The sequence below is a fragment of the Ipomoea nil genome, unplaced genomic scaffold, assembly GCF_001879475.1.
Source record: "Ipomoea nil cultivar Tokyo-kokei standard unplaced genomic scaffold, Asagao_1.1 scaffold1179, whole genome shotgun sequence".
Lineage (NCBI taxonomy): Eukaryota > Viridiplantae > Streptophyta > Magnoliopsida > Solanales > Convolvulaceae > Ipomoea > Ipomoea nil.
In genome coordinates, this window is record NW_017617607.1 from 1,517,667 (window position 1) to 1,571,503 (window position 53,837).

The following is a 53,837-nucleotide window of genomic DNA, read 5'->3' on the forward strand; positions in this document are numbered from 1 at the left end:
CATACACAGCGAAATGATGATTTTGATGATCCGCTGTACTTACACATTACAGAAAATCTGAATCTATGCCTTGTTTCGCCTCCATTAACCGAGCTCAACTACTCATCTTGGAGTAGATCAATGAGGATCGCCCTGGAGGTTAAGAACAAGTTTGAATTTGCGACTGGGAGCATTCCGAGTCCGGCTGAGAATGATCCGAAAATCGGATCGTGGAAGAGATGCAACCGCATCATAAGTTCATGGATTTTGAGGTCCATCAGTCCTAACATAGCAGAGAGTGTAATGTACTTCGATAAAGCCTCGGATATATTGAGTGCATTACAGAAGCGATATTCACAATCTGATTCACACAAGATCTCTGAAGTTCAGAATCAAATCTTCAGAAGTGTTCAAGGTAGTATGACAGTGAATGAATATTTTACCAAGAGCAATACTCTTTGGCAGCAGATGAATGTTCTAAGGCCCCTATTGATGTGTGAATGTATGCCTAAGTGCTCCTGTACTCTAATGAGTAGAATGCAGAAGCAAAGAGAAGAGGATTATGTGATCCGATTCCTAGAAGGTCTGAATGAGGATTATGAAACCATTAAGTCTGGAGTGTTGGTTATGGATCCAATTCCAGAAATGGAGAAGGTTCTCAACATGACCTTGAAAGTTGAAAGGAAGATCAAAGGCTCTATTAATCAGAAGTGCAATGACTTAATCCAATCTAATGCAGTTTATAATGATCAGACTCAAACTGCAGAGGAACATTCACTATTAGCAGTGGCAACATCCAATAACAGAAAGAAATTCACAGGCAATGGAGGGAAGAATGTTCCAAAATGTACCTTCTGTGGCATGCTTGGGCATACAATTGAGAAATGCTATAAAAAGCATGGTTATCCCCCAGGGTGGGTTGCAGGTTATAAGTCCAAGAATAAACAAGTTCAGGACATACAACACTCTTCAAATGCAGCTGTAAACCAAGCAGGTGATATAGGGATTTCTGCTGATCAATTTCAAAAGTTTTTCCTTCTTTTGCAGAATCAAAATAAAGGAAATCAATCTTCTAGCAATGCTGTTGTGACTATTGCTGGTTCAGGAGTCAAACCTAGCTTTAAAGACTCAATGGAGGCTCCCAGTGAAGGTAGAACTACTCTTAATCCCTCTCTTAATGTTGTAGTGAATACATATGATTATTGGATAGTGGACTCAGGTGCCACAGACCATATTACCTGCTCAATAGATTACTTTGATGCATGTGAGAGGGTTCAGGGAATATCTGTTAAACTACCTAATGGAGAGATTGTGAGTGTTACTCACATGGGACAGATAAGGCTTAATCAGAATATCCTGTTGACAAATGTGTTACACATTCCATCTTTTACCTTCAATATTATCTCTGCAAGTAAATTGACCAAACAGTCAGGCTGTAGATTGGTTCTAGAAGCTGATTCTTGTGCTATTCAGGCTCATCATCTTGGAACAATGGATGGTTTTGCTAGGCAAAGAGATGGATTATACTTGGTCAGTGATCCTCCTGTTAAGAAGAAAACTCATTCCCCTACTCTGAATGAGTTTCAGTGTAATTCCTTGTCTTTAGAAGTATGGCATAATAGATTGGGCCATTATCCTATCAATAAGATTTCTGTTTTGAATGGAATAAAACATACTTCTCAGAAATGTGACAATTTAATCTGTGATGCCTGTCATTTTGCTAAGCACAGAAGATCTCCTTTTCCAACTAGCATGTCCAGGTCTGAGCACTGTTTTGACCTAATCCACATGGATGTCTGGGGTCCTTTTGCTGTGGCATCTCTCAAAGGAGAACACCATTTTTTAACCATTGTGGATGACCATAGCAGGTTTACTTGGTTGCATATGATGACAAGTAAATCAGAAGTCAGGATTATATTTCAAGACTTTTACAATTATGTTTGTACTCATTTTTCAGCCAAAATTAAAACCATAAGGACTGATAATGGTACTGAGTTCTCAATGAGAACTTTTCTTAATGAAAAAGGCATAATTCATCAAAGATCCTGTGTGTATACTCCACAACAGAATGGAGTGGCAGAAAGGAAACACCAACACATATTGAATGTAGCTAGATCCTTGAGGTTTCAATCAGCCTTACCTATGAATTTTTGGGGTCACTGTGTGCTACATGCATCCTATCTCATTAACAGGTTACCTTCTGATGTTGTTAATGGGAAGACTCCCTTTGAAATCTTACACAACAAGGCTGTGGATTATGGGCAACTCAGGACTTTTGGTTGCCTGTGTTTTGGTGCTACTCCCTCACAGGGCAGAAACAAGATGGAATCAAGGGCAAGAAAGTGTGTCTTCTTGGGATATCCAGCTAATGTGAAGGGGTATATCTTTTATGACCTTGACACTCAAGCTGTTTTTATTTCAAGAGATGTTAAGTTCTATGAGCAAGTGTTTCCTTTTAAAGACCAAAGTCCAACTTTTGTGCCTGAACATACAGCAAATGAAGCCATTAGTCCTTCACTTCCCTTAGTTCCTGTTTCCATTGAGGATGACTTCAACACTGAGTCTGAGAAGTGTCCTAACAGCAACTATGAGCAAGACAATATCATGATCAATCTTGAGATTGACCACATTAATGACATTGCATATGATAATGATGATGAAGCAATGGCTACCTCTGCTGGACCAAATATTGAGCACAACCTCCAGGATTATCAAGATTCTGAATCTGAAACTCTTGATCATACCACCAGTAGTGAGATAATTGCTGATCAGCATCAAACACAGCCTAGAAGGTCATCAAGGCCTAAGAATATCCCTTCCAGATTACATGATTACTACTGTCATAATTCTGTTTTGAGGATCTCTCCTCATCCCATACAGAATTATATTTCCTATTACAAGTTGTCTTATGCTCACAAGTTCTGTGTTTCTTCTATTACATCTGTACATGAGCCACAGTCCTACCATGAAGCAGTACAACATGAGGCATGGAGGAAGGCTATGCAAGCTGAGATAGAGGCCCTAATTCAGAATGACACATGGACTCTTACAAACCTGCCCACTAGGAAATCACCAATTGGTTGCAGGTGGGTTTACAAGGTGAAACACAGATCAGATGGATCAATAGAGAGGCATAAGGCAAGGTTGGTTGCAAAAGGCTACACTCAACAGTTTGGAGTGGATTATATTGACACTTTCTCTCCTATAGCTAGGATGACTACTATCAAGACTTTTCTAGCTTTGGCAGTTATCAAGGTATGGGACATTCAACAACTTGATATCAATAATGCTTTCTTGCATGGTGATCTTGATGAGAAAGTCTATATGGTGTTGCCCACAGGATTTGAGAGTGACACACCTGATCAAGTCTGCAAACTAAAGAGGTCCTTATATGGTTTGAAACAGGCTAGTAGGCAATGGAATGCCAAGCTAACAAAGGCCTACAATCTGATGGTTTTCAACAATCCTCTGCTGATCCCTCTCTTTTTACCAAAGCTGTGGACAACTCATTCATAGCTTTACTTATATATGTGGATGACATTCTGGTGGCAGGAACAGACTCAAAGCAAATACAAGGCCTAAAACAAATGTTGGATGACTCCTTTAAGATTAAGGATCTTGGCCAACTCAATTACTTTCTGGGGATTGAAGCTTTTAGGAGTCCTAATGGTCTTAACCTCTGTCAAAGAAAATACACCTTGGACATTCTGCAAGAAAATGGTTTCCTTGATGCTAAGCCTGCAAAGACATCATGCACTCAGGGCCACAAGCTTACAAGTACTGATGGCATTCTTCTACAAAAACCTGAAGTTTTCAGGAGATTAGTTGGTAAGCTTTTGTATTTGACTAACACAAGGCCTGATATTGTCTATGCTGTCCAGCAACTATCCCAATATGTGGATAAGCCAAGGGACACACACCTAGCAGCAGCTCATAGGGTGCTAAGATACCTCAAAGGCTCCCCAGGCAAAGGACTGTTCTATTCTTCTGCCTCTCAGATCAAGCTTCAAGGTTTTTCAGACTCAGATTGGGCAAATTGCACAGAAACAAGGAAATCTATAACAGGCTACTGCATTTACCTTGGCAACTCTCTTATTTCTTGGAAGACAAAGAAACAAGCCACAGTTTCAAAGTCTTCATCTGAGGCTGAGTACAGGGCATTAGCCTCCACAGTTTGTGAAATACAATGGCTCATATATCTCCTAACAGATCTGAATGTGCAATGCAGTACTCCTGTTGCCTTATTTTGTGACAATAGATCAGCTGTGGCAATAGGGGAGAACCATGTCTTTCATGAAAGGACAAAGCATATAGACATTGACTGCCATATAGTTAAACAGAAAGTCCATCAAGGAGTCATAAAGCTGATGAGCATCCCCTCTCATAAACAGATAGCTGATGGATTTACCAAACCTCTGCCCATTGCTTTTTTTGATACTTTTCATACTAAGCTGGGCCTTCAAGATCTTCATGCTCCAGCTTACGGGGGGGTGATGAAGTGATGCAAGCTGAATATGGTGAAGTGGTGCATCATGCTATGTGGACACAAGCTGCAACAACACAAGCTTTCCAGAGGAGGGCTTTTTAGTCTTTTCCCCTTCCTTAGTTAGTTATAACCATTTTTGGCTCCCTTTTATAGTGCTTGCTTGTCTTCTTCTTCTTATGTAATAACACACACAGAACTCTCCATTCTTCCAGTTCCTATCTCAATCGATGCTTCTTCTTTTCTTCTTCTCCCTGTTGTTCGTATGATCCAAGGCAGTTCATCAGGCACTCCAATGAATATCTGCTTATTCCAAAGACCGCTTCTCCAGTAAATCTTACTATTATTTTGTACCACAATCACCTCTAGAATGTTTTGATGTCGAAGACGAAGAAAAAGTCCCCGGAGATGGATCCCATGGACTTTTCCACGATCTCAACTCCCTCGTTATACCAATACTCGCACCATTGCCAAGTTTCATGTTCTCCAGAAAAGTATCAGTGTTATCACCAAAACTTTCCCATAAATATCTCCCACTTGAGCTATCTTTCAACACCAAGTTTCCAGTATCCAGGAGTTGAGCAGTAGTATTTGCAGTTGCAAGAGAAGAATTCGAAATATTAGATTTAGAACTAGACCATACTACTGTCTTCTCTCCATCCAACACCACAAGATTCCCATCTTCTGAGATTCCCATGCTTCTCCTGGAGTCATCCATACCTTTGTTTGTGTTGGCTACCGATACAAAGGCCATTGATGGAACTCAACATAGCAATAATGTAGGAACCACCCTATATTGTGGGCTAAGAGAGAAGAAAAATCTGTATACTAGTGAAAGAAGAAGGGTAGGCGAGCAAGAAGAAAGCAATGGAGTTTTTACTCTCATCTGCGTATACTGATGGATACATATACTCACCAGCATCAGGAAGAAGAAAGCAATAAGAGGAAACGACCCTTGTACCCCTCTACTTAATGTCTAACAAACTGATGCTTAACGAAAGGACCAATGCTGGAACAAATATGATAGTCAATGGTCTATTTCGTCCAAATTAAAAGACGAGGATCAATTTTGGAAAGTCGCTATAGTCAGAGGACCATTAATGGAATTAACTCTTTTTAACATATTTGTTGGAGTATGAGTAGAATACTCTAATTTATTTATTAGAAAATGAACAAAATTTTCTAACATGTTTGTTAGAAAATGAGTCTCGGACTTACGTAGAAGCCATGACTTCTACTAATGAACCAATGTAGAAAGAAACTACAAAAAGTGAAGTTGATTCTATTTTACATAATTATACTTGAGAACTAGTTGATCTTCCTCTAGATTATAAACCTTTGGGGTCCAAATAAATCTTTAGACAGAAGGTGAAATCGAATGGTTCCATTGAGAAGTATAAGACCAAACTAGTAATTAAAGGATATAGGCAACGTGATGACCATGACTACTTTGATACTTATTTTCTAATGACGAGAATAAACTCCATTAGGATGATACTTGTTATCACAATATTGTGAGACTTGGAAGTTTATTAAATGGATGTGAAAACAACTTTCTTGAACAACGAGTTAGATGCATAAATTTATACAATTTGATGATTTTATCGTTCTAGGCTAAGAGAAGAAAATGTGTAAATTGATAAAATCCTTGTATAACTTAAAACAAGTGTCTAAGCAATGATAGGAGAAACTTGATCATGCAATGATGACCCATGAGTTTAAGATAAATGAGAGCGACAAGTGTGTTTATGTAAATGATAGATAGGCGATTATGTCATTATGTGTTTATATCTGGATAATATAATCATCATTTATAGTAACGACCAAATGATCAAATATACAAAATACATGTTAAATTCAACATTTGTCATGAAGGATACATGTTATGCATATTTAATCATTGTGATTAAAATCATTAGAAAACCAAATAGTCATGTGTTGAACCAAACTTATTATATTGATAAAATTCTTGAAAAATTAACAACGATGATAATCAATTGGCTAGAATGTTCTTAGATAATATCTTACATCTATCCAAAAGTTAGGGAGAGTGCATTTCTCGAGTACAATATGCTAGGATTATTGGAAGTTTATTATATCTAATGAGTTATACTAGGCCGAATATAGCCTTTGCGGCTAGTAAATTTTAGAGTAAAAGACATTTTTGGTCCTAGACTTATAGTGGCTTGGACAATTTTAGTCCTTTATAAAAAAATTTGCCATTTTATGGACAGAGTTATTGTGGCGAGGACATTTTTGGTCCTCCGTCTATATTTCTGTTAGATAACCGTATGAGAGAGGGGCAATTACGTCAATTTAGGCTATATCTTTATTGTGAGATGGGCGATTTTGGTCCCACAACCATGCCTTTACTCTGACCCTCATTTATTTGTAGTTTTGCACTACGAAATGCTCTGCCCACAACCATGCCTTTACTGCAACTTGGACTCTCCGACTCCTTCGAATTATGACCGAGAAGAAAACAAAACACACATAGATATAATAGATAGAAGGAGATAGCCTAAATAGACGTAATTACCCCTCTCTCAGACGGTTATCTAACAAAAATATAGAGGGGGGACCAAAAATGTCCTCGCCACAATAACTCTGTCCATAAAATGGCAATTTTTTTTTATAAAGGACTAAAATAGTCCAAGCCACTATAAGTCTAGGACCAAAAATGTCTTTTACTCTAAATTTTAGTAGATATACTAGTGACCTCAATGATGAGCACTGCAGGGTAATACTGAGGGTGATTAGGGGGTGAAAATTCGGTTAATCAGTCGGTTAACCGAACCGAATTAACCAAAATTTCTAAACATTTAATCGTTAATCGAATCGATTTTTTTTTTTTTAGTTAATTAGTCGATTAATCGAATTTTTTAACTAATTTTTTTTAAACGAAAGCTTAATGCATTATATCAGAAGCAAGAATGTTCACAAGAAACTGAGGAGGAGAGTGTAGCTACTCCGCGCAACCTGACAAAGAAACGACTTCCCTGGCTATAACATGGACAGCACGATTCGCAGATCGCCTAGCAAAATGAAAGACTACATCATGAATTTGAGATGCAGTCTCTTTTACATCATCAATAATTAATCCAAAAGAAGAGTTATAAGAATCTAAAAACATAATATGTGTCAATACAAGTTATGTCCTTGATTTTTGTCCCTTTTTATATGCTAATAAATATATACATTTTGCTTTAATTGTTGTACATTTCATTTGTATTGGACAAAATGACCCTTACACCGTTATAACACCGTTAGTATTTAATATATCCATCAATCTTACCATACACCTACATCTATCATATCTTTTTCCTATTTTTAATTATCATTTTATTAAAATTATCATATATATATTTTAATTAAATATTTATATGAATGTACATTAAATTATATATGTGTATCATATATATATATATATATATATATATATATATATATATATATATATATATATATATATATATATATATATATATATATATATATATATATAGAGGGTAGAGTTCAAGTGAGGATAGGGCTTTAGGTGTGGTCTGTGGATTATTTAGATCCGTAGGATTAGAGAATCGGATGGCTACAAATGCACAATAAGGGAGATTAAAAAAACACTAGATATGGGCGTAACGGTTGCAGTAATTAAATTTAGGGGTAAAGAAGTAATTGGTAAAGTGAGTGTGCATTGACAGGAAAGGAAAGAGCGAAAAACCCATCTGTCTTTGTTTAGGGTTAAAACACTGCTTTGAAGGAGCCTTGTCGGCATTGCACATTCTACTCGGCGAAATCTGGTGCACAAATAAACAGAGGCGTGAACAATAGAGGTCGGAGAACACCATTGTAACCTATGGCAGACGCAACTCCAAGGAAAAGTCAACGGTGTGCATCAATGGAAGCGACTACTAGAATGCGTAAGTAACTGAGACCCAAAGCTTTTTTTTAAACAAAAAATAAAATAAAAATTGATAGCCCTTGCTGCATGTAATATGCGATTAATGAAAACTTGAATTGAATCTTGGTGTGTATGAAGTTTGTTATTTGATATTGTTTATGAAGAGAAAAAAAAAATGGTTTGGGTGAGTGAATTACAGTATAGAGAAGAAGGCGTGAGTGTTGGGAGATTTGGTAGGGCGAAAATCTAATGATGGATATTACAGTGTAGACTGTAATCAGATGAGTGTTTTTTTTTTTTTTTTTTTTTGGAGTGTTGGGGTTTGGTAGGGCGAAAACATGTGGATTGAATGTAGTTTTAAGAACCAACATAAGTAATCTGATGAATGTGCAAAGAAAGAGAGTTCTGGAAAGCCGAGATAAAAGAAGATGGTGGGAACGACGCGGTGGAGTTCAGGAACAGATTTGTGAATAACGACTTCAATGTCTATTCTTTATTATTTTTTTTAGGAGGTTTATACTAGTTTAATAACAGACTCCATCATAGGGGTGGTATTAGTGGTGTGTAAGTGATGGACTGTGAGACTGCATATGCCCAGCATGGGGTAGTTTAGAGAAAGTGTATTCACAGAAAAAAGCACAAGTGCACAAAGTGGGAAAAAGTAAAATGGGGGACCACATACTGCAAGATGGATACAAAAAGTTGTGTTATAGTTAATACACAAGATTAAATACAAATTCATTAGAACAGTTTGGAAAATAATTTTAATTATAACTGACAAGGTTTGTTAATGACCAGGAATGATGAGCTATTCTACTTCAACGGACAACGTGCATTTAGGTTGGACATGATGCCCCTGGACATGGACAAAGAAGTGAATGAGACAGTAATGGACATGCGTTCTAAAATATGCACACAAACATGCTACTAGCTAATGTTTGAGGCTTAATACAAATTCAAATATGCTAGTATTTAAATTTGGTTAACGAGAAATCGATATTCATTATTTAGGAATAGTGCAACCATGGTGGAGGATAGTGTGCAAATACGAAATACCTCTCAGAATCGGTATGTGCAATGATGATGTTTATATTAATGCAATTTTAAGTGTAGTTGACAATGACCAAAGATTGGCTAAATGGTTATTACACCGTTAAGAAGTTGTGCAACGAGGAATTAATAAGTAGTGCAAATGATAACGAATTTGTGCAACATAAGTAATTATGAAAATGCAATTTAAATTTAAAAACCTAAAAACTGTGAAGTAAACTAGGACATGTTTTTTTAAAATTGAGGGTGCAGTAGGATGTGCAATTATAGAGTATTAAATCGTGCAAGACTGTTAAACTATAAAGTATTACATCGTGCAAGACTAATTTTTGGGGTCACTGTGTGCTACATGCATCCTATCTCATTAACAGGTTACCTTCTGATGTTGTTAATGGGAAGACTCCCTTTGAAATCTTACACAACAAGGCTGTGGATTATGGGCAACTCAGGACTTTTGGTTGCCTGTGTTTTGGTGCTACTCCCTCACAGGGCAGAAACAAGATGGAATCAAGGGCAAGAAAGTGTGTCTTCTTGGGATATCCAGCTAATGTGAAGGGGTATATCCTTTATGACCTTGACACTCAAGCTGTTTTTATTTCAAGAGATGTTAAGTTCTATGAGCAAGTGTTTCCTTTTAAAGACTAAAGTCCAACTTTTGTGCCTGAACATACAGCAAATGAAGCCATTAGTCCTTCACTTCCCTTGGTTCCTGTTTCCATTGAGGATGACTTCAACACTGAGTCTGAGAAGTGTCCTAACAGCAACTATGAGCAAGACAATATCATGATCAATCTTGAGATTGACCACATTAATGACATTGCATATGATAATGATGATGAAGCAATGGCTACCTCTGCTGGACCAAATATTGAGCACAACCTGCAGGATTATCAGTGCGCAATAAGAAAAATTAACGAGAAAAAAAGATAAAGAATACTACAAGACGAATTCAAACTCATTATGTTAATACCAAAGCAAACAACAATGGTACTCGCAACGCATGGGAGAAATTCTAAGAAAAATAATAAAAAAAATGAAAGTGCTAAAACCAAATAAGATAATAATTCAGCTGCAAAATCAATCTTAAATTTGCTAGTTGGGATGGGAATTGGGATCCATAGTATCTTTAATTACCTTATTTAAGCGAGCTAAAAACATGCAGATTAGTCAAAAATAAATAAACAAATAAAGAGAAAAAATGCAAAGACTAAATAACCCTTAACATAAAGTGACGGTAATAACCCAAAAATTCATCCCTAAAATAAATAAAAAAACGAGAGCCATAGATCAAACTAAAATCAAGGGTCAATATCCGTCCACAATCCTCATGTGGAAACATGACCTCATTTGATCCTTTGTCTATATATATATATATATATATATATATATATATATATATATATATATATATATATATATATATATTTTCAATAGAAATGCTTGCTCTAGTATTGGAATGATATGGAGAAAAGGGTATTCAATCATCTCTGAGTTAACCCCTACTCCCTATACATTGATGCGTACTCATTTTCTCTCCCGATGGTCTGAGCAGACTTCAAAATCGGACCTGAACCGGTTCAGCAAATGTGGTCCGATTTACTGTTGACCCAGTTCAGCGGATGAGTACAATGAATTAGGAGAAAGGATCAAAAGACGATTTTGCCTCTCAGATTATAGACTAAATGAAATGATTAAGTTTTTTCGGCGAAATTTGATTGACAATTTGATTAGAGTGATTAAAATTGACAAAAATTATGTAGTTAAAGTACTAAATTAACATTTTTAAAAGTCAAAGCACTAAAATTGACAAGACCCATATAGTCCTAAGAACAAAATTGAAATCTTTTCTTCCTAGAAATTAATAACAAAATTACGGATTAAGAAAAAGGAAAAAAAAAAAAAAAAGAGAAGAAAAAAGAGAGGGAGTTCAATTTTACTTCACAGTTCCTGGAAGGCTGGTACTACAGCACTCGGATATCAATGGAAGCCGAGAAAGCTAATGGGAACAGAGAGAAGAAGATGAGCAGAAAAGAGGTAACTTTCACCCACATTCAACTGCTGAAACGTAAAATATCTCTCTCTCTCTCTAACTATCTATCTATCTATGTTTTTCCGACTTAGATGCTGGAAAAGAAGAAACTGGTGGAGGAGATAATCAAAGCTGCTTCTTCTGAGAAAGACCATCTCTCGTGTTTTCCGACATTTCGCCAATGCCACAGAAACGGTTCGTAATCTTCCGTTGATCATTTACACAAATTTTATTTTGCCATTTAGGTTTTTACATAGGCAAAATCGATAATGCAATTTCTGTCAGTAACTTTGGGTTCTAGATGTAATTAATTTTATTTGCACTCAATTTTGGTTTGAATTGTAATCTCCTATTGGAGCAGTATATTTCGAATGCAAATGAACTAGTTTGAGTAATTTCCAAATCATTTTTGTATCACTAGGTCTGTCTGTATACTTGGAGTCGGGACATGGGAATAATCTTTCTTCTCAACTGAAGCAATATATCCAATGCCTTCTCAAGGTAACCAAACTTGAGTACATGATATGAGCTGCTATCACATTTCACATTTCATGGTTGATATACACCTATTACAGGAGAATATGAAGGGACCATATGGATCAGAGTGGCCAGCTGAAGAGAAGGTCAAGCGCAGGGAAATGATTGCTCCAGAAGCACGCTACATATTTGCATATGAGATTCCAACTGCTGATGCCAGGCAAATGCCTGCTGTGCGTGACAAGGATAGGGATACAGCTAATAGGATGGATGACAAGGGTCCAATTATTGGATTTGTGCACTATCGCTTCCTCATAGAAGAAGAGATACCTGTTCTTTATGTGTACGAATTGCAGCTTGAGCAACGTGTTCAGGGAAAGGGCCTAGGGGAATACTTGATGCAACTAATTGAGCTTATTGGTCACAAGGTGATTAATCCCCTTTTCATATAAAGCTTATTATGGAGTATGTTTCTTTGGTTTTTAATAGTTGATTGCTACACCGATCAATTTCCTTGATGATGTTAATCTTCATTTGAATCGGGCTGCATCTTGCACTATACAATCCTGCTAACTAAATTTTTTCATAATTTACAGAGTAAAATGGGTGCTGTGGTTTTGACAGTTCAAAAGGCAAACATTTTAGCTATGAAGTTTTATACAAGTAAACTTAGGTAAAATTTTATTATACTATAAGAACTGCTGGTATACTCAAGAAAAAAGATAAAGGATCTGGTTATGCACCACTTTTGCATGATTTTATTTATTTTTATTTATTTTATTTTTTATACATTACTCTTGCATCATAACTACTGAGAAAACATTTCAGCGATAAATTTCATGCAACCTAATTTATTAAAAGATTAAATACAAAAGTTTCCAAATTCATCAGAGTTGATTAAATCTTCTCCATTCATGAAAATAAAAAAATGTCTTTAATTTTTTGAATGAGTTTTGAATCGAGTAACGTATTTGTTGAAGGAGGCTATACAATGATATAATGGAAGTATCTTATTAATCATTTAGCTAAAGCAAAACAATGTATTACACACTTTATGTTTCATTTTCAACTTTGCAATATCAGGAGAAACCTTCAGGGTCTTCTGAATTTCATTGAAGTTTCTTTTGAAGCACTTCCAATCTTAACTGGCACCATTTTAGTCATATTGCTTGTTGAATTTGTTGGAGTAAAGAGCATATTAGGAAGAAACAAGCACAGTTGATAGGATTACAATGAATGAGACAAACAAGGATTCAGAAGAGTACCCTCCAGCAGGGATAATTCCTTGCCCAGCTACAATAGCTACTATTTACTGAGAATTATAAATTATTCAATGCCCTCAACACTAGGGGAGGCTCCTTATTTATAATCTAATATCGTGTAGAAATTAAGTAAACAGCATCAATTAAGTAATCTGTCTTCTCCTGATTTCTGTTTCCATCCCATGAGTTATGCTTCATTTGTGTCCTGCAATTCTGATGCTTGATTGATTGGCTGATTTCCCTTTCCATTTGTGTCCTGATTTCCTTTCTTTCTTTGTGAGTAAACAATCCAGTGTTTTGGTGCCTTTTCAGTATTTTCTCAAGCTCAAATTGCTCTGTTACACATAAAAATATTATTACTAGAATGTTTAACTTTTGATTTCGGGATATTAGAGAATGCTTTACTTTATCTTCACTTTCTTAATTTTTTATTTCCCTCGAGTTATTGGTACTGTCCCTTCAATTATTGATTGAATCTAAATTTTTGCAGGTACAAAGTGTCTGCTATTTCGCCATCCAGAGTGTATCCAGGGGTATGATGTTTTTAGTGTTTAGCTTTTCATCTGTTCAGACCCCATATGCCGAATCTTTTACCATATTGACTATTTATGTTGCAGTTAGGACTGCAGACAAATTATGAGATTCTCTGCAAAACATTTGGTCACGAAGCTAAAGCAATGCTGGAGGTATGCATGTTTTCTGTGTATCTTTCTATACATAACAGAAAATGGAAATAGTGATGTGGAGTTCAATTGGATGCTATTTACGAACACCTTAGTTCTTAGAAATTAGAATTAATATATTCTACATGTTTCCTCACATGCTAAACTGAGGAAATGTGGCTGTCATGAGAAAAGTGTAATATATTGGTATAATTTCCATTTTATATTCAGTTATTAACTTTTAGCCTTCTATTTTTCTGTTATTCAACTTTTCTCTTGACAGATGCATGAAGATACTATATATACAGTAAAAAACAAAAAACTTTAAATTCTATCTGACAAAATTCAGTAACTGAATAACTTGTGAAAACAAACTGTAGGATTGATAAATCGTAAGTACCCAGTTTCTATCTCACCTAGTAATTGATAGAAGCATCAAGGAGTATCTTGACTAAAACTAATCTCCAATCTCTATCTCTTTGTTGCAATCCTAATACTGAACAAATAGAAATCAACCATGTTAAGTTTGAATGATAGTGTCCACTAGTAATAAACTAAATATGATAACCCTAAACTATTGAAAAAAAAAAGAAGAAACATATACACAGTCAACAATTTCCACTTATACCATAATTCCTAACCCAAATTGACATTTTTCAATTCCAGGATTGTACCTACAATTACAATCAGTCAGACTCTCAGCAATAACTTTTCTTTTCTCAAATCATAACACTGAATGAAATTCAACCCCATGGTGCACACACATGCATGTAATCATGTATATAAATATACACATTTTCTTTCCCAAACACCAATTTCAGAATCATAATGTGTGTTCATAGAGGTGTATCTTTGATGTATAAAAAGCAGCAATCCACAGGGCTCCCTTCATTGCATGATTGTCATATTAATCTGTTTCTTTTATGGAAAATGTCAAGATAAGATTACAGATGCAAAAAAAGTTTGGTTGCTTATATTGTTTTTCTTGTACAATTGAAATCTCTCTTGGTGAAGGGAAGCGGTACAAATGAGGAAAACTGATTATTGGACAAGCTTGTGTAGCCTTGCAAGTTGTGCTCATTCTAGAGGCTGCAACAGACCCCTCAGCTAGTAAAAGGTGAAATGTAATGCTTAAATATAGTGCTTGCACTATTGTAGTTTTCTGCTGTTGATCCTAGGTTATTATGATCCTCTGGCAGTTTGCAACTGCAATTTTGCCTGGCATTACTATTTACTATAATACATTAGCTGAACCAGAAAGTTCATTGTTTGGAATTCTTTATTTTATTTTTCAAGGGCAAGTCTGCAAAGGCCTGTTTTGCCATTAACCTGTGTCTCTGTTTCTGTTGAAGTTGGTGTTATGCATTAGGACCAGTCACTTGGCACCTGTGGCATGTGTCACTGTGGGTTCGATGTATTTTTCTGCATTTACTTTTCAGTTGGACCTTAATAAAAGAGTAATTTATAAAACAAAAAAATTGTTAGCCGTAAAAGGGAAAGATTTTCTTTTTCGGACTACAAAAATCTATTACAAGTCTTCCATATTGAAGCTAGGTAGTACTCATGCTTAAACTTGGGGCATGAGCGCTTAGTTAATTGGAGAAATGAGTCATTTTTCTAGAAAAATATAAAATTGGAGAAATGGAAAATAGAAAAATGAAAAACTTGTTTACTAAAACCATTTTTCCAAATTGAAAAATGGAGAATTGTTCTCTATTTTTCTCAGAATTTGGAGAATCCATTTAACTAATTCTCCAAATTTGGAAAAATGGAGAAAGTAGACTGATAAGAGACAAGATGAATTTGAATCAAGAAAATTAGGAGATTATGATATTATAAAGTAAAACACAAAGGAAAGAAAACAAGGCATTCTATGAATATCCCTCCAACAAGAATAAATTCTTGCTCACAGCTACTTAGAGCTAATTGTTCCAATTCCATTGGATGCCCTCTCTTCTAAGAGATGGCCCCTATTTATAATCTATTACCATATGTAAAATAAGGTAGGAGCATCAATTACTTATTACATAATTAGTCAATGCCTAATTACACACTCCATAAAATAAGTAAGGATTTACATAATTAATCAATCCTTGATTATATGATTCCTTGAATTTTGCCACTAGAATAATTATTTGATTATTTTCCTTTTCTGCCTGATTTGTATCATTACCACCCACTAATGAAACAACCTTGTCCTCAAGGCTAGAGTGCAAAACATGGTGTTGTGTAACATGCCCGAGTTGTGACCTATGAAAAACATGGTGTACTCTAGATGTGGGTGGCAACGCGCGTTTGTAGGCGATTGCACTTAATTTTTTCACAATTCTAAAAGCCCCATAGTACCATGGAGCTAGCATTGGGTTGATGTGACGCTGGATCGTAGAGTAGCAATGAGGTTGGAGCTTAAATAAGACATTATCACGCTTGGCAAACTCTAAGTCGCACCTTTTGGCTTGGGCCACCTTGGCCTTACGGTGTTGATTTCAATCGAGATCGAATTGGAGTAGTTTGGAAAAAAATGTTTGTGAGAGCCTTGGCAGTGAGTAGATGTTGTAGACCCGTGCTTGTAATTCACTAGCAAATATATCCATATTGCCGGCTTGATGAAGTGCCACTATGTTATGTGCTCCCGTCATGGGCAAGAAAACATAGGGAAAAAGGAAGAAAGAATAATAGTTGGAAAAGGAAAAGAAGAGAAAAAGACACTGGGTTTGCTTGAGACCCAAAACTCCCTTAGACCCTTTTTGGGATTAAATTTCTGCTTGTTATTATTTTGAATAATACTCCCTTTTTATAGGGTAAAATACAACTCATAGAATGACTAAATAAGCTAAGTAATCTGTTGAAATCTTCTAAATAATTAAACTACCTAAATTAATTCGAAGACTAAGAATAATAAGGTAAATAACTATTTAGTAATTTCTAAATAACTATTTATTAGTTTCTAAATAACTATTTAGTAATTTATTAATATCTAAAATAAGACTTCCTCAGAGCATGTATCACACTGGTTGTTCAACTGGAGGGGCAAAGAGATCACTACTAACTTTGTCCATGAGTTCTGCTTTAAATGTCAACATTGGGGTTTGCTATTGCAACACATGGTGTGTCGCTCCCTCACAAACAAAGGTTGTTGCGACCTTCAATTCTTCGCATGTGTGTTGGATAGCAAAGTAATGCTCTTTCCGAGCAAGACCGCCTATCAGATTAATCCCATTCAAGTTAGATGTTGGATTTTTCTATTGGGGATTCAATCTTTGGAGCTAGCTTTGGTGACAAGATTGGATATGTCATGCCTTTGCTATGTAGCCACAAGATAACCACCTTGGTTAGTTTAGTGATGGATTCCTCCAACTTGTTGAGCCCTTGATCCATTTTAGTGTGTGGTATTTCCCGACACTTCTCTAATGCTTGAAATCTTGATAAGAGTAAAGAGACATGATGAATTTAGATCAAGAAATTTACGAGATTATGATATTATTATAAAGTAAAACACAAAGGAAAGAAAACAAGGGAGTTTTAAGAATATCCCAACAAGAATAGATTCTTGACCACGGCTACTTAGAGCTAATTGTTCCAATTCCACTAATGCCCTCTCTTCTAAGAGATGGTCCCTATTTATAATCTATTACCATATGTAAAATAAGGTAGGAGACTAGGAGCATCAATTATTGATTACAGAATTAGTCAATCACTCGATCCCTAATTACACGCTCCATAAAATAAGCAAGGATTTACATAATCAATCAATCCCTGATTATATGTTTCCTTCAATTCTGCCACTAGAATGATTATTTGATTATTTTCCTTTCCTGCCCGATTTGTATCATATATCAACACTTCAATCCCTTGAAACAACATTTCTAACCCTTTTTTTTCTAGAGAAATGGAAAACGGGAGAAATGGAACATTGAAGAAATGGAAATCTGAAAAATGGGAAACCAAGTAAATGACAATACAGTAACAAAAAGTGATTTACACTTTTTTTTTTTCCTTTTTTTTTTTTTTTTTTTTTGGGGGCGGGGGGGGGGGGGGGGGGGGGGGGGGGTGGTTTGGGAGATTATTCTCATTTGAAGTGCTTGTTAGTCTTTGGCAAGAAGCTTCTTGACTTCTCCCCTTATAAAGGATCTTGCAAGCTTGACTTCAGCAGTGAAAATCCCTCGAACAGGTCTGTGGTCAGACAATCTAGATTCACATCTATCATAATGTTTTTGCTTCAGTCCATTGCCAAACCAAATTATCCGATCACACCTACAAAAACTTTCTTTCTCTATTAGACACTTAATTCATTTATTTGCATATTTTTCAAAAGCTTTTAGTATTCATACCAAGCTGGAGTTCGGCACTTTTTACTGTTTCTCTTCTGATCACAATCATAGTAATCTTCTGAGTTTGTATTATACTTGTAGGTTGGTGCAAACTTGATTTCTTCCTCATGCCACCCTTCGAAGACGTGGCCTTCAGTTAACTCGCTCTTCAGCTTTATTTCAAGGTTTTAAATTTCAACTTCAGAGTTATGCATATCGGCTTAAAAGGATATATGTTTAGGATCCTTAAGTTCATTTTTGAAATTGTAGCAACCCTTTGATATTTACCTGGTCATTTTGTAGCAAGATGCTCCACTGTCCATCATTGACCAAGGATCTTGTTGTAGCCTCTGGCAGGTATATCCTGTAATTCAAGTCCCCAAGCCAAATCACCCTGCTGTGTATGAGAACCAGATATTTGTAGTTAGATATTTCTATGGGGCACGTACAACTGTTAGCCTTTGATTTCTTTTCAAGGAAATGCACTCTTTTAAATAAAATTCTAAAAGTTACACCACCTCTTTGTTTAAGCTATAGTAGAATTAAAAAAAAAATAATAATAATAAAAAGAAGCGTGAGATAATAAATACAATACATAATCTCAGTTTAAAGGAAATAATAAAAAAGCTGTCTCATTTCTAGCCTACTATCTGAAAAAGAAAAATGTTTAAGGAGAACAAGTTGTACGGATGGAGTAAGTTTAAATATCACTGATGTTTTGGATTTTAAAAATTGTGCCACGAGTTGGAGGTTACATACTCATGGTCTACAATTTTTCTTGGCAAAGCCTGTGAAGGTCCAGAAGGAAACCGGGTGCGTGATAGTATTTGGGTTGCATCTGTGTTTCTCATCTCCTTTGTTTCCTCCTGATGCCAAATGACTACAGACAAAGCAGAAGGTTGTTTCATGCAACCAAAATCTAACTGATACTGAACCCTGTAATCATTAGTGGAAATCAGTTAAAACAATAGTAATTAAAAGAAAAATAAGCAAATCTAGAATTTTTAAACTTTATAATCTATACTTTATTGGCTGTCCTTATTTATGCTTACTTTATGCCATATTGACTAGGAATTAATAAACTTCTAGAAATGTTAGATAAAGTTCAAGTATTTATCTTATATGTTTGCCTCACTTTTTTTAATTTCATATTTTCAATATACAGTATAAATATTTCATTGAATTGACTTGGACGTAGGTGGAGACTATGCCTGACTAGCGATTACTGTTTATTGAGAGTATGCCTGAAAATTTATCTGTGTAGTTTTATTTGTTACTCTCTAACTGTTGGTACCTTGTTTCCGATGCGTCCAAATATACCACAGCCTACACATGAGACATCTATATGGTTGATATAGTGGTGGATTTGAGTTCTTGCCCAGATAGTAACAAAAAGGCCCACCATCTGTTTGCTTGCTATGCATTCAAAAGCTGCTGCTTCTGAGTTAAAGTAGGCATCTCTGTGGAGTGGGCAAACCTTTTGACACTCTCCTGCTTCTGCCTTCTGTATTGTGATGGTACTGCTAGCTCTGTTGTTGAGTGCCGATCTTACCAGAGAATTCCATTTATATGATACACTTGAATTCTCTGAAACTATTACGTTTCCAGCATTCAGGGGCACGATTTCTTGAAACCTGATAGTAATGTGTTGTTAGATTTAGCATTTGTTATATATGAGACTCATTGATCTAGGTTGTTTGGTTGAGTGGAATGGTTTTGCATTGACTTTTGAGTCTATAATATTTATTGTGTTTAAATGTTTGTAGAAGTTGAAGAATACCCGAGAACATAGATATCAGCTGTGTTCTTCTGAATGTTGAGCAGATCTCCCATGTCAAAGTCATCTGGCGGTTCAATGCCCCCCACATTCCATGAGCTCACAAACAACCTTTAAAAACAAAACAAAAGAAAGATTCATCATCAAGAACAGATGTGGAGTCGATGAATGCAAGGAAGCAGAACCGCTTACTCAAAACTCTGGGTTTCAGATGAGGTTTTTGATGAATCCTCGGATGCAATAACATCCGGCCTCTTGAGGATATTTTTAGCTGGTAAAGTACCCCACATGACCTTGAAACTAATTACTATAAGATAGTCAAAAAGAAGAAAGGGAGGGAGGGAGGAAAGAGTTTACTTCATCCTGTGGTTGGTAGGGGAAGTTAAATAGTTGAGGAAAAGGAAGCTGAGCAAGAACAGAACAAGTTGGGAGGGAGGGAAGCCGCAGATGTCAACTATGAATCTATCATAAACTGAAACATTAAAGGGTTAGTCTTTTTGCTGTCTTTTTCATGATTCTTTATAAGGTAATATCTGTTCTATATTTTCTCAAACTTTTCAGCTCAATGAATCAATGTTTTCACCAGGGTTTGATCCTATGACCACAAATTTGAAATGGTAACAATGTGTCATCACACTAAATTGTAGTTGGCCTCTCCATCCCATTTTATTTATGTGTTTGGTTTGGTTTTGGTTAACGAGTTGAGGCTTGATTGAAGCTATTTATAATTTATTTTTTCATAATATGTAATCTAGTGTTAGTGCATACAATTTATATATTTAGAAACTATATAAAAAATATTATTAAATACAAAAAAAAAAAAATCAAATTTAAAAATCATTAGAAAATGTTAAAGAAAATAACCAAAGAAAGAAGAGTATGATTGATTAATAAATACTCCGTAGTAAATATGATATGGAAAATGAGAAAGAAAGTATTATTTATACATATTTAAATTATTACAAAAAAAGATTTGTAACTATGTGCTTATACTTGTACATTTCTGTCGCGTTTTGTATTCATTTTCAGTGTTTTTCGTTTCCGTGCTACTTAGGATATGAGTAAAACTTTAATTAAACATTTGCTTAGTGTCACGTCCATTAATGATACAGTTGGCTTTGAGTGTCTTAACATATAGAAACTATTTTTAAAGACTTCCAGAGTTATTTGCTGTCAATATAGGATTGGATTAAGGTGTAATACACAGAATGTCGGATTTAAGTAAGAATTATAGGTTTTTTTTTTTTTTTTTTTTTTTTTTTTTATATCTTTTTATTTATTGGTGTGGGGTGGCCGAAAAGTAAGTGCATGGGAATACTTTGTATTCCAACAGTGGCATGACGATAAGAAAACTACAATAAGTATATATTGAACAGAGACGAATCAGCGTTGGAGTTGATTATTGAAAGGCCACAATAATTAGGGAAGTGTGTGTGACGCAAGTTGGATTGCGATTTGTGTTTTTTTAATCTTATCATAATCTTAATTAAATTTGGGTTAAGGTGGAGAGGAATAGCACTTTCTGGAATTCGGAATCAAACATATCTCTTCTATGCTTGCTATACTGGCTGACCGGGGGGGGGGGGGGGTGTGGGGGAATTATGGTCCACACATTGCTATATAGACCGTAACAAAAAGTACATTTTTAATATATTAAAAGTACATTAGTAGTGCCTTTGGTGTACAACATACGTTCTTAGGGCTTGGCAAGGACATAGAGAATTTTCCTGAGAGGGTATTCCTCTCCGTTCTCCATGTACTAGCCATCTTTGCGAGTTGGTCTGCAACTGTGTTCTACTCCCTATAAACATGGCAAATGTTGACCTCCCAAGTCAAATCCCTCTTCATAACCTCTCTATACTCTTGCAATTACATTTTTCGTTCTTAAAATAGATTGGAATTATCAACTTAAATTTTAAGTTACTAGGATAAGTCAATTCCACATTTATTATACACAAAAAAAAAAAAAAAAATAGTGATTTGAGCAATTGAGGACCTTAGATGACAAATTATGATAAATGGTCATATACTTAGTATGTTCTAAATTTTTGTATTATTTTTATTATTTTTTGTTTTTGGATGAAATGACAAATAGGTAATTGAACTTATAACTTTTTTGTAATGGGTCAATAAACTTAAAATGCTTGTAATTGAACTATTAAATTAATAAAATATGTGTAATTGAGATATTTTTTGATTTGTTTTAATACTTTTGAGTTGAAAATATTTTAATCTTTTCTCCCAACTAGCACGAGCAAAGAGAAACCTTAGTACATATCATGTAAGCAATGCGGTTACTTAGAGAATTTGAAAAAATATCTCAATTGCACATGTTTTGTTTGTTTATTTGATGGGTTTTTTTTTTTTTTTTTTACTACTACTGACTCTATTACAAGGTAGTATCTGTTTTATAATTTCTCTAACTATTACAGCACAAAGAGTCAATACCCCATCGCCAGGGTTCGATCCTGTTACCTCCCCTCAAGGAGAGCCACAACTTAATTACAAATGTTTTAAGTTTAGTGATCAAATTACACAAAACAATCTAAATGTAGTGACCTATTTGACATTTTTTCAAAAGTTTTTATATCAATGATAAGAATATGTACAAAATTTTAAATAGAAATAACAATTGTTGCAATGTTGAGGGATCAAAATAGTCACATATGTGCATAATTGCTTTTGAAATTGACTTGCACTAATTAAGAGACTAACTTTACTTTTTTTTTTTTTTTTTTTAAATAGATGCAATTGTAGAAAAGATATTACCTTGTAATAAAGTCAACAGTATTAAAAAAACAATAGGTGCAATTAGCTTTTTAGGTGTTGTGTGGTACATTGAGATATGCAATAAATGTGGCTGAAATGGATTTAAACATTAATAATTAATTTGATTTAAAGATAATGGCCTTGTTTGGTAAAATAGTTAACCTATTAGTTAATTTTAACTTATTTGACCATAGCAATTTGACTTGGTTAAACAATTAATATGAGTGTTTGATTGATTAACTTTATGTAATAATTTATTGCTCCAAAATGCTTAAATTAAACAATCAACATATTTGGTGCATATCAATCGGGATTTGATTTGGTATATAAGATATTTTGGTTTGATTTTTTTTTTTTTCAGAAGAAAATAAAACAAAACAAAATTAAATATTTGTGTTTTCTTTGAAAGCCATACCGAGACTAAACCAAAAATTTTGATTTTCCGATTTTGAGTTGAATTGATATAATAAGAAGAAATTTATAAATTGGTATAAGAAGAAAGAAATGGCCTTCAGTTGCTATAGATATTTCATTTTAAGGTTTTTGGTTTAGCAAGTGTTTGAGAGGAATGGAACTTTGATTTATAGCCAATTGTTTGGTTTAAGGGTTTATTTGATTTAGATATTTCATTTTTTTTTTTTTGTCTCAAATTAGTTTAGAGGTCAGAGTAAAACTAAACTAATTTTTCTTGTACCAATGTTGTAGAATAGAATATAGATATTCAACTCTTACTAGAATGAATTATACTACTACAAGTTTAACTATTGAATAATTTGAATTTCGCTTTCAATGAAACCACATAAATCATATTATTTCTAGCTATTTGGTGAGTTATATGCGTTGTTAGATAATTTGTATGCTCACTAATAACTTAAATTTTTAATTAAGGTGAGCAAATTTGCATGAAAATAATTAAGAAGTCTTGAGTTTGAACTCCTGGATATAAAAAAAAATATTCACATTTCGGGCAATAAAAAGAATGTATTGAGAATAAACGTATAAAGGAAAAAAAAGTGTTGATTTAGTTTCTTTATTCTAATTTATAACTAAATAGTGATTTTAATTCATGATTGTTTAGTGCGATATAAAAAGTTCCTAGATTTTTAATTAAGTATTCATTTTGGTCCTTTCACACTGAACAATTATAAACTAAAATTATTATTTAACCAGCTAAAACTATAGTACAAACGATTCAAAATCAATGTGGTTAAAAATTTTGGTGTTACACATGCTTACACTAAATAATTAAGGACTAAAATCATTATTAGTAATAACTTAATGACTAAAAAAATTCTTTATTTTATACACAAAATATTAAGGCCCTGTTTGGTAAAATGGCTGTTAGCTGATAGCTGTTAGCTGTTAGCTGTTAGTTGATTGTGTTAATTAGAGGGTATAAATAGTTGATAACATTAGCTGATTGTAGAAAAGTGTTTGGTAAATTAGTTGTTAGCTTATAGCTGTTTGGTATAATTTTTTTTTTCTCAAAAAGCTAATTAAAAAAGTTGTTTGAAGTAACTTTTTGAATTTTAGTCTTTTGGAGTTGCAAAAAGCTAATTAACCAAACATTTATATTGATATTTTAACTAAATCAAACAATTAATAGTGGTCAAATAAGCCAAAATTGATCTATAGACCAATTTTTTACCAAACAGGGCCTAAATCTATAATTTCAAGCAATTGAGGTGATACATAACCTTCAATTATATGATCGAACCAAAGTAGTAAAAATAAAATGTATTTTAATTTCTAGTGATTTTGTTCTTGGTGAGTGGTCCCCTTTTTGGCTTTTACAAGTACATAAGTGAACTTTTCAATGCTTTTTACTCTAGGTTGAGTGGTCCCTTTTGGTCCATCCTTTAGTTTTAAAAAACATGTATAAATTTTCAATGCTTTTGTTGGTTGAGTGGTCCCTTCCTTAATTACAATTTCATCAAAGAATATGATTGGATGGACGGAAAACAGATAGTATTTGTATTAGGACAATGATTTTGGTATGTAGTGTGATAGTTAATGCACTTTTAAACTATTGGTGTATGCCAATCAATTTCATCAACACAACTAATCCAATATTCTATTTCAATCCACATTTTTTAATTCCTAGATTTAGTAATACCAAATGTCATTGGTTAGAAAATTGTTTATTCATTTCCTCGATAACCAATCAGGTCAGCAACCTATATTTGGTGGAGGACTGAATTCTATTTTATTGTTGATGAAAATAAGAGAATTGGAATAAAAATGGTCCTATTTGGTAATATAGTTAGCTTACCAATTAATTTTGATTTATTTGACCACTATTAGTTATTTGATTTGGTTAAATAATTAATATGAGTGTTTGATTAATTAACTTTTTGTAACTTATTGCTTCAAAATGCTAAAATTAAAAATACTGCTCAAAGTAGTATTTCCGATCAATTTTTTAAGAAAGTCATTTTGCATATAATCATCTATAAGTTAATAATTTGCCAAGCACCTTGTGCTCAAATGACACCTCTGTGGCTCCCCTTGAGGGAAGGTCACATGATCGTACCCCAGAACAGATACTACCTTGTAATAAAGTCGAAAGTCGATGATGTTTAGCTATTAGTATTCAAAAAATCTATAAACTAATAGCTAATGTTATCAACTAGTCAAACACTATCCCAATAAGCTAACAACTATTTACTAAACATCCCCAATAAGTAATTTTTTAAAACTTGGATGCGAATAAATAAAATTACAAGTTTCAAAATATGTCACTATTTTAGTATGCCCCTGAATAATTTTTCTACTTCAATGAAAAAAATAAAGAAATAACCCAAACCAATGCATCTCAATTAAGACTCACATTTTTGTTTTTTAGTATTATTAACTTTATTACAAGGTAATATTTGTTTTATACTTTATCTGTAACACCCCCGATTTTCATGCCATTTTAAACTTAAATATGCAAGATAATCTAACCACAAACATAAGCAAACCACAGCGGAAGTCTATATATATAAAGCCAGAAAACGGAGAGTGTTATGCCACGTCCACACTAAAGTGAACGCACAGGCAAGGTCAAAACAACATCACAATCTAATATGTCTAGCATAAGGGGCACACAGGTCCAAAACTCAACTACAACTGTCTGGGAGACTAAACTAGTCATCTCTATCGCGCTCGCCGACTACTCGGGACCTGAAAAGCACATAAATAAATGGGACGATGCCCGGTCAGCGAATAATGCTGGTAACCCATCAATACGCGTCAATAGCATATATAGATAGATAGTTTATTACAAAATCATTTTGAAACGGAATACTATATATATATCAGTTCAAAGCCAAAGATAGAAGTCAACCGCAAAGACTCTATATCACTCACAACAAGGGCAAGGGGAAACACATCCCAAACACATCAAGACACGAACAACAACAGAACAACTCAACAGTGCACAAGATGTAATCTACTGATCACAAAGTAGAATACCACTCAACATACTCAACAGATAAGGATAAACATCCACACACTGGCACTTCATGCCACAATGACACTTCATGTCACAAGTTCCAACCTTATGTCCTATTCCAACCTTATGCCTACCCCCGGCCTTATTACGGTTCCAACCTTTACCTCCGAGTGCCACCCTATACTTCCAAGTCCAACATTTTGCCTCTGGGAACCGTCGTTCCCCCTCCAACAACCGCCAAACAAAACCGCCGAACGCACAGTACACGAGGGTACATTGCAAGATCACATCACAAAACCGCCAAACCGTGTGAGCTATACTCACGATAACAAACCACCAAACTCATGCATGGCCACCACGAGGACCACATCTGTACCTTGGTGATTAATGTCCCATACCATTAATCGTGCGATCCAGGTACAACCAACACACACATTCATCATAGGAATCAATCAATGGATCACAACAAAGATATGAAACCATACTTAATCAAGGAAGGACTACAATCCGACACCAACGATGATCAACACAAGTTATCATACACAATTGGGAAGAACAAACCACACACGCTAGCATTTCAACATCAAACTAGCATGCTTATCAAACGGGTAAACAAAACATAGTTCCGAAGAACACACAAGACTCATCATGGTTCAACGAATCACAATGTTGAACACTTAGCACGATTCAAGACACCAAATCCTACATGGATTCCTACCATATAGTTCTAGACATACGAAACATCAAGAAGACACTCAAATAGCCCAACAAAGAACATCGGGAAGTCAAAACATCAATTACCGAGTCAAAAGAATGACGGGGAACCAATCGCCAAACATTCACAACCTTGTACCCGCGGGTGGGGCCACAGGTGGACCCCCACCCGTGGTTCCGCCCACGGGAACCACTTCCCACGCCAAGCGTACCCCGCGGGTGGACCCCTACCCGCCGTTTCGCCCGCGGGTACATACCCTGTACCAAAATAATCCCTTCGGGGATTTTCAACTCCAAACTCAAATTCAAGTTCAAAACACCCAAAATCTCAAAATACACTAATATGACTTGAATCAAATGAGTAGCCAAGCAATGGCATACAAGAACCCTAATAACAAGCTCCAGATATGCATCATCACAAAACAATGCATCAAAACCCACATTTCATAGCAAAATCACAAGTAGAATCCAATAAATTATCATATAGGTAATGAAAATAGATTTTGTAAAGCATGAGTTACCTCTTGTAGTCTAAACCTTCACTTAAAACACCTTTTCAAGCTCCTAACAAGGCTCTCCTTCAACCCCAACTTCAAGAACACACTAAAAGACCATAAAGATTTCATCTTTAGAAAAAGATACCTTAGAAAGCACTAAAAACACAAAAGGACCATAGATCTTACCCTCCTAGATGCTCAAGAGTAGGAAAGGTGGAATCTTGGAGACAAACTTGGAAGATCTTGGAATGCTCAAACTTAGCTTGAAGGAGAAGCTAAAATTCTAGAGAGAAGAAGGAGCTTTTGTTTTGAGTGTGTAAGGGAAAGAATGAAAGGCAACCCTAGGTTAGCTTGGAATACAATCATGAGGTGAAATGTCTTCATTACCCTTACTAAGATGAAAAAGTGTAAGGGAATAAGGGAACTATTCACAAAACTTAGAGTACAACTCATTGACTTGGGTTGACTAGTCCCCGACTATTGAATTTTCAGGAATTTAAAGAATAAATTACCAATTAGATTAGGATTAATTACTTAATTAATTAATCCCTAAATAGAATTCGGATTTACGGGGTGTCACATTATCTATCTGTTGCAGTTCGAAAAGTTAATATCCCACCATCGGTTTAATTCTGTGACTTTTCTTCAAGAAAAGTCATAAATGTGTAATCTGAACACAAGGTGTTTGGCAAGACTTTACATTTTTGTTGTTGCCGCTACAATTTAAAAATTGTTATTTTGTGGGTTTATTATATACTATTAACGGTGCATTCAAAAAAATATACTATTAACGGTTTAAACTTGATATTTGAAACATTTATTGAGAAAATTGGTTTTGAACCAATCAGTGATTGGTAGACATTTGTTAGAATTATTGTCGGTTGAAGCCGGCATGCCAATACGGATATCTCATTCAATATTGTATGACCTAGTTAATTAGTAGTAATTAACCATGAATAGCATTTTTTTTTTTTTTTTTAAGTTTTAGACTTTGATTTTTTCAAACAATATAGGGTTATGATCACAGCAACCACCATTTAACAAAATCAATTAAATCTACTTATACTAACCTAATTATCGTTTTCAAAAAAAAAAAAAAAACCTAATTATCTATTTCCGCTGCTTATCAACACACAACACCCTCACCGCTTTCATTTATCTATTAATAGCTGTAACTTGTAAATACACACCGTGTACGGTTAAATAATGTCTAATTATCAACAAAAAGTTAATAAAATTAAATGATAAAAGTAATTAAATAAATAATAAACACATAAATAAATCTTATAAATATTAGAAGATAGAATTTTAATTTTTTATGATAACAAATATTATTATCTAACATAATTTTTTTTTTTTTTTTAAAGACATTGAACACAACAGATATTGTGTTCCCAAAAAAAAAAAGATTTAACTTTTGACAAATGTATTTAGTTTTTCTTATAATTTTTTCTATTATAATTATATTATATTTTAATATTGATACGATAATAAATGAAATAGAAATATTTTATTAACAATAAGCCAATGATGTATATATTCCACACCAAATAAGAAGCAAATAAAAAATTAACTCTTTTACAAAAAAAAAAGTGAAATTTTATTTTATCTTTTAAATGTTTAAATAAATATAAGAAATTTTCAAATAAGAAAATTATATAAAAATACGTACACATAATTGATTAATTAAAAATTATTATTAAATCAAATTAAATTTATAGAAACTACATATAAGCACATATATAAGAATAGGATTGACAAAAAAGAATTAAGTTTAAATTTGGTAAAAAATTATAAATGCACAACACAAATAACATTAAATAAAAACATTTAGAATCTGTTTAGAGACCTAAAAAATATTTTTCGAAAAACAATTTATAGAAAGTGTCTTATTTTAATTTTCTAATATTCTATTAAATGTAGAACATTATATTTTTCGATTAAGAAATTATATTTTATTATATTTTTGTTTTGTTTGGTGCGGATGGTGGTAGTAATAAATAATTTTTTTTTTTTTTTTTAAATTTTATTTTCCTTAAATACATATCTAAACATAAAAAATTCAATAAATAACTTTTTAAACTCATTTTTTGAGTTTCCAAACGAATTCACTAATTTGCTAGTTAAGAACTATTATAAAAAATGTTAATATAACTTATACTACAAATACAAATATGATTTTACTTAAGGACTAACATCATTAGCTTTTAAATTAGATATTGAAAAAGTGAATTAATATTTCAACAAAATTACGTTTTAATATAGTGTAGTACGGAGTAGTATATAATTTATAGATTTTGGAGAGTCAAAACTCAAAAGATCCATTATTGGCAGAAATGAGGCAAAAGCTTGAATGATTTAAGTTGAGAAATCGGGTTCAGCCCGTTTGGAACTTAGATACCTAATCATGTTAGGGCACATTCCCAATCCCGGACCAAAAAACGTCATGGACATTATATTTTACAATGGAATGGATACACAATAACCATAATTTAGTCCATTCATTCATTCTACAGCTGAAGTTGATGGTGAAATGTGAGTGGCATCATCTCATTCATTCATTCATTCATTCATCAGGACCTCCGATCCAACCATTGAATAATATCATTGGCTACTTGTTCCTTTTCTGGTTCGAATAGCAGATCATGCAGAAGACCTTGAAAGAGCTTTATAGTCTTGTCAGTGGAGGAGGCATCCTCGTACAGTTTCTTAGATGCTTCAGGGTCGGTAACCCGATCGGCTGTACCATGAAGGACTAGAAATGGCACTTTTAAGCTGCTCAGGTTGTTTTGCAAGAAGGTGGTTATACGAAGAATCTCGTACCCAGTTCTTACCCTGATGGATCCAGTGAACACCAGTGGGTCAGAGTATTTGGCCACTAAAGCCTCTGGGTCCCTGGATACTGAAATGCCCCTTTTGTTAGCTGTATTCCACTGATATCTTGGCATCAACAACGACAAAACTGGAGCCAGGGCCTAAATTTAAATTAACATCACACCACAATATCTTCTTACATCTTTCACAACATACATACCTATATGCACCCCAAAGCCTAATGGCTTCACATACCTACAATTGTTATACCATGGACCAGGGTTCATATTGTATTATTATGAACCCTGGTCTAAAACTCATGTATATGCAGTTAACACACTCTGTACATGCAGTTAACAATTTATGCACTTATAAGTAGCTAATTGAAACAAGGCACATAACATGATAATTACAAACACATAAATGATTAACTGCAGGTACATAAGAATATGTTAACTGCAAACACATAAAATATTGGTTATATGTCTATATGTCTGCAGCTAGCTAATATATTCTGTACTTGCAGCAGTTAATAGTTTATGTGTCTACAGTTATGAATTGTGTTTGTAATTACCATGTGATGTGTTTTCAATTTGTTTACAAGTACAAAAATGGTTAACTGCAACTACAAAATGTGTCAAATGTAAGTACAAAATATGAACGTTATTTTTGGAACAGAAATGGGATAAGTCGGGTGCTCACCGTAACAACTGGATGCGCTGGCTGAACTCCCACAGCAGGTGATGTCAGTACAATGCCAGATATAAGGGTACTTACCTTCGGGTCCAGTGCAGTCTGAAGGTTTTCATGGGATCAGAGTCAGATAGAGTGACACATAGAACCAGCTTAGCAGAACTACTTAAAATATTATTCAAGGAAGTATTACCTTGAGGACAATTGCTCCACCTGTTGAATGTCCAAATAAAAAGCATGGAAGTCCAGGATTATTATCTCCTAGAACCTTTGATACAAATAATTTCTGCACAAAAATGAGCTGAGGAGTCAGTGATCAAGTAGGACATTCATGTAAAAGACATTATTATGTCACTCGATTAAGGGAACATACTGTGTCATTAACTGCATCGTCAAGAGAATGAACAAATGCATGTAAACCATCACTTCCACCGTGCCCTGTACAAAACAAAACCCGCAAATTTTTGTTATACTGTGCCTTGAAAATTTACAGTAGGGTTAAGACAGGTTTCATCAGTTCAGTTCAAAAGGCACATTTTTTACTCAGTAGCATGAAACTACATCATAAAACAACACAAATTCAAAATATTTATTCAGAAAGAAGAGCACCCTATCTTTTGCACTATAAAGTTTTAAGTCTTTTAACCATGGAAACTCTGTGTGTGTGAGAGAGAGAGAGAGAGAATGCTAGACATTAAGGTAAAAATGCACTGATGCTGACTTCTAGAGTTATCCTCTAGCAGATACCAAGCTGAAGTGAGTTCAATATCCTTCAATTCATTCCTATATCCTTGTAACTGCCATGTACAAAGTTAAGTAAGCTTATATATTGACTTAGGCAGTAAGGTTTGAGAAGTAACGAACAAAGATATGAATGTGGCTGACTTTAATTTGAAATTTTTATCAAAAGGTAGTGGAGAATCTAATCGCATCAAATAAAAAGTTTGTTAGCTTTTTCTTTCAAGTGAGGCATTCAGGGCTCAGCTTTTATCACCTCAAATTCTTAAGACCACACTCCCTCCCTTTACCATTCTTTTATGTACAATGCCTTATGCAAATATTCAAGTCAACATGCTTACTTATGAGGAGGAGCTTCACATGTTACTTTTTTTTTTTCGCACCAATTGCATCCGGATTGGAAAAAATTCAATCCCTGCCTGCAACATGCAAATATAGATGCATCGTTGATGACTGAGACAACTCTAGACTGTAAAATAGTAATGAAACATCAAGGGTTTTCCTAAATGTTGTACCCCAATCATTTCATCAAACATGTGCATTGTAAAGAAGCAAACCCTTTTCTCATGCCCGTATTCTTTCCCCTTCTCTCAAGAAAACGGAAATGTAAGGTTTAGAATAAAATCCAGTTTCTTGTGATAGTTCCTTATGTAGATATATACAATTTTCAAAGAGTTATGGCCCCAAGAGTTCAAAATTGTAACTAGAATTATATAGAAGTTATATAACAAAAGCGTAAAGGTATAACGATTCTAAAATAACCTAAGTGCATGAATGTTTTTGGTAATATTACTCCTGGTATTTTATAACCACATTGGGCTATGACTAATTCAGACCCCATTTTGGGGAGCTCTCCTAAAGGCAGTTAACAACTGAGGTAACAGCAATTCCATTATTTGCAAACTAAATCCATGGATTTCGAAACAAAGTAATACGACCTTTCAATTAACACCGGAAGTGAGCAAAAGAAGCATTTAGCAACAAACATGTCATAGGAATAAGTATTATAAGTATAACTGTTCACTGGAAATCACTTATTGTTACAAAATGAAGTTCGAACTTTGATTACTCAAAACATGCAATTAAAAAATAGAGAGTAAGGGAAATAAATAATATAAAAAGTGTGCTTTAGACGATTCATCAATTGTTTGTACTTACCAATCCAATCCATTCCATAAACTTTGAAGCCATTTGCATTCAGCTTCTTGGCAAAATCATTATACCTTCCACTGTTAAATAAGTATTATAAGCATAACTGTTTACTGGAAATCACTTATTGTCTCAAAACAATTAAATATGCTAACCTGTGCTCATTCAGACCATGTAAAATGATGACCAATCCCCTACACAAGATAATTTGAAATCTATCAGAAGCAACTAAATGTGTAGATACAATTTACTCTAAAAAGATCATTTTGTAGACAGTAAACAAAAAATAATAATAGTATTATAATAATAAATACCAGTAATGTCATATTAGAGCTTCAAATAAAGAAGGAGAATGTCATTTGTACCATTTTATGTGGCTTAGCTATTCATATATTAGTTGACCACAATATGAATTATTTCGATGAAGCCACATTAAATACAGATCGAATTTGGCATAAAAAATTTGATACAAATAGAATAAATACTAGCTGACAAATTTATTTAATATTTTTAGCATTTATTACTAATATAAGTGGATGAATATCAGAAAAGTGTTGTCCATGCCATAAAAGCACAAAACACTGGCAGACAAAACAAGAACAGCAGTCATCCTCAAAGGCTTTGAAGGGAATTTGGGCATTGTGATTCTTGAATTGCGGTTCATCCAAGGGGACCACCGATTGAATATCCAGCTGACATAGTATTCCATACTCATAGTAATCATCAACAACCATAACTTACATACATCTTTTATCTTAAAATTCTCAACATCTAGAAATGCTGGAAGCCAGGATTGTTGTTATCAACTTCATAGACATAAAAAATTATAGATTAATAGAAATGTACTTCAAAAATGTTCCGATGATTAGCATTTAATTACTACAAGCAATAAATTAATGACACCAAAACATATAGAGAACACAGTGCAGTAATTAATGAATGAATGAATTAATTAATTACCTGACTTTAACGGAAAGTGGAGTCCATGATTGAGTGAACAAGGTGTCACCTCTTGGCGTAACAAAGAGGGAAAACTCCCTAACCGTCTCATCATCATCATCATCCTGCATCACCCGCCTCATCGCCATAGCTCTCCTCGCCGCAACTTCCTGCTCCACCGCGCTCTTCCGAGAAAGCATCGTCGTCGGAAATCTCACAATAGCGCCCTTCCGCTCCGTGGCCTTCTCCTCCTTTCCGACGCCCTTCTCCTGGGACGCCGAGGCCGCCACAGACGCCATTCGCCTCCTGCCGCGGAAAGGAATGAGAAGCAGCAGCACGAAAGCATTGAGCAGCAGCCACAAACTCCGCAACGCCTGCATAGAAAACAGAGCGCTGATTCTTCCGCTCGCCCCGGACGTCAGAATTATAGTCGCCCTGGCGTCGATCCCCTTGGACACTTCCACCGCCATTGATTTGGGAAAGGCACACGCTCTCAATCCAGAAATTGAGTATCTCGCCGGATCACCCCCTCTGCTGCTCAACCTGGAAACTGATCCCAATTTCCCTCTGAAACGGAGCGAATGAATTCTAATTACATACAATTCGTGAATTGCCAAGCAAACCATAAAAGCAGGGGAAAAAGGCCTGCAAAAGAATTTATACTTCGCAACGTAATGATCTTCAACAAAAGTTTTGAGGAATGGATTGGAATTGGGATTGGGATTGAAATGAATGGTAAAATTTGTGTGTTTTTTTTTTTTTTTTTCTTAAGGGGAAATGTTGCTGAAATGGGTTGCCAGAAAGAGAGGTATATATATAACAAGAAAATGGAATTCCTTTAAATTTCTGAGGAGGAAAGCAAGTTTCACGAAATGAATCTTAATCCGTATCAGGGGAACACGGTAGCAAAATCGCCACGTATCTTTGAGAGGCACGTGACAAAAATGCGGCATTTCGAGACCTTTCCTTGGGAAATTGAAAGGGACAATTGCGGAAACGTGACAACTCACAAAGTGACAAGTGTCCTCCTTTACGTTAAGGGTGTTACGCGTGTCGCAATAATTTTATTTGTGGCTCCACTATTCCATATCTATGAATAAATAAAGGGCTCACTTGATTTTTGAACACGCCATTTTTAGGCAAAAAATTTTGTACCTGGTGCATGAGTGGCTGTGCCTTCGCACTTGAAATGCCTATTATATACCTAGAGCATCCGTACACAAATATGCAGCTTAACAGATGGGAGAAGGAGAGAATGGAGAAAATAATCCTCCTGCAAAGGAGGGGAGAATGGCAGAAAAAAAAAAAAAAAAAAAAACACCGCAGTTCCGCGCGTATCGCGGAACTGAGGAGAAAGGCCGGGCGCGTGCAGTGCACGCGACTGAATTCATTAATTTTTTTTTTTTTTGTTTTAAAAATCAATTTTGGTTTTTTTTTCCTCCCCTTCTCACATTCTCTCTCCTAATCACTCTTACATTATCTCCCAAATCTTCCCAACTAATGTGGATGCTCTTACATTATTGTCCTTTTAGCTCAGGCCGGTCAAAGTACAACTGAAACTCTTTATTATGGGTGACTTGCCTTACATTTGTTATTGTTGCCTGTGGAAAAAACAAACATGTCGTGTCATGTATTACTATTTTTTTGACTTTGGGTTTCTATTTCCCTCTTTTTGCGCATACGCACGTCGCAACGTGTACTTTGATTAGATGTCTATCTTGGGAGCTGTGGAGTCAAGATTAAAGAATACAGACGGTATCTTTATTTATTTTTTATTGTTTTTCCTTTTCTCATCAGTGAGCTCTTCAATCGTATTTTATTTTATTTACTAGTCTTAAGCTCGTTGCCTTTTATTTTGTTCTCTCACGCCTCCCTCTCTACAAACTTCTCCAGTCTCAGATTTTTTTTTTGGTTCGCCTGGTGTTCATAGAATTGTCGACCAATCCAAGATTTCTGTTCCAAACGGTTAGTTCTCTCTATTTATGGTTTTGCTGTTTACCCCACTTTTCAGTGCCATTGTTGCCTGTTGTTATTCTCTCTGTACGTTGCAAGTAATTAAACTCTGTCCTTCGCAAAAAAAAAAAAAAAAAAAAAAAAACTACTTTTTGTTTGCTGGGCGTGTATTGTTTGCGTTATATACTCTAAGCGCATTTGCTCTTTCCCATTTGTTTTCTTTCCCGGTCGTATTCGATATTCGACGAAGTTGCGTTTCTCTATGTCGCATGCTGCTTTTTAAAACGATTAAACGATGTTTGTGGACATTTGCAGTGGTTATGAGGCCGATTCCGTAATCGTACTACTGCTTTGGCCGTATTAGTTGTCGGATTCCTAACACTAGTTGATTACAATGCATGTCACCGTTTGTGGACTGTCTGTACTTGGCCTTTTTTCTGAAGATTTCGCCGTACATACCTCTGATGATAATACGTCGCGTCGATTCTTGTTTGGGCCTTCCGAATACATATTTCCGGTTATCTAACCTTTGATCCAGAAATCCTCTTATGCAGGTGCACTCTTTCCGTCGTTGCGGCCAAAATGGAGATTTGTGTTGCTTCTGGTGCAATTGTTGTTCTCGAATTTTTCCTTTTCTTCTGAACGTTACTTCTTGACGGTAGCTCTTAATTGCCGGGTTTTGATGCAGTCTGATTTGCCATGCCGACATACGTATTACCGTGTATTTGTGGATGCACAAATAAAAATTAAAATAAAATAACTGTTTGGCCTTCCGATTGGCCACTTTCGGAAGGTTTTCGCTTTCTTTCTGATCCATTTTTTTTCGGCACGAGTTACACATTCGCCCTTCTGTTCTTTTCATTTGTGGTTTGCGTTGTACACACCTAAGTTCAAACAAATCATCCACATATTTTAAATGCTGGAGGAATGGATCCAAATGGAAAATTTTAAGCTTCCAAACCAAATCGTAACAAAACAGAATCCAAAATATATAAACCGGACGAATCTACGAACCGGTGGCCAATTCAATTAGAGAGACCTCAGCTCTCATAATAATAATAGTAACCAAAAAGGAGAGTTCAAAACTCCAAGTATCACCATCATCCGAGACAAAATATATATGTAACTATAATTTTCAAAATTCGCATCTTACCTCAAAAGTCTTTGCACCCAAGTAATACTTTCAACCTTACACTTGCATCTGCAACCATTATAACAATTAGCATGCCATGAACCAAATATAAATAATCCACCAACGCTAATTATCCAACCAATACTAATGCTCCAAATACAAAGTACTAATACTTCATACCTAATCACTGTATTTAAAATACGAATGGTACTACTTCACATACTATATACTAATTATTTCACCAATATACCCCAATTCTCATAATAATTCAAATAATCCACCATATCACATAAATTCATAATAATCAATTTAAACATTATAAATCATACTATAACCAATAATCACATATTATTTCATAATATTATCCAATAATAAACTTCGCACATAAACACTTATTAAAAAGATTTTAATTTGGGGTAAACAAATTTTAGGTAGACATAAATCTTACCTAAAACCAAAGATCCATAATATGCTAACAGCTGGAATTGAACCCGAGACTTCGTTAAGCATCAACACGCGACCAGACCAGCAAACTACTACAACTTTTGTATTTTCATCTATTCAAATATATCATCATTACTCTTAATCATCCAGTAATTATATTATTATTATTATTAATTAATTACCATGCATCATCACCTTCACGCCATTTTTTCCTTCTGGCTGAAACCAGTATCCCCTTCGCCGTCCTTGCTTTATTTCTACTACCATAGCCACGGGAACTCACAATTACCCTTTAACTAGCATTTATATATATATATATATATATATATATATATATATATATATATATATATATATATATATATATATATTATTTAAACTCTTAGTTGAGTCATATTGAAATACCTATAATTCCTAGTTAAAGGGTAATTGTGATCAATTGAGATAACCAAACAAACATCAACTGTTGAGCATGTATCAGGCAGAGTGCGAAGCTTCTATAATGCTCCACAAAGCAAGTCGGCAAAACTCAGTCTACAAAGGAGCTAATGATGGGCACCAAATATTAGTCTGGGTAAGAGATCAAATACATTTGACAAAAATATTTGTAAGTGTTGCTTTGTGGGGTAATAAACTCCATATATTTTCATCAAAAGTTTCTCTGTGGTATTGAGAATAATGATGAAAGAGAATGTGTCATGTTAAACATGAAAATCTCAAGGGATTATTTACGAGTAAACGAAGTACCCGTCAAAGTGCATGTAAGTTTGGTCAAGAGAATCAACTTACTTGAGGGCTAATTATGAGGATTAGTCGTTGACTCATTGGAAGGACTTAAAGTCTAAGTGGTAATGAATTCGTGGTGGATCCCACTTTTGTGGTCAAACGAAACCATGAAAAGAGTTACAAAATAGTACACTAGTTGGTCATTTCGATAGTGTGTACCTGTGAGGTTGAGCTACAGCTCTTAATGAATTCATAACTCTTTGAGAAAGGGTGGTTTTGTTGAGACAAACTTAATGAATTCACAGCATGTGAGGTTGAGCTACAGCTCTTAATGAATTCATAACTCTTTGAGAAAGGGTGGTTTTGTTGAAACAAACCTAATGAATTCACCGCATAATGACATGAGTACAAAGTGCTCGTGGTGCCCATAGATACTCTGTAGCCAGTCATGGTGGTCTGCGTTGAGGTAGACTTAACAGAGTTGAAGGTCTATCCTAGAATAGACCTAACAGGGGATATCTCAGGGTCAAGAGTATGACCTCACATATTTTAAAGCGACCAAAGCAAATTAAGTGCGTTAAGTTCAAACTTTGTCTATTCGATGAGTTCAAGATCAAATTCACTCCCGTTTAGAGAAGTACTTAATGTCACTATATGACAGTTCAAGTTTTATACACTGGCATGAAAATTTGTTTTGATTGTTGTCAGGCAATGACAGCATCAGCCTAAGTCCCTTTAATGGTGGGGGATTGTTGGGAGCATTTAAAAGGAAAGGCTTCCTTTTGCCTATCCATGTTGTCCCACATTGGAAGTTTAGCCTCTTATACTCAATTGGGATGGTCTATGTTGAGATAGACCTAAAGAGATCCCTAACTTGAGTGGAAAAGGGCTACCATGGTCTATGTTGAGATAGACCTAAAGAGATCCCTAACTTGAGTGGAAAAGGGCTAACCGCCTCTTATGAAAGACAATGGGGTTATCCCAAGAAGCCGAGTGGCTAAGAAACATGGTGATAACCGTGCAGTTGTGGGCGTTGCAAATAACATTGCCTATGTAGAAAGAAACGACTTACTACTGATTTATGTCTTTACTACTCTATAAGCCTTTAATGGTAGTCTATACTAAGATAGACTTGATAGAGTTAAAAGTCTATGCTGAGATAGACTTAATAAGACATAAAAATCTGTAATGCGGTAAGACTTGTCAGAATTAAAAATCTATGTTGTGATAGACTTTGACAGGGTAGAAGTCTATTTTTGAGACAGACGTAACATTCTTGAATACTAAGGGTATTCATAAGAAGTCAAAGAGTTTGACTTTCGTAGAACCTGCTTTTTGAGTTGGTGTGTACATTCGAGTTCAAAATTTATCTAACCGGTGAGTTTAAGATTCACATCACTCCCGGGAAGAAAATTACTCAGTGTTGCTACGTGTCAGTTCAAGTTCTCAAACACTGACATTAAGATCAACTCATTTGTATTGCTCAAACTTTATCCTTTTCCTTTCTTCTTTAAATTTGTGGGGGATTGTTGGAAAATTCAAAGAGGATGTGCGCATTTTGTGCACTCCTTTTTTTGTGGTCAGCATGTTTTGTGCAAAGTTGTGGACATCATTGTTTGTCTCTCTTTGCATGGCTAATATGGGAGAGCTGCTTACTATATAAAGAAGCTCTTACCATATTTGGAAAACACATCTGACTTCAAAGTTATTTGTTCTATTCTTCTTCTTTCTCCCGTAGTATGAGCAATAGTGAGGTTTGCCTACGTGATTGCTAGTGCAAGCTATCCGTAGTTGGTCTGTGTAGCCTGTCGAAAGCGTGTCTGGGTTCTAACTGCACCGTTACTGGGCAAATAACGCTTTTAAGGTAGTGTTATTATAACACGGCACAGATTTTCTTTCTACCATACATCCGTAGTGTCCGTGCTTCTTAAAAGGCTTCCAGATCGTGCGTTGACGTTGCTATTTTCCCCAACAACAAGCTCTTCTTAAGGAGAAGAAACTTTTCATCAGTCATACTCATAGTCAAGCCACCACCGTCACGTCGCTGGAAGTCACCGCAGTTGCTCGCCACGGCTGGAGTAGTACGCAGAGGGGAGAAAAGAAATCATCACAAGGTCGCCGACGCGGAACTCCAACTCGCCTGAGAGGACCCTTTTGCAAGAAGTTCATTACTCTCCGTCACCGATGGGAAGAAGAGATGTATCTATGATGTATGGATGTTTTTGGTTGGAGGAGAAGAAGAATGAAGAAGAAGTTTTATATGTATATACAGACATACAGTAGTGTTTCGGCCATATGAACGGAAAAAAAAAACAAGGAATGAAGGAAACTTATTATGCTTGGTCAATATATGGAGGAAAGGAAAGGAACAAGAGAATGGAAAATAAAAATAAGGAAAGACAAGATTTGTGGTGATTTGGATGGATATTAGGAAAATTAGTTTGACTATTAATTATCCACATGCATAAATGAATTTGGACACAATCAAGACCACATTCATTATTTTATACACAAAACATAATCAATACATACCTATACTTACTATATAAGATAGATATATATTACAATATATATATATACACATACCACAAATATACATATCACATATATAATAATTATAAGCAAGTACACACCATATAATAAATGCATTATAATTTAATTATTTACACAACTAATATATCAAATATATCAAATACTATAAAACCACCTTATAAATAATCATAAAAACAATAATATTTACAACAAAATATCCCAAATAACTGGGGTATCACAACGGCGAAGGAGTATCGACAATGGTTTTCTTAGCGGAACGTTCAAATCGATCGACGTTCGAGATTGAGAGGTGGTTCCCCCACTTTCTCGCTAAACGTGTCTTCAGACGAAGATAGTGACTATCAGAATGACAGAGATATCTTTATTACTTATTCATCTACTCAAGGAGTTCGAGCAGGTTCACTTGAGCGAATTGCTTTTCTGCCTCCACAGCAAGATGCACCCGGTGAAGTGGGACGCCATGAAAGGTTAACCCGGCTGTGGGCGGCTCAAGGCAGATACTATATTGGTGATACACCGACTTTCTCGCTCGATGTTTCATCAAACGAAGATAATGAATATGCGTATGACAAAGATGACTTCATTACTTATTCATCTAATGAAGGAGTTTTGCCAGGTCCACCTGGAAAAAAAGAACAACGCTGCCTCCATAGCAGTATGCACACTCTTTGCCAACGTCGGCCATGGAACACATCTTATCGCCCCCTGGTTCACTTTTATGGGTGAATCCCTCTGCCCAAAATAGATAATTTACGGTGCCCCCTTTGTATACGATTTTGTATCGTGAGGAAACAAAGTCATGCTTTAAGTAATAAGTGAGAGATTGTTTTGTTCAATTGTTATTATTCATTTATTTCGTTTGATTACAGTAGCAGTTGTTAACTCTTTATCTTTTTCTTTGCATTTTGGACAGTCTCGTGAGTGAACTTCAGCTGTTGGTGAATTATGCAACGCCAGGCCAAAAATCGTGCCCATTTTACTGCTGAGCAAATGCGTGAACGGAAAAGAAATAGGGACGCAGTGGCGTGGCAAAAATTGACAGGTGATCATACAACTGTCGCTCAACCAGCACATGCCAATCCTGTAACAACAGCTGGGTAGACATCAACTTCTTCACCTCGTGCTTGCGACACAGGTACAAATTGTCATTCTTTCTTTTGCTCATAATGGAATTGTACCTGCTTTTTTACCTGCTGCTGACTGTAATTCATTTCGTCTATCTGTTTCGGTGTTTTATGTTCATGCCATGGTTTATTGCTGGTTGCTGCAATGTGTCATTTCACTCATTTGCAAAACATGCTTGCACAAATCTACAACTTTGTATTCTTTGCTTATAAATGCACGTTTTTCATGCACATTAAACCCTACACATTTTATCCTTGAACTTTTAATCAAATTGGACAAATGTATTGCATCCTTTATAATTTCTACTGTGTTGTCCGGTTATCAGTCACCGACCGACAAGACGTTAGACATGGAGCGTTTGTTTTTCCCAATATCCCTGATTGTATTTACTGTGGAGCAATACAGTTTCCCCATGAACCACCCACATTTTGTTGTTGCAAAGGCGAGGTCTTACTTGTGTCAAATGAAATGCCAGATCTATTGAAAAAGCTCTATACTTGAATTAACAAGCAGTCAAAAAATTTCACTGCATGTGTTTTAAGACTTACAACAATACCTTCGCGTTTACTTCTCTTGGTATTCATCACTACGACCAAAATCTTTGCAAACGTAATAAGGGTATATATACTTTCAAAGTTCAGGGTCAAATGCACCATTTCATCAATGACTTATTGCCTGATGGTTGTCCTTCGTGTAATCTTCAGTTGTATTTTTATGACACTGATCATGAAATACAAAATAGAATTGAAGCCGTTAGACGATTGGATGAGAATGTTATCAAAAATCTGGTTCAGCTGATGTCTTGCAATCCATATGCTAAGTGTTTTAGGAGTCTTAAGGATGTTGTTCACTCTGATGAGTTCAGTATTACATTGAATTCTTCACCTTCACTTGATCAACGACTTTATAACACCCCAACTGCTTCTCAAGTTGCTGCTGTCTGGATCGAAGACTCTAACGGTATTGGGGATAGTAGGAATATTCGGGTATACGCACATTGTGGTCGTTCGTTGAACATTCAATACTATTACGACTATGTTTTTAAGAGATCAAATAATTTTGGCACCCTAACATTCATCAATAACAACCGTAAATAATAGCATTATCCTTCAGTCGGATTAACACTAACAAGCCTACCAACAACCTTAAGTTGCTTCCGCGGTTTCTAAGACTTGCTTGATTTACACCAAACAAAAAGGCAATTCCACATAAAGCAAGTTTAACATCTTTGCATCCTCATTTGTTAGGTTCACGAAAAAGAATTCAGTTAACATCGTGCGCGAAGACTCTTCCCTGTTGACTATATGCGTTATCCTTTCATGTCCATAAAAATTTATATACTGTGAATTTTCTAATGCACTTGCAGTTGTATAACAGGAGGTTTCATCTCTGCAATTGCAAAACCAAAGATGTGCCATGCAACCTCAGGGGGCGATATCCACCTTGCATTTTGGTATTCTTTAATTTCATCAATAAGGTGAGGTTCCATGTCATCAGCCAAAACCATGCTAATCCTATCATGTCATTTATAAATATATTTGTAAATATACTTGACAGACTTAATACTTGCAACACCTCAACACTCATGTTGCAGTCCAACTTAACTAATAAATGAGGATTATAAGGCACTATCCATCTATTGTCAAGTTTGTAGCCTTTAACTTGAACAAAAAATGGGGTATTACGTCTCTTATAAATAGGAAAAGAGTCGTCATCAAACACAGTCCGACAGCTAAACGAGCGAGGGTATTTACTTTTGCAAGAAGGTGAAGATTGGTACTTCTTTTGCACCATACAAGGACAATTTGGATTAAGAGAACCACGGGGACTATGGACCATATGTTTTTTTAAGATGTTCGTACGATCTGGGGTGAACATTTTGGTCTGGTATTTTTGCTGAAACAAAACCATCAACAAAAGAAGGACATGTAACACTATATTTGTTTTTCAAATTAATAAGAAAATGGGCATGTGGCAAGCCCCTTTTTTTGGAACTCAATGAAATAAGTGTATGCAGCAACATCACCAAAAAAGTTGTTCTTTGTAATGTCATCCTTCAATTCGTGCAACTTAGCATGGAATACCTGCGCAAGCAAATCAGGTTTGTTCTGCGGCTCATCATTGTAATGCAAATGGTGTTTTATTTCAGGCCAGTTAGGATTGCATGTCATAGTCAAGAACAAATCAGGTTTGTCAAAGTTTTGGACAAGGGACATTGCATCCATATATCGGCCACGCATATCCCTAGGACCCCAGATGAACGATGATGGTAAGATAACTCTATGACCAACATCATTACCAAAGACTGCACCTGTCCCAACGCTATCTACCAGACCTTGAAAGTTTTCTGACCTGCATGCTTGTTGTTTTTTCCTAAAATAATCCAGCCTTTGTGTTTCAACTTTAATATAGATATCAAAAATAAATTGTTGAAACAACCTTCCCGTATGTAATAATAGAGATGTGTCACCTGGCCGGACCTAGAATTTATATGCATAATATTCTCTGCAAGACACCGAAGACCGTTTCCGCCCTTCCCGAAACACTACTTCCTTTGCTCTAATAAGATTATCAACAATTGATCGTTCATTAGCAATAATAGACAACGAAGCAACATGCCCAAGAGGTTGCAAATGACCTGCCCGGCAAACTCTTTGAATACCCTCGTGCCATCTAACGTCACCAAAGGGGAACAACAAAGGGTAATGTAATGGATCATAATGTAAATCGTCGTATGGCTCCATCTTTCTGTGAAGCTGAAGAGAAACTTGGCCTTCTAGCAGGAGATTTTGTTGTTGAAAAATCATTGAATGAGGCTGTCTTGTTTCAAATGCCGTCAAGTCCGCGCAAGTTTTTTGCTATGCTTATGATCTTTTGCGATGTTTCAAATCCACTGGCAGTGTGGATAAAGTACAAGAAACACATTTGTGAAGATTTTTTTATGAAGCAGTTTGCATATGAATGATGAGGCTGAACCATTAGTACTTAAGATCATTGAGACAACTTTGCATGGCATAGGGAAGACAATCAAAGACTACAACTTGGTTGAAGTATTGAAGCGGCATGATTTCCCAGGAGTACTTACAAATGAAATTGCACATGAGCAAAACCTGCCTGTCGCTGCAGTAGACCTTTTGGCTATCCAGAAACTTAATGCTTGCAAGAGGGCCACATTTTAGACAATCATGGATGCAGTGTTGGCAAACAAAGGCCGTATTTTTTTTTTTTTATTTTTTTTGTCGATGGCCAGGCGGCACGGGAAAAATGTTTTTGTACCATTGCTTGCTGGCAACCGTGCGTTCTAGGGGTGGATTGCTCTTGCAACAGCAACTTCCGATATAGCTGCATCCATCTTACCCGGAGGCTGTACTCCACACTCTCGATTCAAACTCCCCCTTGACAGCACAGATAAATATATATGTAATATAGGTAAACAAACTTCAGATGCTAGATTACTTCGGTCTAGCAAATTGATTCTTTGGGATGAAGCATCAATGTCACATTGGAACATTGTTGAAAACCTTGATACAACACTCAAAGATATTATGGAATGCTGTGATTTATTTGGAGGGAAACATTGTGTTTGGTGGAGATTTTAGGCAAACAACTGCCAATTGAGAGGCATGGAAAAAGAGAAGATTTCATTGCAGAATCTTTGGTGATGTCAACTTCTATATGGCCACACATTTGTCAAATAACTTTAGTTCAAAACATGCGCGCACAAACAGGTCTTGCATTTGCAGAGTACTTTATGAGGATTGGTAATGGCACAGAACCTCTTGTTCAGCAAAACAAAATTAGGATGCCTTCTCAATTTCTGATACAAAATTGCACTGCACAGTCTCTGTTGGACGCTCTGTTTGAGGCAGTTTATCCAAATTTGCAGTGTTTCTTACAAGACCCATACACATTAATGTAGAGGGCAATTTTGACCGACGAAGAATGAATTTGTTGATGAGATTAATATGTTGTTGCTAGAAAAGTTCCCTGGTGAGACAAAATGTTACATTAGTTATGATGAACCGCTCGACACAAAGTATTTGCATTGCCAAGATTATTTACATACATTGTATCATCCTAGCTTGCCTCCTCATAGTTTAACTTTGAAGAAAAATTGTCCAGTAATCTTATTAAGGAATCTGAATCCATGTGAAGGCTTATGCAACGGTACACGACTTATATGTGATGTATTTGGAGATCATACCATGAGTTGCATTATTGCAGTGGGAGAATACAAAGGTAAGCATGTACTGATTCCCAGGATACCACTGCAACCACCAAAGGATGAAAGATGTCCGATTCTATTCAGAAGGAGCCAATTTCCCATAAAACTTTGTTTTGCATTGACAAGCAATAAATCTCAAGGCCAAACTCTAGATTTTGTTGGCATTTATTTGAAAGAAGTAGTCTTTAGTCATGGACAATTATATGTAGCAATGTCTCATGCAAAAAATGGTGCTTCATTGAAAATCATTATATTCAACGATTCAATTGGACCACCATTGATAAATCTCATAGAAAATGTTGTTTACCACGAAATTATTAAGTACATATTATAATCTTCTATCTTCACTATGGTTTGGTTAGAAGTAAGTATATTTAACATTCTATTCTTCTGCCTTCTGTATTCTTATTTAATGTTTCTGTTTTGTTCTTATCTTATGTTATTGTTCTTGTTGGTCCCAAAGGGGATGCGGTAAAAGTCTAGGGGGGGGGGGGTGAATAGACTTTTAAACGTTTTCGCGAATACAACAATCGCTAAGGCAACAGAAATATCAAGACTCTTAACTAGATTGTTAGAGTCTTGTGCACAGCGGAATAATTAAGCAAGTGTGTGTGATGAATGTGTCAAGTATATCCACGTGATAAGCAGTAAGTAAATAAAGCAGTAAATGACACAAGGCAATTTATAGTGGTTCGGGGGTGATGTAATCCTCCTACTCCACTTGCTCTTATCGTCCAAGAGTAATTCACTATATCCACTACTTCTCGGTTACAAGATACAATGAATTCCGTGATCTAGTGCTTTGATCACCAAGCCCACACTAATCACGCCCAGTGCCTCCAACACTGCTGCTTCGGATTTCACAACTCCGTGCTACTTTCACAGGATTTCACAACTCCGTACTACTTTTCCCCCGTCTTCCACGATCCGGTCGACGTATCCCGTGATCTGGTGCTTTGATCACTAAGCCCGCACCAATCACGCCCAGTGCCTCCAACACTGCTGTTTCAGATCTCACAGCTCCGTGTGACAATCTAGGATTTCACAACTCCGTGCTACTTTCCTCCCTTCCTACACTCCAGTAGGAATATCACTTGTTTGTAGAAAAACAAGTTTCACTAGCTTCCAACTTTGAGACTTCTTGAGTGGATCTTCAATATGCAGCAAGTCTCTCAATGATGAAGATTTTAAACACTCCTGAATATTTTTTCTTTGAGCTCTGAGTGTTTTTCTCACTTGAATATTTTCTATATAAGTATAGCACTTGTTCGTATGTACTGTTCGTTGCTTGTGTTGGAAGTGTGGTTGGAAGTGCTTTGATCTGCTTCAATCTTCATCCTTTTATAGCTGGTTTTGAGAAGTTGTCCGTTGGAAAAAGACAATCTCAAATTTGAATTTCAAACCTCAAATTTGAATTCTTGTAGCCTTTGTAGAAGATCTGTAGCTTTCTCAGAAGATCTTATTAAAAATAATATCTCTGACATTTGAGATATTTCAGCCATTGCTTAGCTCTTGGTCCATGTGAAGAGACTCTTAAAATATTTATGATGTAGATGGTGTCTTCACGTGAAGAGGCTCTTAAAATAATTTTGATGTAGATGATGCCATCTGGGACTTTCATCTTCTAAGTATTTTAATCTCTCGTATGGCTACTGATGAAGGCCAATGAGATCTCTTGATCTGGGTCTCATACTAGTGTGGCTCTTGGTCCATGTAAGAGACTCTTAAAATATTTCTGATGTAGATCGTGTCTTAACGTGAAGAGGCTCTTAAAATAATTCTGATGTAGATCATGCCTTCTGGGACTTTCATCTTCTGAGTATTTTAATCTCTCGTATGGCTACTAATGAAGTTGTTTATGTTCGGCCAATGAGATCTCTTGATCTGGGTCTCAAATCCTTGATTGAAACTTCATCTCTAACTTCAGCTCTTACTATATATAGCTTTTGAAACTTCATCTCTAACTTCAGCTCGCTCTTACTATATATAGCTTTTGAAACTTCATCTCTAACTTCAGCTCTTACTATATATAGTCTAATGAGACTTCATCTCTAACTTTATCTCATTTGACTTTGACTTGTGAACTTCATCTCATACTTTAACTTCATCTCATACTATATATAGTCATTACTATATATAGTCTGATGAGACTTCATCTCTAACTTCATCTCATTTGACTTTGACTTGTGAACTTCATCTCATTTGACTTTGACTTGTGAACTTCATCTCATACTATATATAGTCATTTGACTCTAACTTCATCTCATATCATACTACATCTCTAACTTCGTCTTGACTTTTACTTAGTCTCTTCATCTCTTCGACTTGTGAACTTCATCTCTTCGACTTGTGAACTTCATCTCATCTTGACTTTTACTTAGCAAGTCAACTTCATCTCATACTATATATAGTCATTTGACTCTAACTTCATCTCATATCATACTGCATCTCTAACTTCGTCTTGACTTTTACTTCGTCTCTTCATCTCTAACTTCGCATTGACTTTTACTTCGTCTCTTCATCTCTTCTTTTGACTTTTACTTCGTCTCTTTATCTCTTCTTTAGTTTCAAATCACTTCGTCTTCGTCTAGTTTGAGACGAATTACCTCAGCTCCTACTTCTTCTCCTTCTTAGTTTCGAATTATTGAATTAATTTCGAAACCTCAGCTCCTATAATTTTGCCTTATAAAATTATAGAGAGTGAGTTTCAAACCTAAGACCTTAAGGTTTATACACCAAGCATTCATCCATCTCGCCTATACAAATTATTGGTTATTATAGCATTCTCCTTGATGTATTTCTTTCTTTCCATAGATGCTTGATCTCCAAGATTACTTCATGCAATTTCATTTGCTTCTCTTTTCTTCGTATGAGATTATCAGTGTGACTTCTTCTTTGAGTTGGGGCGTGTGGGCTTATTTAAGTATACATATCATATGCATACATCTCCTTCTTTTTATTCTTCTTCGTATTTTTCACTTTTTCTATTTTTGTTAATTTTCCTTTCATGGTCTATGACACGCCTAGACTTAAGAAATAAAATTGGGAATTCTAAAATACAATTTGGCATATCAAAATCTATTACAATATATTCCTAACAATTTCCCCCCTTTTGATAATGCCAAAATCCTATACTCAGTCATTGGCTTTAAGTCTTTTGAAAAAATATTTTTGCTCAATTTTATTTGACAAAGCCATGATGAGTTTAACAAAAAATTTTCTAGGGAAATAAAATTGACTCGTGAATTAATTTTAGAGAAGTTCCTAATACGCATTTGCATATTTAATTCTAGTCATTTTTTTCTTTTGTTATGCGTTTTACATGCTTGTCTTTTAATTCACATTCTAAATACAAGTTAAGATATCAAAAAGAAATATAGACCACTTTAGGAAATTAACATAACTTATATGATCATAATAAGGGAAAATACTTGATAATTTTGAAACAGTAGTTTACACAACATAAGTTTCGAAAAACATACGATCAGATTACCTCTTTTGCCTCTTATCGCTTCTTCCGTTCTTCAGGACATCTTTGATGTGTCCCCTCATCTTGTACACATCATTCTTGATACGTTCACAGAAGAATTCCTTGTTGACTTGTCCGGCGAGGTAATTTTCATATGCTTCTTTCAGAGTTGTTCCCGGTAGAACTCCAGCATCAATCCATTTTATGCACTCATTGAAGCTTCTACCTTGGCCTAGAGAATTTCATGTGGTTCTAGTGAGATTTTTCAACTCAAACCACATATCCATCTTCTTTCTCTTTCTCTGTTGTTCCTTATTCTTTTCATTCACCCAGTGAGCTACTTCAGCTAGAGATTGCTTTTTGATCATGGCAGGTGCGTTTTCTTTGGTCCATACAGTATATGGCATTTCGGATTTGGAGCAATTGAACCAATCATCAGCCTTTCCTTTAGATGAACCTGCACCTATACCAGAATTAGCAAATTGAGCAAAACCCAAACCATATGGAGATGCTTGGCGTCCACGGCCTCGGCCTCGGCCACTTGGTGGTGTAGCTTGTGGTTGCCCAAAGAAATATTCTTGTTTCTGAGCCGCCATATGACTGAGATATTCTTCCCCCCTTTTGGCTTTATCAGCAAGAAAATTAAGAACACGGGTATCTCGGTCTTGGTTGGCGTTCACGATCTTGATTCCTTCATTGGCTACATCAGAAGTATTCTGCAAAGTTTCCAACTTCTGTGTCATGGAGGATAGCTCAACTTCAAGTTGATTGATTCTTCGTTCTTGATCTTGTATGGCCTTCAGTTGCCTCATATGTCGTTCATAATTGATCTTCTCAGCATCTTCCTTTTCCTTCTTCAAATTTTTGATCACTTCAACCAAACTGGCAACTGGCAGTTATGTTATTTTTCAAACTCTCTTATGTTCTTTTGAACTTGGACTCCAAGGATGTGTTTTTCAAAGATTTGCATGAAATTTGACCTTGAGTTGTCAAATTCTTGCATCGCCAAATGTCCTTGATCTCTCAAAGTAGTTCCGATCTTGTGGCAAATTATATCTCCAGATTCGGATACTTTGGCAAACAAAGTTGTCAAAATGTCATCTTCATCTTCTTCAGGCCGGTGGTGTGTTGTCCAGTTTAGATTATGTAGGGATTTGAGAAACTTCCTTCTTGAATCTGCTAGAATTGGAGTTTCCACAAGTTGCGAGCTTCTTCCTTAAGATGATTTGGCCATAGTAGTATTTTCTTGACAACTGGTTCCTTTTTCACAGTTTTCTCGTTTTGTATTGACTTCTTCTTCTCCTTGATAATTGTCAATATCTTAAGAGAAACTTGGATTTGAAAGAATAGGTTGCTCAGACGATGGTCTGTCTTCTAGTGGGGATTGGAAGTTTGCAGTAGTTTTGACAGAGACATTTTGTACTGCAACTTCAATTAATTGTCCCCCCCCCCCCCCCCCCCCCCCAAATTGATTCTCTATTTTCAATTGGAACTTCTACTCTTACTTGTTCTCCAATCTCGTCTCTAATCTCACCTCCAACATCTTCTCTGACCGTGTCAACATCATCTCTGATAGAGTTATTTACTTCCATTTGTGGACCATCAAAATTTCTCAAAATTTGGTCATTATTTGATTCAATATTTGTATGTCTTTCGCCTTCAGTGACCGGAATATTGACCAAATTTAAATCACCAATCATAGCAGTAGTAGTTTGATCATCATCAGCAGTATATAACACATGTGCACATACAGGTGAAATATTTTCTCCTTCTTCATTCCTTTCTCTTAATGCATCAAGAAATTCATTAGCAAGATTAAGAGAAGGTTCACCTGGATTATGATGGGTGCCCACAATAGATCTTTGCAAAACAATTTGTAACTGAGCTTCATTAATCTTCTCCAATTGAGCTGGTGAAATCTGAGTTACATTCTCTTTGGCCACAGCTACAACAACTTTTCCTTTTGCAGCCTTTTCTTCAAGTTTTGATCTGTAAACTTGATCTAGATTTAGGTTGGGTGCCTCAAGTATAGAATCTGTTCCGCACCACTCCAAGGCAAATTTTTCACTTCCTATCAATTCCGAAGTGGCTTTATGGATGAGAGAGTGATATTTCTCAATCCGCCAATTTTTTCATACTTGAACTCGGACCTTCTCGTTCATCAATTCTGGATCATCTTGGATATTGTTAAACACTACCGGTCCGGCACTTGCTTCACCTGTTGATTGGCTCGAAATTCTTCTTTGCAACTCGTTGGAGACTCGCACTTCAACTCCTGCTAGTTCCATCCTTGTTGTGTCATCAATGGGTTCGGTTGGCAATCCCAAATGACACACATTCTGAGCTTCGTTTTCAGTCACTCCTTGAAACGGTATTATCGTCATGGATGTGCTCGTGGCTTCTTGTTCTCTGATGGTCGGGTTACTGGACCCCATAAAATTGCTTGTGTTTGAGGCGACCCTGTTGCTTCTGATTTGTGATCCTTTTGATTGAGGTGTTTTTGTGCTTGCAGAGGCTCCTCCTTTGGATGCCTTTTTATTTTGACTCTTCTTCCCATAGTCTGGTGAAAACTTCCTGAATAGATACCTATAGATTCCAACACTTTTGTGTTTTCTCAAAGGTATCCTCTTCTTCCTCAAAATTTCTCCAATGACAAGTCCATAGCCAACACCTTGAAGAAATTGATCTCCTTCGAGTGGTCTTCCAGCTAGCTTTGCGGCAAGTATAAAGCCTATAACTTTGGTGAAAATATAATTCGCCCAATTGAATTTGATTCCACTCATAATTCCATTCATCAAGCAGATATATGGAGAAGAGTAATTATCCAAAGTTCTCAATTTGTTGTCCAGGGCTTTGTAAATTACATCCAATATCATCTCATATTCAGGCTTCAAAAGATTTTTCTCATCGCATAAATTTGGTATTTCTGGTGCTTTTGGACCTCAAATTTCATCCCAGAAATTTTGATGATCATAGTGATGAGTATCCACCAAGATTTGAGAATTTGAAAAATTGAAGCAATTTTGGATGTCTTCTTCAGAAATTTCAACTTGTGTTCCGCCAACAGTAGATAGAATTCGGCCATTTTCAAGTTTGCATGAAGGTAAAATTCTACCACATCTTCTTCAAAGGCTCCAGAATACTTGTAGGTGAGAAAATCATAAAGTCCATAGTTCTTCAATGCTTGAATGATCTTCGTTGCTAGAACTTTGTCTTGAGCTCCATTCATGAAATATTCTTCGTTGAGAACCATTCCCACCGTAAGTTGTTTCACAAGCACGGTTAGGTCCTTGGGTTGTTCTGTTTGCGCCATTGTGATCGACATGGACGATGATTGAGTCGGTTGAGGAGAGAGATTTAGGCTTTCTGAGTGATCTGAGATTTTCTTTTGGTAGGGAAGATATAGAGTTTTGTATGAGAGAGAGTTTTAGAGGATTTTTCTTGGTTGGACGAGAGAGAGAGGGTATGGACAATTAAGTCCTTTTGTGTAAGGGTTCCAAATGTGACTCTTTAAGGATAGATGTGTCTTTTTAGTGAGGGTGAGTCAGGAGAGAGAGAATGCAATCATTACTAAACAGTAGCATTTAATGCTCACAATTTCTTAGAAATCTTTTAAGCACGTAATAGATTTCTGAAAGGACACATAGGGTAGAGATTGAGTGGGAGAGGAGGTTTAGGATTTGATTTGGAGAGAGTTATGAGGGGAGATTTGATAAGAGGCTAAATTGGAGAATCAGTTTAGGAAGAGGATTCTCGAATGACAGGTTAGTTCTCTCACAAAATAAATAATATCAGATAAAATATCTCCATCTTTCAAAAATTGAATTTTCTTTAAAATTTAATAACAACCACACGATTAAAAAATAAATTAAACATTTTGGTGGTATCAAATGTCTTTTGGGATTCAGTTACCAAAAATAATTAGGAAACAATCACACACACACACACACACACACACACACACACACACACACACACACACACACACACACACACACACACACACACACACACACACACATATATATATATATATATATATATATATATATATATATATATATATATATATATATATATATATATATATATATATATACAAGCACACACGGTAATACATATATAAATCACACAAGTTTTGGTAAATAAATAAATTTGTAACTTCTTCCCAAAAATAAATTTTAGAAACCAAAAATAAATCTTGATACCAATTTTGAAAAGGTTTTCGTATGACAACAAGCTAACAACACAAATAATAATTAAACACATATAGCACATGCAATTCACGTAACAAGTATTTATCATGCCACAAATAATTTAAATCAGTTTAAGAGCAATTAGGCATGTAAATAAATCATTCAGGAAGATTAATACACATATATGAAAATTTACTTGCATTTCAAGTAACAAATTAAACTATCATGTGATTAATCTCAAGATTTCTAAAAAATTGCATATATTTATCAAATCAATTTTGCATGACACATAATTACACGTAACAAAACACATGCAAATATATAAACAAATAGATAAC

At 35.4% G+C, this 53,837-nt stretch overlaps 4 protein-coding genes, 1 long non-coding RNA gene and 1 pseudogene across 19 annotated transcripts; 2 read left to right on the top strand and 4 right to left on the bottom strand.

The window, feature by feature from the left end:
- Positions 1-3,566: 3,566 nt before the first annotated feature.
- On the top strand, positions 3,567-4,481 carry LOC109183810 (uncharacterized mitochondrial protein AtMg00810-like). The gene has a single exon (XM_019333871.1). It carries the CDS (start codon positions 3,567-3,569, stop codon positions 4,479-4,481), a length of 915 nt encoding a protein of 304 aa, XP_019189416.1.
- A 158-nt stretch (positions 4,482-4,639) lies between these two features.
- LOC109183811 (G-type lectin S-receptor-like serine/threonine-protein kinase At1g11300) lies at positions 4,640-5,216 on the bottom strand. The gene is made up of 2 exons (XM_019333872.1): positions 4,826-5,216; positions 4,640-4,716 (listed from the first exon to the last, which is right to left on the bottom strand). The coding sequence occupies exons 1-2, from the start codon at positions 5,214-5,216 to the stop codon at positions 4,640-4,642; spliced, it is 468 nt and encodes a 155-aa protein (XP_019189417.1).
- A 6,120-nt stretch (positions 5,217-11,336) lies between these two features.
- LOC109183860 (N-alpha-acetyltransferase 40) lies at positions 11,337-20,041 on the top strand. 13 transcript variants are annotated; one of them, XR_002054647.1, is made up of 11 exons: positions 11,337-11,444; positions 11,532-11,634; positions 11,861-11,940; positions 12,015-12,344; positions 12,513-12,589; positions 13,669-13,711; positions 13,800-13,864; positions 14,855-14,957; positions 18,253-18,335; positions 18,454-19,048; positions 19,917-20,041. XR_002054647.1 is itself a non-coding variant. In XM_019333917.1 (9 exons), exons 1-8 carry the CDS (start codon positions 11,391-11,393, stop codon positions 14,949-14,951), a joined length of 849 nt encoding a protein of 282 aa, XP_019189462.1. In that variant the 5' UTR covers positions 11,337-11,390; the 3' UTR covers positions 14,952-14,957; positions 19,917-20,041. The 13 variants fall into 13 exon arrangements, 6 of the variants coding, with proteins under 6 accessions (XP_019189462.1, XP_019189463.1, XP_019189464.1 ...); XR_002054649.1 differs by having other exon boundaries at positions 18,454-18,507; XR_002054651.1 differs by having other exon boundaries at positions 13,796-13,864; positions 18,253-19,048.
- Positions 17,889-20,675, bottom strand: LOC109183859 (annotated as a pseudogene).
- Positions 20,676-29,680: 9,005 nt separating this feature from the next.
- Positions 29,681-34,490, bottom strand: LOC109183857 (monoacylglycerol lipase-like). Of its 3 annotated transcripts, XM_019333914.1 has the most exons (8): positions 34,340-34,482; positions 33,698-34,243; positions 32,893-32,931; positions 32,747-32,817; positions 31,224-31,288; positions 31,044-31,136; positions 30,860-30,952; positions 29,681-30,318 (listed from the first exon to the last, which is right to left on the bottom strand). In XM_019333914.1, exons 2-8 carry the CDS (start codon positions 34,144-34,146, stop codon positions 29,917-29,919), a joined length of 1,212 nt encoding a protein of 403 aa, XP_019189459.1. In that variant the 5' UTR covers positions 34,147-34,243; positions 34,340-34,482; the 3' UTR covers positions 29,681-29,916. The 3 variants fall into 3 exon arrangements, with proteins under 3 accessions (XP_019189459.1, XP_019189457.1, XP_019189458.1); XM_019333912.1 differs by having other exon boundaries at positions 33,698-34,482; XM_019333913.1 differs by lacking the exon at positions 30,860-30,952 and having other exon boundaries at positions 33,698-34,490.
- Positions 34,491-36,215: 1,725 nt separating this feature from the next.
- Positions 36,216-42,353, bottom strand: LOC109183831. The gene is made up of 3 exons (XR_002054636.1): positions 42,219-42,353; positions 38,997-38,998; positions 36,216-36,227 (listed from the first exon to the last, which is right to left on the bottom strand). It is a non-coding gene; the product is annotated as an uncharacterized LOC109183831 (long non-coding RNA).
- Between the last annotated feature and the right edge of the window lie 11,484 nt (positions 42,354-53,837).

What these genes read in the sequence shown, in the direction of transcription:
- LOC109183810 (XM_019333871.1), top strand. Translation starts at nt 3,567, where the DNA reads ATGTTGGATGACTCCTTTAAGATTAAGGATCTTGGCCAACTCAATTAC.
- LOC109183811 (XM_019333872.1), bottom strand. Translation starts at nt 5,216, where the DNA reads ATGGCCTTTGTATCGGTAGCCAACACAAACAAAGGTATGGATGACTCC. An exon ending in GACATCAAAACATTCTAGAG is followed by an intron (nt 4,717 to 4,825) that starts GTGATTGTGGTA and finishes TACGAACAACAG; the next exon opens with GGAGAAGAAGAAAAGAAGAA.
- LOC109183860 (XM_019333917.1), top strand. Translation starts at nt 11,391, where the DNA reads ATGGAAGCCGAGAAAGCTAATGGGAACAGAGAGAAGAAGATGAGCAGA. An exon ending in AGAAGATGAGCAGAAAAGAG is followed by an intron (nt 11,445 to 11,531) that starts GTAACTTTCACC and finishes TTTCCGACTTAG; the next exon opens with ATGCTGGAAAAGAAGAAACT. An exon ending in AAGCTAAAGCAATGCTGGAG is followed by an intron (nt 13,865 to 14,854) that starts GTATGCATGTTT and finishes CTCTTGGTGAAG; the next exon opens with GGAAGCGGTACAAATGAGGA.
- LOC109183857 (XM_019333912.1), bottom strand. Translation starts at nt 34,302, where the DNA reads ATGGTTTGCTTGGCAATTCACGAATTGTATGTAATTAGAATTCATTCG. An exon ending in CCACTTTCCGTTAAAGTCAG is followed by an intron (nt 32,932 to 33,697) that starts GTAATTAATTAA and finishes TATCTTGTGTAG; the next exon opens with GGGATTGGTCATCATTTTAC. An exon ending in CATGGTCTGAATGAGCACAG is followed by an intron (nt 32,818 to 32,892) that starts GTTAGCATATTT and finishes CTTATTTAACAG; the next exon opens with TGGAAGGTATAATGATTTTG.